A 72,089-nucleotide genomic window follows, 5' to 3' on the forward strand; every position below is an offset into this window, starting at 1 on the left:
ACTTCAAAGATAAAGAGAAAATCTTGAAAGCGGCTGGGGACAAGCGGTCCTTAACTTCAAGGGTAGAAATATAAGGCTGAAAGCAGACCTGTCCACAGAGACCTGGCAGGCCAGAAAGGACTGGCATGATATATTCAATGTACTAAATGGGAAAAATATGCAGCCAAGACTACTTTATCCACCAAGGCTGTCATTCAGAATAGAAGGAGAGATAAAGAGTGTCCAGGACAAGAAAAACTAAAGGAATTTGCGAACACTAAACCATCCCTGCAGGAAATATTAAAGGGGATTCTTTGAGCAGAGAGAAAGCCCAAAAGTAAACCAGAAAGGAACAGAGACAATCTGTAGGAACAGTGACTTTACAGGTAATATAATGACACTAAATTCATATCTTTAAGTATTTATTTTTTTCAGTAATTATTCTGAATGTAAATTGACTAAATGCTCCAATCAAAAGACAGTAGGGTATAAGAATGGATAAAAAAAACAAGACCCATCGATATGCTGTTTACAGGAGACTAATTTTAGACCCAAAGATACCTCCAAATTGAAAGTGAGGGGGTGGAGAAACATTTATCATGCCAATGGACATCAAAAGAAAGTTGGAGTAGTCATACTTATATCAGACATACTAAATTTTAAACCAAAGACTGTAATTAAAGATGAAGAAGGGGTGCCTGGGTGGCTCAGTTGGTTAAGTGACTGCCTTAGGCTCAGGTCATGATCCCGGAGTCCTGGGATGGAGTCCCACATCGGGCTCCCGGCTCAGCGGGGAGCCTGCTTCTCCCTCTGACCCTCCCCCTCTCATGCTGTTTCTCCCTCTCTCTTTCTCAAATAAATAAATAAAATCTTTAAAAAAAAGAAAAGATGAAGAAGGACACTATATCATAATAAAAGGGTCTATACAACAAGAAGATCTAACAATTGTTAATTTTTGTGCCCCTAACATGGGAACAGCCAAATATATAAGCCAATTAATAACAAAATTATATAAACTCATTGAAAACAATATAATAACAGTAGGGGACTTTAACACTCCACTCACAGCAATGGACAGATCATCTAAGCAGAAGATCTATAAGGAAACAAGGGCTTTGAATGACACACTGGACCAGATGGACTTAACAGCAAAATACACATTCTTCTCGAGTGCACATGGAACATTCTCCAGAATAGATCACATACTGGGTTACAAATCAGGTCTCGAATGGTACAAAAAGATTGAGATTATACCATGTATATTTTCAGACCACAATGCATTAAAACTTGAAGTCAACCACAAGAAAAAATTTGGAAGGACCACAAATACATGGAGGTTAAAGAGCATCCTACTAAAGAATGAATGGGTCAACCAGAAAATTAAAGAAGAATCAAAAAAAAATATGGAAGCAAATAAAAATGAAAACATGACAATTCAAAACCTTTGGGTTGTAGCAAAGGCGGTCTTAAGAGAGAAGTATATAACAATACAGGCCTTCCTCAGGAAATAAGAAAAGTCTCAAATACACAACCTTACCTTACACGTAAAGGAGCTGGAAAAAGAACCTCAAATAAAGCCTAAATCCATCAGGAGAAGAGATAAAATAAAGATTAGAGCAGAAATCAATGATCTAGAGACAAAAAAAAAAAAAATAGAACAGCTCAATGAAACTAGGAGCTGGTTCTTTGAAAGAATTAATAAGATTGATAAACCCCTAATCAGTCTTATCAAAAAGAAATAGAATGGACCCAAATAAATGAAATCATGAATGAAAGAGGAGAGACCACAACCAACAGTGAAGAAATGCAATTATAAGAGAATATAATGAGCAATTAAATGCCAACAAATTAGGCAATCTGGAAGAAATAGATGCATTCCTAGAAACATATAAAGTACCAAAACTGAACGAGGAAGAAATAGAAAACCTGAACAGACACATAACCAGCAAAGAAATTGAATCAGTAATCAAAAATCTCCCAACAAACAAGAGTTCAGGGCCAGATGGTCTCCCAGCAGAATTCTACCAAACATTTAAAGAAGAATTAATACCTATCCTTCTGAAACTATTTCAAGAAAAAAAAATGGAAGGAAAACTTCCAAATTCATTATATGAGGCTAGCATTACCTAGATCCCAAAACCTGACAAAGACCTCATGACAAAGGAGAAATACAGACCAATATCCCTGATGAACATGGATGCAAAAATTATCACCAACCTACTAGCCAGTAGGATCCATCAGTACATTAAAAGGATTATTCACCACAACCAAGTGGGATTTATTCCTGGACAGTAAGGGTGAAGATGAGGAAGGACATACCCCTCCAGAGGCAAGAGAAACAAAAGCAAAAATGAACTATTGGGACTTCATTAAGATAAAAAGCTTTTGCCCAGCAAAGGAAACCATCAACAACACTAAAAGGCAACCTATGGAATGGGAGAAGATATTTGCAAATGTCTTATCGGATAAAGGGCTAGTATCCAATTAAGAACTTATCAAACTCAACATCCAAAAACCAAATAATCCAGTCAAGAAATGGGCAGAAGATATGAACAGACATTTCTTCAAGGAAGACATACAATTAGCCAACAGATACATGAAAAAATGCTCCACATCGCTTGGCGTCAGGGAAATGCGGATCAAAACGACAATGAAATACTACCTCACACCAGTCAGAATGGCTAAAATTAACAATTCAGGAAACAACAGATGTTGGCAAGAATGTGGAGAAAGGGAAACTCTCTTACGCTGTTGGTGGGAATGCAAACTGGTGCAGCCACTCTGGAAAACAGTGTGGAGGTTCCTCAAGAAGTTAAAAATAGAGCTGCTGTATGATCCAGCAATTGCACTACTAGGTGTTTATTCAAAGGATACAAACATAGTGATTCAAAGAGGCACATGCACCCCAATGTTTATTGCAGCAATTACACAATAGCCAAAATATGGAAAAAGCCCAGATGTCCATCAACGGATGAATGGATAAAGAAGATGTGGTGTGTATATATACATATATATATATGTATACACACACACACACACACACACACACACACACACACACACACATATATATATAATGGAATATTAGCCATCAAAAAAAGAAAGAAAGAAAGAAAGAAAGAAAGAAAGAAAGAAAGAAAGAAAGAAAGAAAGAAAGAAAGAAAGAAACCTTGCCATTTGCAACAACATGGATGGAACTAGAGGGTATAATGCTAAGCGAAATAAGTCAGTCAGAGAAAGACAAATACTGTATGATTTCACTCACATGTGGAATTTAAGAAACAAAACAGATGAACATAAGGGAAGGGAAGGAAAAATAAAATAAGATGAAAATAGAGAGGGAGGCAAACCATAATAGACACTGAACTCTAGGAAACAAACAGGGTTGCTGCGGGGGAGGTGGGTGGGGGGATGAGGTAATTGGGTGATGGGCATTAAGGCGAGCACTTGATGTAATGAGCACTGGATGTTATATGTAACTGATGAACCACTGAATTCTACTCCTGACACTAATAATACAGTATATGTTAGCTACATTGAATTTAAATAAGAATTAAAGAAAAGAATACAAAAAACCCTCATAAATATATTGTAATACTCCAAACAACCACTATGAAAGCAACATGAAGAGATAGACTCAAAAACACTTTAAATGGGGTGCTTGGCTGACTTAGTTGGGAGAGCTTGTCACTCTTGATCTTGGGGTTGTGAATTTGAGCCCCATATTGGGTGTAGAGATTACTTAAAATGAAAATCTTTTTTAAAAGATTTTATTTATTTATTCCAGGGTGGGAGGGGCAGGGGGAGAAGGAGAGAATCTCAAACAGACTCTGCACTGAGCACAGACTCCTACGTGGGGCTTGATTCCAGGACCCTGAGATCAAAACCTGAGCCAAAACCAAGAGTCAGGCACTCAACTGACTGAGCCACCTAGGTGCCCCTTAAAAAGAATATCTTAAAAAAACAAACACTGTAAATGAATCAAGATGGAACAGTAAAAAATGCTTAAACATTCCGCAAGAAGTCAAGAAAAGAGAAACAAGGAATGGGAACCAGAAGGATTAAAAACAAAATAAAAAATAAAATAACAAATTTAAGTGTTAATATATCAATAATTACATGAAATATAAATGATGTAAATACACCAATCCAAAGACAAAGATTTGACAAGTAAATAAAAGAACATGACCCAACTACATGCCCCTTACAAAAACTTCAATGCTCTTTCTAGTTTCTTGAGGGTAGGTACTTAGGTTATTGATTTAAGACCTGTGTTCAGTTCTAATGTAAGCATTTAGGGCTTTAAATTTTCTTCTCAACATTATTTTTTTTAAAGATTTTATTTTTTTATTTAACAGAGCGTGAGAGCACAAGCAGGGGGAACAGTAGAGGGAGAGGGAGAAGCAGGCTCCCTGCCAAGCAAGGAGCCCAATGCGGGGCTCGAATCCGGGACCCTGAGATCATGACCTGAGCTGAAGGCAGACGCTCAACCATCTGAGCCACCCAGGAGCCCCAACACTATGTTTTGATGATAAGTAAATTCAATGGCATAAATAAATTTAAAGTAAAAGGATGGAAAAAGATGTGTATTGTAAATATTAATTTAAACAGGTAGGTGTGACTATGTTAATATCTGGTAAGATAGACTTCTGATAAAAATTACTGCAAAGAGAGATATTATCGAGTTATAAAAAGATCAATCATGCAGGAAGAGATTACTATCTTAAATGTGTGTATGCCCAAAATCAAAGTCTCAAAATACATAAAGCAAAAGCTGATGGAGTTGAAAATAGTATAGGTAAATCCACAGTTATACCTGGGGACTTTAAAACCTCCCCTCTCAGCAACTGATAGAGCTACTATACATAAAATCAGCAAAGATACAGGAAATTTGAGCAATGCTATCAACCAACAAGATCAAATTGACATATACAGAAGATTCCACCCAATAGCAACAGAATGCACAATTTTTTCAAGCCTCTATGGAACTTTCACCTGGATGGTATACCATATATATTCTGGTCCATAAAATAAACTCAAGAAATTTAGAAGAATTGAAATTATTTGGTGCATTCTCTAACAATAATGGAACAAAACTGAAAATCAATAACGATTATGACACAAAATTTCTAAACCCCTGGAAATTGAAGTATCATTCTAACTAATCCATTAGTCAAAGGAGAAGTCTCAATGGAAATAAAAAATACATCAAACTGAATGAAAATAAAAATAAGTAGAAAGATGAGTAGAAAACAGCTAAAGTAGTGCTGAGAAGGAAATTTATAGAGCCAAATGCTTGAATTACCAATGAAGACAGGTCTCAAACCAATAACCTAAGCCCCTTCCTCAAGAAACTAGAAGTGAAGAGCAAAATACAACCAAAGGAAGAAGAGGAAGGAAATTATAAGATCAGAAATCCATGAAATGGAAAATATGGAAACAGAGAAAAAGAGTGAAGCAAAAAGCTGATTCTAAACAAATCAATAAAGTTGATAAATTGATCAATTGAAAATTGATCTCTAGCAAGACTGATGAAATTAAAGACAAATCATTAATTTCAAATCAGGAATAAACTAGGGGATATCATTACAGATCCTACAACCACCAAAAAGATAATAAGGGAATATTAGAAACAACTCGATGACAATAAATTTGAAAACTTAGAAATGGACCAATTTCCTGAAAATCAAAAGTTCAGAGACCTAAGGTGAAATAGATCATCTGAATGGGCCTATAGCCATTACAGAAATTGAGTTCATAATTTAGAAACTCTTGAGGAAAGAATTTCTAGGTTTCACTGGGAATTCTACTAAACACTAAAAGAATTACTAACAATTTTATGTAAGCCCCTCCAAAATAAAGAAAGTGAGGAAATACTACCTAGTATGTTTTTTTTTAAACAACAGACATTTATTTTTCATAGTTCTGGAGTCTAGAAGTACAAGATCATGGTTCCAGCAGATTTGGTTCTTGGTAAGGTTTAACTTTCTGACTTGCAGATGACTGCCTTCTCATTATATCATCACATGGTGGAGAGCGAGTGAGCTGTGGCCTCTTCCTCTTCTTACAAGGGCACAAGTATGATCATGATGGTCCCATTCCCCATGACCTCATTTAAATCTAACCAGCACCCAATGTCCCCACTTCCAAATACCATCACATTAGAGGTTAGGGCTTCAACATATGGATTTGAGGAGGGAGGGGAAATCTGCAAACATTCAGTTCATAAACTCCTTTAACAAGTTTTCATGGTAACAGGATACAAGGAATCCACCAAAACTCACATTTATTTGAAAAACTATTCAGTGATTTCACTCCTCTCCATATAATTGTTGGGCACCTGTTGAGGTATGCCCAGTGATGATGGCAGAGCTCCTCAGCACATTTTATGAGGACAATATTATCCTGATTCCAAAACCAGATAAAGACAGTACAAAAAGAAGAAAAAAAGAATACAGAAAATGATAGACAAATATATCTCATGAATTTAGATGCCAAAAATACCAACAAGATATTAGCAAACTGAATTCAGCAATTTATAAAAAGAGTTTTAAACTGTGGCCAAACAGAATTTATTCCAAGTTGCAAGGCATGATCGACATTTGAGGAACAATCAATGTAATCTGCTATACCAAGAAGCTAAACAAAGATAATCATATGATCATATCAACTTAGACATAAAAAGCATTTGTCAAAATCCAACAATCATCAATGATAAAAACTCTCAGGAAGTTAGAAATGGAGAAGAATTGTCTCAAGTTTATAAAGAGCATCACCAATAAATTTACAGCTAACATATTTAATGATGAAAGAATGGTTTACTTTTTTGTTTTTTGTTTTTTTTTAGAGAGAGAGAGAGGGAGAGGGAAGGGTGGCGTGGAGGGACAGAGAATCTTAAGCAGGCTCCATGCTCAGTGTGGAGCCAATATGGCGCTCAGTCTCACAACCCAGAGAGATGATGACCTGAGTCGAAATCAAGAGTTGGATGCTTAACCGACTGAGGCACCCAGGTGCCCCAAGAATGGTTTACTCTTAATATCAGGGACAAATCAAGGATATCTGCTCTTGCCACTCTTATTCACCATAGTACTATAAGTTGTAACCTCTGCATCAAGGCAAGAAAAATAAAAGACATACAAATTAGAAATGAAAAATCTCTTCCTGTTTTGAGGTGACATGATTATATATGTAAAAATACAAGGAATCTGTAAGAAGCTTTTAGAAATAATAAGTGAATTCAGCAAGGTTTCAGGCTATATGAGCAAAGCACAAAAACCAATCACATTCTTATACAAACAGTGCACCTGTGGAAACAAAAACAAAATACCATTTACAATTGCTCCAAATAAAGTGAAATCCTTAGGAGTCCATGGAGCAAAACATGTACAGGAGCTATATGATTAAAATTACAAAATGCTGGTGAAAGAAATTAAAAAAAAAAAGTGGAGCAAGGTACCAAGTTTATGGAATGGATGACTCAACAAAGTAAAGATATTACCTCTCCCCAAATTGATCAATGCATTTGATATAAACACCATCAAGTGGTTTTTTGGGGGGAAAGGGGTACAGATATAGACAAACTTATTCTAATTTATATGGAAAGGCACAGGCTCTGGGACAGATAAAAAATCTTTATAAAGAAGAATAAAGTGGGAGGAATTGCTTTACCTGATAATAAGGCTTACCATATAGCTACAGTAATAAAGATAGTATGAAGACGTAGATACATTGGTCAGTGGAATAACATAATCTAGAAACGGACCCTCACAAAAATATGCTCAATTGTTTTTAACATTTGTATGAGAGTAATCAATGGAAGGATAGCCTTCTTTTTTTTAATTTAATTTTATTATGTTATGTTAATCACCATACAATACATCATTAGTTTGTGATGTGCTGATCCACGATTCATTGTTTGTGTATAACACCCAGTGCTCCAAGCAGTACGTGCCCTCCTTAATACCCATCACCGGGCTGACCCATCCCCCCACCCCCCTCCCCTCTAGAACCCTCAGTTTGTTTCTCAGAGTCCATAGTCTCTCATGGTTCGTCTCTCCCTCCGATTTCCCCCCTTCGCTTTTCCCTTCCTTCTCCTAATGTCCTCCCTGCTATTCCTTACGTTCCACAAATAAGTGAAACCATATGATAATTGACTTTCTCTGCTTGACTTATTTCACTTAGCATCGTCTCCTCCAGTCCCATCCATGTGGATGTAAAAGTTGGGTATTTATCCTTTCTGATGGCTGAGTCATATTCCATTGTATATATGGACCACATCTTCTTTATCCATTCATCTGTTGAAGGGCATCTTGGCTCTTTCAGACATTGCTGCTATGAACATTGGGGTGCATGTGGCCCTTCTTTTCACTACATCTGTGTCTTTGGGGTAAATACCCAAGAGTGCAATTGCTGGGTCATAAGTAGCCCTATATTTAATTTTGTGAGGCACCTCCACACTGTTTTCAAAAGCGGCTGTACCAACTTGCATTCCCACCAACAGTGTAAGAGGGTTCCCCTTTCTCGACAACCTCTCCAATGTTTGTTGTTTCTTGCCCTGTCCATTTTTGCCATTCTACCTGGTGTAAGGTGGTATCTCAATGTGGTTTTGAATTTCCCTGATGGGTAATGATGATGAACATTTTTTCATGTGTCTGTTAGCCATTTGTATGCCATCTTCAGAGAAGTGTCTGTTCATGTCTTCTGCCCAGTTTTTGACTTGATTATTTGTTTTTTGGGTGGTGAGTTTGAGAAGTTATTTGTAGATCTTGGATATCAGCCCTTTGTCTGTAGTGTCATTTCCAAATATCTTCTCTCATTTTGTGGGTTGCCTCTTTGTTTTGTTGACTGTTTCCTTTGCTGTGCAGAAGCTTTTTATCTTGATGAAGTCCCAAAAGTTCATTTTTGCTTTTGTTTCACTAGCCTTTGGAGATGTATCTTGAAAGAAGTTGCTGTGACCGATGTCAAAAAGGTTACTGCCTATGTTCTCCTCTAGGATTTTGATGGATTCCTGTCTCACATTGAGGTCTTTCATCCATTTTGAGTTTAGCTTTGTGTATGATGTTAGAGAATGGTCGAGTTTCATTCTTCTGCATGTGGCTGTCCAATTTCCCCAGCACCATTTATTGAAGAGACTGTCTTTTTTTCTGTCGCATATTTTTTCCTGCTTTGTCGAAGATTATTTAACCATAGAGTTGAGGGCCCATATCTGGGCTCTCTATTCTGTTCCATTGGTCTATATGTCTGTTTTTGTGCCAGTACCATGCTGTCTTGGTGATCACAGCTTTGTAATATAGCTTGAAATCGGGCAACGTGATGCCCCCAGCTTTGCTTTTCTTTTTCAACATTTCCTTGGCCATTCAGGTTCTTTTCTGATTCCATACAAATTTTAGGATTGTTTGTTCCAGCACTTTGAAAGACGTCATTGGAATTTTGATCGGGATGGCAATGAACGTATAAATTGCTCTGGGTAGCATAGACATTTTAACCATGTTCATTCTTCTGATCCATGAGCATGGAATATTTTTCCATCTTTTTGTGTCTTCTTCAATTTCTTTCATGAGTGTTCTGTAGTTCCTAGAGTATAGATCCTTTACCTCTTTGGTTAGGTTTATTCCGAGGTATCTTATGGTTTTTGGTGCTATTGTAAATGGAATTGTTTCTCTAATTTCTCTTTCTACAGTTGCATTGTTAGTGTATAAGAAAGCCACTGATTTCTGTGCATTGATTTTGTATCCTGCCACATTGCTGATTTGCTGTATGAGTTCTAGTAATTTGGGGATGGAGTCTTTTGGGTTTTCCACATAAAGTATCATGTCATCTGAGAAAAGAGAGTTTGACTTCTTCTTTGCCAATTTGAATACCTTTTATTTCTTTTTGTTGTCTGATTGCTGTTGCTAGGACATCTAGTACTATGTTCAACAATAGTGGCAAGAGTGGGCATTCCTTATCATGTTCCTGATCTTAAGGGAAAGGCTCTCAACTTTTCCCCATCAAGGATGATATTCGCTGTGGGTTTTTCATAGATGGATTTTATGAACTTGAGGAATGTTCCCTCTATCTCTATACTCTGAAGAGTTTTAAACAAGAAAGGATGCTGTATTTTGTCAAATTCTTTTTCTGCATCAATCGAGAGGACCATATGGTTCTTCTCTCTCATTAATGTGTTCTATCACACTGATTTAGTTGCGAATGTTGAACCACGCTTGCATCCCAGGGATAAATCCCACTTGGTTATGGTGGATGATCCTTTTAATATATTGTTGGATCCTATTAGCTAGGATTTTGTTGAGGATTTTGGAATCCATATTCATCAGGGATATTGGTCTGAAATTCTCCTTTTTGATGGGGTCTTTGCCTGGTTTGGGGATTAAGGTAATGCTGGCCTCATAGAATGAATCTGTAAGTTTTCCTTCTGTTTCTATTTTTTGAAACAGCTTCAGGAGAATAGGTATTATTTCTTCTTTGAATGTTTCGTAGAATTCCCCAGGGAATCCATCAGGCCCTGGACTCTTGTTTTTTGGGAGGTTTTTGATCACTGCTTCAATCTCCTTACTGGTTATTGGCCTATTCAAGTTGTCAGTTTCTTCCTGTTTCAGTCTTGGGAGTTTATAGGTCTCCAGGAAGGCATCCATTTCATCCAGATTGCTCAGTTTATTGGCATATAGTTGTTGATAATAATTTCTAATAAATGTTTCTATATCCTTGGTGTTAGTCGTGATCTCTCCCCTTTCATTCATAATTTAATTAATTGGGATCCTTTCTCTTTTCTTTTGGATAAATCTGGCCAGTGGTTTATTGATCTTATTAATTCTTTCAAAGAACCAACTTCTAGTTTCGTTGATCTGATCTACTGTGTTTCGGGTTTCTAATTCATTGATCTCTGCTCTAATCTTAAATATTTCTCTTCTAATGCATGGCTTAGGCACTGTTTGTTGCTTTTTCTCTAGTTCTTTAAGGTGTACAGTTAGTTGGTGAATTCGGGATTTTTCTATTTTTTTGAGTGAGGCTTGGATGGCTATGTATTTCCCCCTTAGGACCACCTTTGCCGTATCCATTAGGTTTTGGACCGATGTGTTTTTGTTCTTATTGGTTTCCATGAATTGTTTAAGTTCTTCTTTGATTTCCTGGTTGACCCAAACATTCTTGAGCAGAGTGGTCTTTAGCTTCCAAGTGTTTGAATTTCTGCCAAATTTTTTCTTGTGATTGAGTTCCAGTTTTAAAGCACTGCGGTCTGAGAATATGCAGGGAATAATCTCAATCTTTTGGTATCGGTGGAGACCTGATTTGTGACCCAGTATGTGGTCTGTTCTGGAGAAAGTTCCATGTGCGCTCGAGAAGAATGAGTATTCTGTTGTTTTAGGGTGGAATGTTCTGTATATATCTATGAGGTCCATCTGATCCAGTGTGCAATCAAAGCTCTTGTTCCCTTGTTGATTTTCTGCTTAGATGATCTGTCTATTGCAGAGAGTGGAGTATTGAGGTCTTCTACAATTAACGTATTGTTATCAGTATGACTCTTTATTTTGGTTAACAGTTGGCTCATGTAGATGGCTACTCCCATGTTGGGAGCATAGATATTTACAATTGTTAGATCTTGTTGTTGGATAGACCCTTTAAGAATGATATAGTGTCATGAAAAAGTGCTCAACATCGCTCGGCATCAGGGAAATCCAAATCAAAACCTCAATGAGATACCACCTCACACCCGTCAGAATGGCTAGAATTAACAAGTCAGGAAACGACATCCCCTTGGCGGGGATGTGGAGAAAGGGGAACCCTCCTACACTGTTGGTGGGAATGAAAGCTGGTGCAGCCACTCTGGAAAACAGTATGGACGTTCCTCAAACAGTTGAAAATAGAGCTACCATACGATCCAGCAATTGCACTACTGGGTATTTACCCCAAAGATACAAATGTAGGGATCCGAAGGGGTACGTGCACCCCAATGTTTATAGCAGCCATGTCCACAATAGCCAAACTGTGGAAAGAGCCAAGATGTCCATCGACAGATGAATGGATAAAGAAGCTGTGGTATATATACACAATGGAATATTATGCAGCCATCAAAAGGAATGAGATCTTGCCATTTGCAATGACATGGATGGAACTGTAGGGTATTATGCTGAGTGAAATAAGTCAATCAGAGAAAGACATGTATCATATGACCTCGCTGATATGAGGAATTTTTAACCTCAGGAAACAAACTGAGCGTTGCTGGAGTGGTGGGGGGTGGGAGGGATGGGGTGGCTGGGTGATAGACATTGGGGAGGATATGTGCTATGGTGAGCACTGTGAATTGTGCAAGACTGTTGAATCACAGATCTGTACTTCTGAAACAAATAATGCAATATATGTTAAGAAAAAAAAGAAGAAGATAGCAGGAGGGGGAAGAATGAATGGGAGTAAGTCGGGGGGGGAGACGAACCATGAGAGACGATGGACTCTGAGAAACAAACTGAGGTTTCTAGAGGGGAGACGGGTGGGGCAATGGGTTAGCCTGGTGATGGGTATTAAAGAGGGCACGTTCTGTGTGGAGCACTGGGTGCTATGCACAAACAATGAATCATGGAACACTACATCAAAAACTAATGATGTAATGTATGGTGATTAACATAACAATAAAAAAATTTAAAAAAAGGAAAACAACAAAAGAATGATATAGTGTCCTTCTGTGTCTCTTACTACAGACTTTAGTTTAAAATTCAATTTTCTGATATAAGAATTGCTATACCAGCTTTCTTTTGAGGTCCGCTGGCATGGAAGATGGATCTCCATCCCTTCACTTTCAGCCTGGATGTATCTTTAGGTTCACAATGAGTCTCTTGTAGACAGCATATGGATGGGTCCTATCTTTTTATCTGATCTGCAACCCTGTGCCGTTTTATGGGAGCATTTAGGCCATTCACATTGAGAGTGATTACTGAAAGATATGAATGTATTGTCATCATGTTGCCTGTGAAGACCTTGTTTTTAAAGATTGTCCCTGTAAATTTCTGTTGTATATCACTCTTGGGGTCTTTCCCTTTTTTAGAGCCCCCCTTAATATTTCTTGCAGGGCCGGCTTAGTATATTCTTTCAGTTTCTGCCAGTCTTGGAAGCTCTGCATCTCTCCATCCATTCTAAATGACAGCCTTGCCAGGTAAAATATTCTTGGCTGCATGTTCTTCTCTTTTAATACCCTGAATATGTCTTGCCAGGCCTTTCTGGCTTGCCAGGTCTCTGTGGATAGGTCTGATGTTATTCTGATATTCTCCCTCTGTATGTAAGGAATCTCTTCCCCCTAACTGCCCTTAAGATGGTTTCCTTGGTTCTACGATTTGCGAGTTTTACTATTACATGCCGGGGTGTTGGCCTGTTTTCCTTGATCTTGAGAAGGGTCCTCTCTGCCGCTAGGACACGAATGTTTGTTTCATTCCCCAGGTTAGGGAAGTTCTCAGCTACGATTCACTCAAATATATCTTCCAGTCCTCTCTCTCTCTCCACTCCCTCTGGGATGCCAATATTTCTGACATTGGAACGTTTCATGGAGTCACATATTTCTCTGATTCTATTTTCGTGGAGTCTGAGTTGTTTTTCCCTGGCCTCCTCTTTTCCCTTTTTATCTATTAAATTGTCTTCCAGGTCACTAATTTGTTCTTCTGCCTCATTTACCCTAGCTGTTAGATTTTCTAGATTAGATTGGATCTCATTGATAGCATTTTTAAGTTCTGCCAATTTAGCTTTCATTTCTGCCCTTAGAAACTCTATGTTGCCATTAATTGATTTCTCCATTCTAGCTATTGTCTTCACAATTGCTAGCCTGAATTCCATCTCCAACATCTTGGTTATATCTGAATCCATTTGTAAATCTGTGGCCTAAGTCATAATCTCTGAGTCTTTCCTATTTTGGGGTTCCTCCTCCTAGTCATTCTGTTGAGGGGTGGTTGAGGGAATGTACAGAGTCCAAATTATTGACCACAACCCAAGCAAGGTGCACCTGTATTCTAGGGACCTTAGGGTTGCTGGCCTCTTGTTCTCCCAGTCTGTCTTCTGGTGGAGGGGCCTGCCACACTGTTACTCAGGCAACCCTGTTTGGGCAGAGTTGCCCTGCCTCCTGTGGTGGGGGATGGACTCAGTGAAAACCGGTTTGGGGGGGCTTTTGTTCTCTGGCGGCTTTCCCTGGTGGCTTTCTGTGTCTCTTCCAAGAGTCAGAACAGAAGAGACCGTTTCCAACCCTCTGCCTCAGAGCAAAGAGATCACAGTCTGTTCTTCAGTGAGCTCTCCAGGCCACACTGTCTCCATTTCTGTCTGTGCTGCTATAAACTGCAGTGTCCTGGGTTGTGTGCCCCTCAGCAGCGCTCCCAGTCCTCTCCTCCAGGTCTGGTCATGTCTCTGCCCTTTGTGCTTCTAAAGCCCCCAGCCGCCCCCAGTTCACAGTCTTGGCCCTGCCGCTCCAGTTTCCATTCAGGGGGCTACCCTAAAGTCCTTTCCCCGCTGCTACCAGACTGCGAGTCTGTGCCCCGTCCCCAGCGTGGGAGGCTATCGCTCACCAGCAGTGTAGGATCCCCATGGCCAGGTTCCCTCCCGCTGCCGTTTATCCTCCAATATCTGCCCGTGGAATCATGGCTCCCCACTTCGAACCTCGAAACCAATCACCTGCAATATTCTGTTTGTGGAGATCCAGATCTGTCTTCTTACATCTCAGCCTGATTTCGTGGGTGTTCAGAGTGGTCTGGTAGATATCCAGCTCAATTCCAGGGACTGATTGGAATAAGGTCCCCTACCATCTTTTCCCCCTCCTCAGAAGGATAGCCTTCTTAACAGACAGTGCTGGAGCAATTAGACATCCATAGGCAAAAAAACAAAACAGAAACTTTCTCATAAATCTCAAACTCTAATACAAATATTAGCTCAAAATGTGTCACAGACTTAAATGTAAAACATAAAAACTATAAAACTTTTAGAAAAATCATAGGAGACAATCTTTGGGAACTAGGGCTAGGCAAAGAGTTCTTAGATTTGATATCAAAGCATGATTCCTAAAAGGAAAAATAGAAAAATTTAACCTCATCAAAATGAAAAATTTTTTTCTTTGAGAGTCTATGTGAAGAGGATGAGAAATAAATTATGGGCTGGGAGAAGATATTTGCAAACAATGTATCTGACAAAGACTAGTACTAAGAATATATAAAGAGATCTCAAAACTCAGCACTAACAGAACAAATTATAAAATGATGGGGAGACCCGATGAAGAGATATTTCACCAAAGTGGATACATAGATGGCAAATAAGTCCATGAAAAGATGTTCAACATCATTAGCCATCAAAGAAATGCAAATTGAGCTTCCTTTCCAACCAGGGCCCGGCAGAATGGCTCCCGCGAAGAAGGGTGGTGAGAAGAAGAAGGACCGTTCTGCCATCAACGAAGTAGTGACCAGAGAATACACCATCAACATTCACAAGCGCATCCATGGAGTGGGTTTTAAGAAGCGTGCCCCTCGGGCACTCAAAGAGATCCGGAAATTTGCCATGAAGGAGATGGGAACTCCAGATGTGCGCATTGACACCAGGCTCAACAAAGCTGTCTGGGCCAAAGGAGTAAGGAATGTTCCATACCGTATCTGTGTGCGGTTGTCCAGAAAACGTAATGAGGATGAAGATTCACCAAACAGCTCTACACACTGGTTACCTATGTACCTGTCACCACTTTCAAAAATCTACAGACAGTTAATGTGGATGAGAACTAATCGCTGATTGTCAAATAAAGATATAAAACTGCAAAAAAAAAAAAAAGAAATGCAAATTGAAACCAAAATGAAGTAGACTACACATCTATCAGAGTGGCTAAAATAAAAAATAGTTACAGTACCAAGTGTTGGTGAGGATTCAGAGAAACTAGATCACTCATGCCTTTCTGAGAAAATGTAAAATGTTACAGCCACTCTGGAAACTAATTTTGCAGAGTCTTAATGCAGTTATCATATGACCCAACAAGGGCATCTTAGGCCTTTATCCCAGAGAAATGGAAAATTTGTGTTTTTTTAAAAAAGATTTTATTTATTTGAGAGAGCAAGAAAGAGAGAGAACAGAGAGAAAGTGAGAGGGAGAGACAGACTCCCCACTGAGCAGAGAGCCCAATGCAGGGCTTGACCCCAGGACCTGAGATCATGACCTGAGCCAAAGGAAGATGCTTAACTGACTGAGCCACCCAGGTGCCCCGGAAATTTTATGTTTATACAAAAATCCATACACAAATGTTCATAGCTGCTTTATTCTTCTATAATCAGATGTATTATTCTATTGTACAACTGGCCCACCCCAGCTTTAGTCTTAATAGACAGAAACTGGAAACAGCCCAGATCATCTTCAAAAAGTGAATGGTTAAAAAAAACTGTGGTATGTATATCCATACTATGGAATACTGTTCTCAACAATAAAAAGGAATCATCTATTGATACATGCAATAACTTGGATGAATCCCCAGGAAATTATGCTGAGTGATAAAAAGCCAATCTCCAAAAGTTTAAAAAGCATGATTCCATTTATATAGCATTTCTGAAATAACAAAATGGAGGACTAATTAGTGGTTGCCAGTGATTAGGGTTGAAGGAGGAGGCAGCAGGAGAGAGGTGAGTGTGATTATAAAGGGAAACAGGAGGGATCATTATGTTGTTGGAACTGTTGAGTATGTTGAGTTTTGTGATGGATACATGAACCTATACCAGAGGGAAAAATGTATAGAAGTAAATAGAGAACACACACACACACACACACACACACACACACACACACAAATGAGGATCAGTAAAACTGGGGTAATTTGGGTAAGATTGGTGGATTATATCAATGTCAATATCCTGGTTGTGATATTATACTATAGTCTGCAAAATGTTGCCATGTGGGTAAACTGGGCAAAGCGAGTAAGTGATCTCTCTGTATTATTTCTTACATCGGCATAGGAATTTTCAATTATCTCAATAAGAATTTCAATTAAATGTGCTGCTGCTGAAGTGTAGAGAAGAGATGAGGAAATTGGACTTGGGTGATAATGGCGGTCTCCTCAGTGAATCAGTCAGTGAAAAGAAACAAGGTACTGGATAGTTTGTGCAGTATATTCCCATTTATGATTTCAAAGGATGCATATATACATATTTGTATATCACTGTTGAAAATTACTGGAAGGAGATGTAGGACACTGTTGCAATAATGGCCCCTGGGGAGTCTAGCGTGGGGGCAGGGGAGACTGACTTTTCAAAATATGACCTTCTATGGTACTTGATTTTTTAACCCACGTGCATATATTGCTTTATATAATTTATACTAAAAAATACATAGGAACTAGGCAAAATATAAACCTCAGTGTTTTAAAATATGAATTTTTATATTCAGTGCTATCATAATTATTACAAGAAGTAGAAGACTCTATGGCTGTCTTGTAGGGGGCAAATAAATTTGCTAATTTTGTTGGAGAAGGAAGCTTTCATTGAAAAATGATTCCCGTTGCTCTGATAACCCCAAGCCCTGAGACTCTAGGCCAGAGCCAGTCACAGAGGAAGCTATCACAAGGCAGTGTGATGAGTTCTGATATCAGCTTCATGGTAGTTTAAAAAAAAGTGTGGGGGGGTGTTTCTTAGGGCCCTGTATTTTAATGTCAAACTGTTTGGAAGAAATGAATTCTTTGTGCTGGTGTTTTGTCATTTATACTGTCTCACTGATCACATTTTAAATCTGTTCATGAAAACAGTCATAGATAATTTAAAAGCTTGGTGTAAATATCATGCTTGGGTGTAAATATCAACAATATTGACAGCAGTTGGCGTCCAGTCTTTCCTACAGCCTACTAGCAGGGAAGAGACAACTGAAATGCAGATTATATAAATTAGCTGGGCCTCATTCTGGGTTCATCAGAACTCCTGAAAAGGCCAATTCATTATGATTAAATGAGGAACAGCTAGGGAACAGGTCTGCAGTACAATTAATTGATGTATAAATTCTCTGAGACCTTTTGAGCTAAATGTAAGTCTCAGCCATATGCAGAGGCAAGACTGCACAAAGCAGTCTGTGTAAACAGCAAAGGTGGTGGGTCACACTTATGTTACCTTGGGCCAAACTGATTTTGAAAATGGGTCGAAGTGATTTTGAAATTTTTTTTTTACATTGATGAAAGATCTCTGATAAATCACTACATCACAGCAACATTTTCATCATAAAACCTGTTTATCCCTTTATTTTTATTTTTATTTTTATATCCTGCTTTATATTTTAGGAAGGAGTTGACAAGCTGCTGATTAAAACAGCTGAAACAGCTTTAAAAACAAATACTGTGGGCTTTTGGCTCCCTCTTCCACAGATCTTAAGGGTTGTAACATTCTTCCCCCACCTTGGTTTTGTTAAATGATTACACTTATGTTTAATCCTCAGTGGCTAGTGTGCTTGGGCCTACTATCATTTGAGAGACCTTTGCAAATGGAGATGAAAACTCCTGGTCTTGATTCAACTCACCCGCGCAACATTTGGCTTGAGAAGAACGTGTCTAATGAGTTGGATTGTAACTGAAGCTAGTCTCTAGGTTGGCCCCAAGGATTGAGGTAGAATTGCCACCCTCTACCCTGTTCTGATGTCTGGCTTGCAGAGGAGCTCCTAATGGGTCTGGGTGAGTGACTTGGGATTACAGATAACTTTTGACTGAACAAGTCTTGGCAACTGTGTGTTTGATGCTGTTTTATTTTTTTAAAGATTTTATTTATTTATTTGACAGAAAGAGAGAGAGAATGAGAGCACAAGCAGGGGGAGCAGCAGAGGGAGAGGGAGAAGCAGTCTCCTCAGCAGGGAGCCCGATGTGGGGCTCGATCTCAGGACTCTGGGATCATGACCTGAGCCGAAGGCAGCCGCTTAACCAGCTGAGCCACCCAGGCATCCCTTGATGCTGTTTTCACAACACATTGCTCTCCTCTCAGTGTGTTGGCCAATCTATCAGGACAACTTGACTTGGAAGACTTGGAGGCATCTCAGACTTACCATATTCCAAAATGAACTCAGGACTTTCCTTCCAAAAGTTAAGTTTCATCCCTCACCTCCTCTAGTTTCAACTCTAACTTCTTATTCTCCAGTCCGCTCTCCAATCAGTGAACAAGTCCTGTTGATAATCTCTCCAAATGCCCATCAACTCTGCCCTTCCTTTCTATTCCCACTATCAGTGCCTTAAGTCAGGCCCGTAGCATTACCCACCCAGATGACTTTAACAGATTGTTCTTTTTCCACTCTCACTCTTCTAAGAAATAATGCTATATACTTAATGCATACAGAGTTCTTATTATATACTGGGTATTTTCTAAGAGCTTCATATTCATTACCTTGTTTAATTCTCACAATTCTGTAAGGTAAGTGCTGTTATCATTGCCATATTACAGTTGGAGGAAGCTGAGGGAGAGAGCAGTGGAGATACTTGTCCAGGTTTACACATCCAGTAAGTGCCCCAGTTCATCCTGTATTGCAGTTATTCTCATGCTTTAGGGAACATAAAAATCATGAAAGGGGAGGATTATGTTAAATGCAGATTCCCAACCTCCTTTTTTTGATAGTCTTCTGCAACAGGTCTGGAATTTGTCAATCTGCATTTCTACTAACCCCACTGATTCTGATGCAGGTGGTCCAAGGAGTATACTTTGAGAAACACTGGTCCACAACTTTAGAGTGAGCTAAACTAAAACACAAATCTCATAATTTCATTCTCTGCTTTTAAACTTTTCAATGACTCCCTATTGCTTTAAGGATAAGTCCCAATCCCTTGGTATGGCATACAAAACCCTCTACAAAGTAGCTCTTGACAGTCTCTCCAGCTTAATCTTTAGCACCTTCTCCCTATACCAGACTTCTTATAATTGTTTAGCTCTCCATTAATTCACTCATTCACCCCACCACCACTGACAAAGTTTTTACTTATCCTGTACTAGATGTGGAGATATAGCCAAAAAGATAGGGTACATTCTCTCAAGAAACTTAGGCTAGTGGAGGTTCATTTTAAAGGGCCAGGTACAAAACACAATGAAAGCAGAGTAGAAGAAGCACTTAACTCAGCCAGGGAGCCAAGGGAGTCATCACAGAGGAAGTAACAGCTGAGACTTAAAGGATCAATAGAAGTTTACCTGGTAGACAGATGGGGGGAAGAACATTCCAGGTGGAGAGATGCAGTATGTACAGAAGTAGGGAAATACATATTCCGGAGTCTATACATAGTTCTGTAATTCTAGAGTGAAATTATAAGGGGATTACAGAGAGTTGTCCAAGCTAAAGCAAGGGCTAGGGACTTATATACTGCAATAGGCAGAAATCTAAGATGGTCTCCAAGATTCCCAGTGTTAACTGCTGTGGTTTTCCTGTTCAAATTTCCTTACCCCTTGAATGCAAGAGGCAGGACTTATGAATATGATGGGCTATCACTCCAGTGTGTAGGTTACTAATTCACTGACTTTGAGTTGATCAAAAAGGGAGTTATATTGTGTGGGACTGACTCAATCAAGTGAGCTGTTACATCGGGATTAAAAAGTCAGAGACATGCACCTGTGATGGCCAGGAAGCAAGAAAGAAAAATTGTTGTGAACTGCCTGTGGGGAGCATGTGACAAGGAATTGCAGGTGGTCTCTAGCAGCTGAGAATGGTCTCTGGCAAACAGCTAGCAATAAAATAGGGCCATCAGTCCTACAAATGCAGGGAAGTGAACACTGCCAACAACCTGAATGAACTTGGAAAAGAACCCCAAGCCTCATATGAAAATTGTAGCCCTAGCCCACACCTCAGTTTCAGGGTGGTGAGACCCTGAGCAGAGGACCCAGTTAACCTATGCCTGGAAACTGTGAGATAAATTTGTATTGTTTTAAAGTGCTAAGTTTGTGGTCATTTGTTATTTGACAATAGAAAGCTAGGACATATTTCATGCAAAAGAATTTAGACTTTGTGCACATTTGATTGAGAAATATGGAAGAGAGTCTAAGCAGAGTAATGCCATTATGTACATGTTAGAAATAGAAATCTGACAGCAATACAGAGAATGAATGGTAGACACTGAAGGGGGAAATCCATGGTATTTCTCTCTCTCTCTTTTGTTCTACTTTGGACACCATGTTCATCAGTGGCTGTGTTCCCTCTGTGTTTCCTCATAGCCCTTGCCTACATGATCTCAGCTCTTACCAGACAGTCCCTACCGTGGTTCTAGTTCCCACTGGAAGGCTACAATTTTGGCCTGTGATAACACTAACTACACTTGTTGTTCTTTAATCCTTGGTGGGCAGATGGTGGCTAATCTCTGGGTTACCTTATGATTGTTGTTTGGCTTCCCAGCAATTTGTTCACCTATTCAACCAGTTCTCTCCTTTAAAATCCCCATGTTTGAAATTTCTGGAGTGGTTTCTCTTTCCTGACTAGAATTCTCACTGATCCAGGTGGTAAATTGACAAGTGTGGGTGATTGATTATATGTAAGATAGAGTCAACAATGAAGGATCTCAGATGACAAAGGTTTGAACAACCAGCTGGATAATAATGCTGGTGAATTTTTACTGGTGAATTGAATAAAATATTTAAGGAAGAAATGCCACTAATCATACAGAAACTTGTTCAGAAAATAGAAAAGGAGGTTCATTTCATACATTTTTCTGTGAAGCAGAAAAACCTTGATACCAAAATCTTACAAAGTGTTGCAGAAAAAGAACTATAAACAAATATACTTTGTGTACACAGATGCAAAAGTCCTTTATTAAATGTTAAGTTGAAACCAGCAATGTATAAAAAGAATAAAAGGAAAAAAGTATGATCATTCCAACAGATGTAAGAAGATTCTGACAAAATCCAACACCTGTTCATGATACAAAACAAAACCTCAGCAGACTAGAAATGGAAGGAACCTTCCTCCATATGATAACTCACAGGCCTCATGATATTTAATGATCAAATACAAACACTTTCCCCTAAACTCAGAATTAGGCAAGGATACCTAGTCTCACCACTTCTATCGAACGTTGTTCTGGAGATCTTAGGAAATGCACTAAGATAAATCAAAGGATAAATATTGGAAAGGAAAACTTAAAAGCATCTCTATTCATATACAACATGATTATTTTATGTAGAAAATTCTAGGGAATCTACAAAACAATTAGTCAATCTACTAAGTGAATCAAGCAAGGTGATATGACTCAATATAAAAAAAAAATAATGGTAGAGTTCCAATCCAAGATAATGATGTAGGAAGCCTCTAAACTCACCTCCTGCATGGGACACACCAAATTACACCTATTAATAGAATAGTTCCTCCTGAACAAGAACTGAGGATTGACCAAACAGCTACTGAACAACAAAAGATAGAGTGGCAAGAGAACAGCAAAGAGACAGACACACACCATGGTTTAAAAAAATAACTAGCATATACAGCTGCAGCTCCGGCCAGTCAACAAGTCACTAAGCACACATAGTCTGCATAGAGGACACCATACACAAGACCACTTCTTCAACTTTAGGAGTAGCCATTCTGCCTAATCCATAGACCTCTCCTTCAACTTTAGGGGAAGTGGCCATTCTACCTGATCCATAGAAACAAACACGAGAAGTCAGGCAAAATGGGGAGGCCGAAATATGTTCCAGAAGAAAGGATAGGAAAAAAACCTCAGAAAAGGAACTAAATAAAACAGAGATAAGCAATGTTCCTGGGAAAGGCCAGTGTCCCTGATGAACATAGATGCAAAAATCCTCAACAACATATTAGCAAGCTGTATACAATGATACATTAAAAAGATCATTCACCATGATCAGGTGGGATTTATTCCCAGGATGCAAGGATGGTTCAATATTTGCAAATCAATTGACGTTATATACTATATCAACAAAACAAAGGATAAAAATCATATGGTCATCTCAAAAGATGTAGAAAAGCATTTGACAAAGTATAACATCCATCCATAGTGAAAACTGTCAACAAAATGGGGTTAGACAGGATATACCTCAACATAATAAAGGCCATATATGAAAAAAACCACAGCTAATGTTATCCTCAGTGGTGAAGAGCTGAGAGCTTTCTCTCTTAGGTCAAGAACAAGACAAGGATGTCCACTCTCACCACTTTTATTGAACATAGTACTAGAAAACTTAGCCACCACAACCAGATAAGAAAAAGAAATCAGAGGTATCCATTTGGTAAAGAAGAAGATAAACTGTCACTATTTACAGACAACATCATACTATACATAGAAAATCCTGAAGACTCCACCAAAAAACTACTAGAAGTAATAAGCAAATTCAGTAAAGTGGCAGGATACAAAATTAATTCTCAGAAATTGGTAGCATTTTTGTACACTAACAACAAAGTCACAGAAAGAGAAATTTAAAAAATAATACCATTTATAATTATCCAAAAAAATAAAATACCTAGGAATAAACTTAACCAAAAAGGTGAAAGGCCTGTACTCTGAAAACTATAAAATGCTGATAAAAGAAATTGAAGATGACACAAACAAATGGAAAGACAGTCCATGCTCATGGTTTGGAAGAATTAATATTGTTAATATTTCCATATTACCCAAATCAATATAGATTCAATGCATTCCCTATCAAAATACTAACAGCATTTTTCCACAAAACTAGAACAAATAACAGGAAAATTTATATGGAACCACAGAACCCCTGAATAGCCAAAGCAATCCTGAGAAACAAGAACAAAACTGGAGGTATCACAATTCCAGATTTCAAGATATACTACAAAGCTGTAATAATTAAAACAGTATGGTACTGGCACAAAAATAGACACGTAAGATCAATCGATCAGGATAGAGACCCAGAAATAAACCCATCTTTATGTGGTCAATTAATCGATGACAGAGGAGGCAAGAGTATACAATGGGGAAAAGACAGTCTTTTCAATTAATGGTGTTGGGAAAACTGGAGAGCTACATGTGAAAGGATGAAATGGGATTACTTTCCTACATCATACACAAAAATAAACTCAAAATGGATCAAAGACCTAGTTGTGAGACTTGAAACAATAAAAATCTTAGAAGAGAGCACAGACAGTAATTTCTCTGACATTGGCCATAGCAACATTTGTCTAGATGTCTCCTGAGGCAAGGGAAACAAAAGCAAAAATAAACTATTGGGACTACATCAAAATAAAAAGCTTTTGCACAGTGAAGTAAACCATCAAGAAAACGAAAAGACAACCTACTGAATGGGAGAAGATATTTGCAAATGACATATCCAATAATGGGTTAATATCTAAAATATATAAAGAATTCATACAACTCAACACCAAAAAAAAAAAAAATCTGATTTAAAAAATGAGCAGAGGATCTGAATAGACATTTTTCCAAATAAGACATCCAGATGGCCAACAGACACATGAAAAGATGCTCAACATCACTCATCATCAGGGAACTGCAAATCAAAATCACGATAAGATATCACCTCATGCCTGTTAGAATGCTAAAACCAAGAAGATAAGAAACAACAAATGTTGGCAAAGATGTGGAGAAAAAGAAACACTTGTCTACTCTTGGTGGGACTGTAAATTGGTACAACTACTGTGGAAAACAGTATGGAGGATCCTCAAAAAATTAAAAATAAAAATATAATACCATAATCCAATAGTTTCACTACTGGGTATTTACCAAGGATAAGTGAAAAGACTAACTCAAAAAGATATATACACCCCTGTGTTTATTGCAGCATTATTTACAATAGCCAAAACATAGAAGCAACCTGTCTATCAGTAGGTGAATGTATAAGGAATGTATGTGTACACACACACACACACACACACACACACACACTCTAAAATAGTATATAGCCATTCAAAAGGATGAGATTGTGCCATTTTAGACCACATGGATGGACCTAGAGAGTATTAAGCTAAATGAAATAAGTTAGATTGAGAAAGACAAATACCATATGATTCCACTCATAAATAGAATCTAAAAAAAATGAATAAACAAAAAGCAGAATCTCTAAATACAGAGAACTGATGGTTGCCAGAGAGTAGGAGAATGGGGGTTAGGCAAAATGAGAGAAGGGGAGAGGGAGATACAGGCCTCCAGTTATAGAATAAGTCACAGGAAAAAAAATCAGAGCATAAAGAGTACAGTCAATGATATTTTCTTTAAAGATCCCGATTTTTAAAAAAAAGATTTTATTTATTTTAGAGATAGAGTCCAGAAGCAAGGGGACAGGCAAAGGGAATCTCAAGTGGACTCTGCACTGAGCATGGAACCCAATGTGGGGCTCAGTCTCATGACCCTGAGATCATGACCTGAGCTGAAATCATGAGTTGGACACTTAACCGACTGAACCACCCAGGCGCCCCACAGTCAATGATACTGTAATAGTAATGTAACGGAACAGGTGGTACCTATATACTTGTGGTGAACATAGCCTAATGTATAAGCTTGTCAAATCACCAAGTTGCACACTAATGTGACATTGTGTGTCAACTATCCTCAAATTTTAAAAATAATAATAAAAGACTAAAAAAAATCCAAAAAAATAGTATATAATTATAGTGGCACAGAACAATTGGAAAAAATTTGAGCAAACAATTCCGTTTACAATTGCATCAAAAACATAACATGATTTAGGGAAAAAATAACAGACATGCATGAGATCTCCACATTGAAAAGCACAAAAATTGCTGGCCGAAGACTTGATATTATTAAGACGTTCATTCTCCCCAAATTAATTGCTAGATTCGTGCAATAAAATGAAAATCCTGGAAGGTTCTTTTGTAAAAATTGAGAAGCGGTTTCTAAAATTTATGTAGAATTGCAAAGGACCTAGAATAGCTAAATTTCCTCCCCCACCTTTATTGGGGTGTAATTGACAAATAAAAATTAGGTATGTTTAAAGTTTAAGTCTTAATGTTTTGATACATGTGTACATTGTGAAGTAATAGCCACAATCAAGATAATTAACATATCCATTACCTCACATACTGTTTCTTTTTTCTTCTTTTTTTGTTGTGAGAATACTGAAGATCTTCCCTCTTAGCAAATTTCAAGTATACAATACAGTATTTTGGATTATGTTCACATTGCTGTACATTAGATCTTCATAATTTATTAATCTTGCAAAACTGAGACTATGTGCTTGTTGACTCTCTCTCCCTAGCAACTCCACCACCAGCCTCTGGCAACCACAATTTGACTCTGCTTCTGTGAGTTTGACTATTTTAGATTCCACATATAAGTGAGATCATGAAGGGGTGCCTGGGTGGCTCAATTGTTTAAGCATCCAACTCTTGGTCTTGGCTCAGGTCATGATCTCAGACTCTGTGCTGGGTGTGGAGCCTGCTTAAGATTCTCTCTCTCCCTCTCCCTGCCCCTCCCCCCTTCTGTTCCCCTCTCGAAAAAAATAAGTGCAATCATTCAATATTTGTTTTTATGTGGCTGACTTATTTCACTTAGCTTAATGTCCTCCAGGTTCATTTATGTTGTCTTAAATGGCAGATTTTCCCTCTTTTTTAAGGGTGAATGCTATTCTGTGGTATATGCATACCAATTTTCTTTATCCATTAATTTGTTGATGGGCACATAGGTTGTTTACATATCTTGGCTATTTTGAATAATGCTGCAATGAACATGGAATGCAGATATCTCTTTGGATATAGATTTTTTTTGTTTTACTTGTCACATTTATTTTATTTATTTATTTTTTAAATTATATTTTATTATGTTATGTTAATCACCATACGTTACGTCATTAGTTTTTGAGTAGTGTTCCATGATTCATTGTTTGCATATAACACCCCATGCTCCATGCAGTATGTGCCCTCTTTAATACCCATCACCAGGCTAACCCATCCCCCCACCCCCCTCCTCTCTAGAACTCTCAGTTTGTTTCTCAGAGTCCATAGTCTCTCATGGTTCGTCTCCCCCTCCGATTTCCCCCCCCTTCATTTTTCCCTTCCTACTATCTTCTTTTTTTTTTTTTTAACATGTAATGTATTATTTGTTTCAGAGGTACAGGTCTGTGATTCATCAGTCTTACACAATTCACAGAGTTCACCATGGCACATACCCTCCCCAATGTCTGCACCCAGCCACCCCATCCCTCCCACCCCCCCACTCCAGCAACCCTCAGTTTGTTTCCTGACATTAAGAATTCCTCATATCAGTGAGATCATATGATACATGTCTTTCTCTGATTGACTTATTTCCCTCAGCATAATACCCTCCAGTTCCATCCACATCATTGCAAATGGCAAGATTTCAGTTTTTTTGATGTCTGCATAATAGCCCATTGTGTATATATAACACATCTTCTTTATCCATTCATCTGTTGATGGACATCTTGGCTCTTTCTATAGTTTGGCTATTGTGGATATTGCTGCTATAAACATCGGGGTGCACGTACCCCTTCGGATCACTACATTTGTATCTTTGGTGTAAATACCCAGTAGTGCAATTGCTGGGTTGTATGGTAGCTCTATTTTCAACTTTTTGAGGAACCTCCATACTGTTTTCCAGAGTGGCTGCATCAGCTTGCATTCCCACCAACAGTGTAGGAGGGTTCGCCTTCCTCCGCATTCTCGCCAACATCTGTCATTTCCTGACTTGTTAATTTTAGCCATTTTGACTGGTGTGAGGTGGTATCTCATTGAGGTGTTTTCTTTTTTAAGATTTATTTATTTACTTATTTATTTGAGAGAGAGAGAGTACATGGGGGGGGGGGGTCAGAGGGAGAAGCAGACTCCCCGCCGAGCAGGGAGCCCGATGTGGGACTCCATCCCGCGACTCCAAGATCATGACCTGAGCTGAAGGCAGTCGCTTAACCAGCTGAGCCACCCAGGTGCCCTCTCATTGAGGTTTTGATTTGGATTTCCCTGATGCCGAGCAATGTTGAGCACTTCTTCATGTGTCTCTTGGCCATTTGGATGTCTTCTTTGGAAAAATGTCTGTTTATGTCTTCTGCCCATTTCTTGATTGGATCATTTGTTCTTTGGGTGTTGAGTTTGATAAGTTCTTTATAGATTTTGGATACTAGCCCTTTATCTGATATGTCATTTGCAAATATCTTCTCCCATTCAGCTGGTTGTCCTTTGGTTCTGTTGACTGTTTCCTTTGCTGTGCAAAAGCTTTTTATCTTGATGGAGTCCCAATAGTTCATTTTTGCAATTGCTTCCCTTGCCTTTGGCGATGTTTCTAGGAAGAAGTTGCTGCGGCTGAGGTTGAAGAGGTTGCTGCCTGTGTTCTCCTCTGGGATTTTGATGGACTTCTGTCTCACATTTAGGTCTTTCATCCATTTTGAGTCTATTTTTGTGTGTGGTGTAAGGAAATGGTCCAGTTTCATTCTTCTGCATGTGGCTGTCCAATTTTCCCAGCACGATTTGTTGAAGAGACTCTCTTTTTTCCATTGGACATTCTTTCCCGCTTTGTCAAAGATTAGTTGACCATAGAGTTGAGGGTCCATTTCTGGGCTCTCGATTCTGTTCCATTGATCCATGTGTCTGTTTTTGTGCCAGTCCCATACCGTCTTGATGATGACAGCTTTGTAATAGAGCTTGAAGTCCGGAATTGTGATGGCACCAGCTTTGCTTTTCTTTTTCAATATTCCTCTGGCTATTCAGGGTCTTTTCTAGTTCCATACAAATTTTAGGATTATTTGCTCCATCTCCTTGAAAAAAGTTGATGGTGTTTTGATAGGGATTGCCCTAAATGTGTAGATTGCTCTAGGTAGCATTGACATCTTCACAGTATTTGTTCTTCCAATCCATGAGCATGGAACGTTTTTCCATTTCTTTGTGTCTTCCTCCATTTCTTTCATGAGTATTTTATAGTTTTCTGAGTACAGATTCTTTGCCCCTTTGGTTAGATTTATTCCTAGGTATCTTTTGGTTTTGGGTGCAGTTGTAAATGGGATTGACTCCTTGATTTCTCTTTCTTCTGTCTTGTTGTTGGTGTATAGGAATGCCACTGATTTCTGTGCATTGATTTTCTATCCTGCCACTTGACTGAATTCCTGTATGAGTTCTAGCAGTTTTGGGGTGGAGTCTTTTGGGTTATCCACATAAAGTATCATATCATCTGCAAAGAGTGAGAGTTTGACTTCTTCTTTGCTGATTCGGATGCCTTTTATTTCTTTTTGTTGTCTGATTGCTGTGGCTAGGACTTCTAGTACTACGTTGAATAGCAGTGGTGATAGTGGACATTCCTGCCGTGTTCCTGACCTTAGGGGGAAAGCTTTCAGTATTTCCCCATTGAGAATGATATTCACTGTGGGTTTTTCATAGATGGCTTTTATGATATTGAGGTATGTGCCTTCTATCCCTACACTGTGAAGAGTTTTAATCAAGAAAGGATGCTGTACTTTGTCAAATGCTTTTTCTGCCTCTTTTGAGAGGATCATATCGTTCTTGTTCTTTCTTTTATTAATGTGCTGTATCACACTGATTGATTTGCGGATGTTGAATCAACCTTGCAGCCCAGGAATAAATCCCACTGGGTCGTGGTGAATAATCCTTTTAATGTACTGTTGGATCCTATTGGCTAGTATTTTGGTGAGAATTTTTGCATCCATGTTCATCAGGGATATTGGTCTGTAATTCTCCTTTTTGATGGGGTCTTTGTCTGATTTTGAGATCAAGGTAATGCTGGCCTCCTAACATGAGTTTGGAAGTTTTCCTTCCATTTCTATTTTTTGGAACAGTTTCAGAAGAGTAGGTATTAATTCTTCTTTAAATGTTTGGTAGAATTCCCCTGGGAAGACATCTGGCCCTGGACTCTTATTTGTTGAGGGATTTTTGATTACTGCTTCAATTTCCTTAGTAGGTCTGTTCAGGTTTTCTATTTCTTCCTGGTTCAGTTTTGGTAGTTTATACATCTCCAGGAATACATCCATTTCTTCCAGATTATCTAATTTGCTGGCATAGAGTTGCTCATAATATGAGCTTATAATTGTATTATAACTCTTATAATTGTATTTCTTTGGTGTTGGTTGTGATCTTTTTCATTCATGATTTTAGTTATTTGGGTCCTTTCTCTTTTCTTTTTGATAAGTCTGGCCAGGGGTTTATCAATCTTATTAATTCTTTCAAAGAGCTAGCTCCTAGTTTCGTTGATCTGTTCTACTGTTCTTTTGGTTTCTATTTCATTGATTTCTGCTCTGATCTTTATTATTTCTCTTCTCCTGCTGGATTTAGGCTTTATTTGCTGTTCTTTCTCCAGCTCCTTTAAGTGTAGGGTTAGGTTGTGTATTTGAGACCTTTCTTGTTTCTTGAGAAAGGCTTGTATTGCTATATACTTTCCTCTGAGGACTGCCTTTGCTGCATCCCAAAGATTTTGAACAGTTGTGTTTTCATTTTCATTTGTTTCCATGAATTTTTTTAAAATTCTTTAATTTCCTGGTTGACCCATTCATTCTTTAGTAGGATGCTCTTTAACCTCCACGTATTTCAGTTCTTTCCGAATTTCCTCTTATGATTGAGTTCTAGTTTCAAAGCATTGTGGTCTGAAAACATGCAGGGAATGATCCCAACCTTTTGGTACCAGTTGAGACCTGATTTGTGACCTAGGATGTGATCAATTCTGGAGAATGTTCCATGGGCACTAGAGAAGAATGTGTATTCTGTTGCTTTGGGATGGAATATTCTGAATGTATCTGTGAAGTCCATTTGGTCCAGTGTGTCATTTAAAGTCTTTATTTCCTTGTTGATCTTTTGCTTAGATGATCTGTCCATTTCAATCAGGGGGGTGTTAAAGTCCCCCACTATTATTGTATTGTTTTTGATGTGTTTCTTTGATTTTGTTATTAATTGGCTTATGTAATTGGCTGTTCCCATGTTAGGGGCATAGATATTTATAATTGTTAGATCTTCTTGTTGGATAGACCCTTTAAGTATGATATAGTGTCCTTCCTCATCTCTTATTATAGTCTTCAGTTTAAAATCTAATTTGTCTGATATAAGGATTGCCATCCCAGCTTTCTTTTGGTGTCCATTAGCATGGTAAATGGTTTTCCACTCCCTCACTTTCAATCTGGAGGTGTCTTTGGGTCTAAAATGAGTCTCTTGCAGACAGCATATCAATGGGTCTTGTTTTTTTATCCAATCTGATAGCCTGTGTCTTTTGATTGGGGCATTTAGCCCATTTACATTCAGAGTAACTATTGAGAGATATGAATTTAGTGCCATTGTATTGCCTGTAAGGTGGCTGTTACTGTATATTGTCAGTGTTCCTTTCTGGTCTATGTTACTTTTAGGCTCTCTCTTTGCTTAGAGGACCCCTTTCGATATTTCTTGTAGGGCTGGTTTCGTGTTTGCAAATTCTTTTAGTTTTTGTTTGTCCGGGAAGCTTTTTATCTCTCCTTCTATTTTCAATGGCAGCCTAGCTGGATATAGTATTCTTGGCTGCATATTTTTCTCGTTTAGTGCTCTGATGATATCATGCCAGTCCTGTCTGGCCTGCCAGGTCTCTGTGGATAGGTCTGTTGCCAATCTAATGTTTCTACCATTGTAGGTTACATATCTCTTCTCCCGAGCTGCTTTCAGGATTTTCTCCTTGTCTCTGAGACTCGTAAGTTTTACTACTAGATGTCGGGGTGTTGACCTATTTTTATGGATTTTGAGGGGGGTGGTTCTCTGTGCCTCCTGGATTTTGATGCCTGTTTCCTTCCCCACATTAGGGAAGTTCTCTGCTATAATTTGCTCCAATATACCTTCTGCTCCTCTCTCTCTTTCTTCTTCTTCTGGGATCCCAATTATTCTAATATTTGCTTTGTCTTATGGTATCGCTTATCTCTCGAATTCTGTCCTCGTGATCCTGTAGTTTCTCTCTCTTTTTCTCGCTTCTTTATTTTCCATCATTTGGTCTTCAATATCACTAATTCTCTCTTCTGCCTCATTTATCCTAGCAGTTAGAGCCTCCATTTTTAACTGCACCTCATTGATAGCCTTTTCGATTTCGACTTGGTTAGATTTTAGTTCTTTTATTTCTCCAGAAAGGGATTCTCTTGTATCTTCCATGCTTTTTTCAAGCCCCGGTAGTATCTTCATAATCGTCTTTCTGAACTCTAGTTCGACATCTTACTAATGTCCGTATTGATTAGGTCCCTTGCCTCTTGTTCTTTTTTTGAGGTAAGTTTTTCTATCTTGTCATTTTGTGCAGAGGAGAATAGATGAATGAGAGAACCAAATGGTAACAGGGTAACAACGACCCCAGAAAAATATACACTAAACAAATCAGAAGAGACCTGAAACTGAGGGAAAATAAAGGGAAAGAAAGGAAAAAAAAAAGAAAAAGAAAAAAAAGAATATGATCAAATATGATCAGGCTGGTGAATAGATCAGTGCTACACACTAGATTTTGGACGTATTTTGGTCTGTTAGAAGAAACTGCCTCCCAAAATTTTAAGGAAAGGAAAACTTATATAAGTACAAAAATAAGGGTAAATAATATGAAGGGATGGAATATGACTGTAAAGATGAAAATTATAAAAGATTTTATCAAAGGAATTGATAAGAAGTTGGTTGAAAAAAGAAAGAAGAGAAATTAAAAAAAAAGAGATAATGTGATCAGGCAGGAGACTAGAACAAAGCCATACACTAGAGATTTAGGGTATATTTTGGTCTGTTAGAAGAAACTGTATCCCAAAATTTTAAGGAAAGAACAACTTATATATATACCAAAAATAAGGTTAACTACAATGAAGGGATAGAAGATGACTCTAAAAATGAAAAATAAAAAAGATTTTTGAAAAAGGATTGATAAGATGTTGGTTGAAAAAGGGAAAAAGAATTTAAAAAAATAGAATAAGAAAAAAAAGAAAATTAAAAAAATTAACTTTGAAAGACTAAAGAATCATGGGAAAAAAGCCATGAGTTCTATGTGCAGTATTCCCCTAGTCCTGGAGTTCTGCCGTGCTCATTAATCGGTAAACTTGGTCTTGGCTGGCTGTTCTTGCTGATCTTCTGGGGGAGGAGCCTGTTGCTGTGGTTCGCAAATGTCTTCGCCGGAGGTGGAATTGCCCCGCTCTTGTCGGTCTGGGCTAAGTCATCTGCTTGGGTTTGCTCTCAGGAGCTTTTGTTCCCTGCAAGCTTTCCGTACAGCTTTGGAGGACGAGAGTGAAAATGGCGGCCTCCCAATTTCTGCCCCAGAGGAGCTCGGGGCCCCACTCCTCAGTGCGCCCCCAGAGGAAAGCAATCAGTCACTGCCGTCTTCCCGGTCTCCGGCCACACTCTGTGCTCACCCGGCCTGTGACCGAGCGTTTCTATCTCTGGCACCCGACCCCGTGTGGAGTCTCCAAACCCAGCAGATCCCTGCGGTGCGCTCCCGCGCCGCTCCTCCCCGGGGGGAGGAAGGGGAGTCTCCCCGGCTCTGCCGCTTGTTGGGTCCCTGCTGGAGGAGCAGTGGCCTGACTGGGCCGCGGATCACAGTTTATGGCCACCCCGAGCTGAGAGCCCGCGCCTCGGCTCCATCTCTGCAGCCAGCTTCCCCGCTCTGATACCTGGGAGCTCTGCCGCCCTCAGGCACCCCCGGTCTTTCTGTGACCCCGAGGGTCCTGAGACCACACTATCCCGTGAGGGTTCCACCCCCCCGCTTAGGCACTGGAGCGACGTCCCTTAGCGGAGCAGACTTCTAAAAGTTTTGATTTTGGGCTCTGGGGCTCTATCACTTGCTGGTAGTGGCTGATGGAGGCCCCCTCCCCTGCCGTCTATCCTCCCAAATAGCACCTCAGATTCACTTCTCCCCATGTCCTACCTTCCAGTAGGTGGTCACTTTGCTATTCAGAGAGTTGCTGCTATTCTTTTCTTCGATCTCCTGTTGAGTTCGTAGGTGTTCAGAATGGTTTGATCCCTATTCAGCCGAATTCCTGGGACCAGACGAAATCCAGGTCTCCTACTCCTCCGTCATCTTGCTCCTCCCCTGAGATATAGATATTTTTTTAATTTTTTTATTGTTATGTTAATCACCATACATTACATCATTAGTTTTGGATGTCGTGTTCCATGATTCATTGTTTGTACATAACACCCAGTGCTCCACGCAGAACGTGCCCTCTTTAATACCCATCACCAGGCTAACCCGTCCCCCTACCCCCCTCCCCTCTAGAACCCTCGGTTTGTTTTGCAGAGTCCATCGTCTCTCATGGTTGGTCTCCCCCTCTGATTCCCCCCCTTCATTCTTCCGAGATACAGATTTTAATTCCTTTGGATATATATCCAGAAGTGGGATTGCTGGATCACATGGTACTTCTATTTTTAATTTATTTTTATTTTTAATATTTTGAGGAACCTCTATATTGCATGTTCATTTCCAGACCACTACAATAAGGTGAATATTGCAATAAAGCAAATTAAATGATTTTTTTTGGCTTCCCAGTGCATATAAAACCTATGTTTACACCGTACTGTAGTCTATTAAGTGTGTAATAGCATTTCTGAAAAAATAATTACATACCTTAATTAAAAAATACTTTATTGCTAAAAAATTCTAATTCTAACCATCATCTGAGCTTTCAGCAAGTCATAATCACTGATCACAGATCAGCATAACAAATATGATAATAATCAAAAAGCTTGAAATATTGCAAGAATTACCAAAAGGTGACATGAAGTGAGCAAATGCTATTAAAGAAATCACACCAATATACTTGCTCAACACAGGGCTGCCACAAACCTCCAATTTGCAAAGAACACAGTGTATGTGAAGGGCAATAAAGTGAAATGTAATAAAACAAGGTATGCCTGTATTGTTTTCTAATGGCTATACCCAGTTACTTGTCACCAGCAGTGCACCAAGTTTCCCTTTTCTCCACATCTTCACCAACACTTGTTACCTTTTCTCTTTTTGATGATAGACATCCTAGCAAGTGTGAGGTGATTTCTCATTGTGGCTTTGCTTCATATTTCTCTGATGATGAATCATGTTGAGCAACTTCTCATATACTGTTGCCCTTTTCAATGTCTTGTTTTGAAAAATGTGTATTCAAGTCCCTTGCCCATTTTGAAATTAGGTTATTTGGAGGTTTTTTTTTTTGTTTTTTTTTTGTTTTTTTTGCTGTTGAGTTGTATGAGTTACTTACATAGTTTGAATATTAACCTGCTTTTTGCTTGATGTATGGTTTTCAAATGTAGGTTCTGTAGGTTGTCTCTTCACTTTGCTGAATGTTTCTTTTGCCATGCAGCAGCTTTTTAGTCTGATGCAATCCCAGTTGTCTAGTTTTGCTTTTGTTGTTTCTATATTGAGGTCATATCTAAAACAATCATTGCCTGGATCAATGTGAAGAAGCTTTTTCTTTGTTTTCTTCTTGTAGTTTTATAGTTTCAGGTCTTATATTTTAGTCATTAATTCTTTATAAGTTGATTTTTGCATATGATGTGAGATACGGATCTAATTTCATTATTCTGCAAATGGAGATCCAGTTTTCCCAAAATCACTTATTTTTTTTAAGTGGGCTTAAAAAAGCATTGGGCTTGAACTCACAACCCTGAGATCAAGAGTCAGACAAGTGTCTGACTGAGCCACCCAGGCGCCCCCCAAAATCACTTATTGAAGAGAGTATCCTTTCCCAGTTGTGTGTTCTTGCCATTCTTTCGAAGATCTGTTGACTGCAGACGTGTGGATTTATTTCTGGGCTCGTTATTCTGTTCCATTGGTCTGTGTGTCTAATAGCATGCCAGTACCATACTATTTTTGATTACTGTCACTTTGTCATATATTTTGAAATCAGGAATTGTAATGCCTTCAGTATTTTTCTTTTTTTAGGTTTATTTATTTATATTGGGGGAGAGAGAGAGCATGCATGAGCAGGGGGTGGGGCAGAGGGAAATGGGGTGGGAGAGACTCTCCAGCAGACACCCCACTGAGCGTGGACCCCCCCCCCATGCAGGGCTTGGATCTCACAACCCTGAAATCATGACCTGAGCCAAAACCAAGAGTCAGTTGCTTAACTGACTGAGCCACCCGGGCACCCCTAGGTTTATTCTTCTTGCTCAAGATTGGTTTGGCTATTCTGGGTCTTTTGTGGTTTCATATACATTTTGGAATTTTGGTAGGGTTTGCATTGAATCTGTAGACCATGTTGGTAAGTATGGACATTTTAATAGTATTCTTCCAATCCCCGAACATGGGCTGTCTTTCCATTTATGTATGTCTTCTTTAATTTTCTTCGTCAGTGTTTTATAATTTTTGGTATACAGGTTTTCTACTCCTTTGGTTAAGATTATTCCTAAGTATTTTATTCCTTTTGTTACTATTGTGAATGGGATTGTTAGTTTCCTTCTCAGATAGTTTATTGAATGTAGAAATGCCATTGATTTTTGTATGTTCATTTTGTATCCTACAACTTTACTGAATTTGTCTTAGTTATAATAGTTTTTCTCAAAAAGATTTATTTATTTTAGAGAGAGAGTGTGTGTGCAAATTGGGGGGGGGCAGAGGGAGAGTGAGAGGGAGAGCATTTCAAGCAGACTCCCCATTGAGTGTGGAGCCTGATGCAGGGCTTTATCTCATGACCCTGAGATCATGACCTGAGCCAAAATCAAGAGTTGGACACTCAATCGACTGAGCCACCCAGGCACCCCTCTAATAGATTTTTGTTGAACATTTAGTGTTTTCTTCATTTATGATCATGTCATCTGTAAACAGAGATAATTTTACTTCTTTCCTTTCTGTCTGGATGCCTTTATTTTTCCTTCTTGTCTAATTGCTCTAGCTAGGACTTCTACTGGTACTATTACATGTTAAATAGAAGTGACAAGTATGGGCACCCTTGCCTTGTACTGGAACTTAGAGGGAAAGCTTTCACATTTTCCCAACTGACTATGATGTTAGCTCTGGGCTTTTCACATATTACCTTTACTCTGTTGAAGTATAGAATAGCCAAATCTTGAAAACAACATTAGAAACTCATATATATTAATTCCAGTGGTACTATAAAGTTTCAGTAATTAACACAGTATGGTACTGGCATAGGATTAGAAAAATAGATCAGTGGAACAGAATAGGGATTCTAGAATTAAATGCAAACTTCTAATGTCAATTAATTTTTGACAGATGGGCCAAAGTAATTCAGTTGGGAAAGTAAAGTTTTTTCACTAAATGGTACTGCAACAACTGAATAACCATATAGGAGAAAAAAAATGAATCTTGACCCCGAACCTCACACTATACACAGAGTGTAACTCAAGGTGGATCAGAGATATAAGTATAATGCTTAAACTACAATGCTTCTAAAAGGAACATAAGTGGGGAGCCTGGGTGGCTCAGTCGGTTAAGAGATTGCCTTCAGCTCAGGTCATGATCCCAGGGTCCTGGGATCGAGCCCTGCATCAGGCTCATGTGTGAGCCCCCCGCCCCACCCATGCTCTCTCTTTCAAATAAATAAAATAAAATCTTAAAAAAAAAAAGAAAGGAAACATAAGCAAGTGTATTTCCAGTTTGGGGATAGGCAATGTTTTTTGTAGGTAGAACACAGAAAGAAAGAAATATAGGGGCACCTGAGTGGCTCAGTCAGTTAAGTGTCTGCCTTCAGCTCAGGTCATGATCCTGGAGTCCTAGGATCAAGCCCCATATCGGGCTCCCTGCTTAGCGGGGAGTCTGTTTCTCCCTCTGCCCCTCTCCCTGCTTGTGCTCTCTCTCAAATAAATAAATAAAATCTTAAAAAAGGAAAGAAATATAAAAGTAAATATCTTAATCAGATTTCATGAGAATAAAGAATTTCTGTTTATCAAAAGATACCATTAAGAAAATGAATAGGCAAGCCAAATGCTTGGAGAAAATATTCATAAAACATATTAAGCATAATACAAAGGTGGAAAAAACTGTTTTCCCTCTATCACAATATCTAATTATTAAGTTGCTTGTGCTTGTTTGGTATCTCTCCCACAGAAATGAAATCCCCACGAGAGTAGGGTCTTTTACCAGTTTCTAGCTCAGTGTACACAGTAGGTACTTATGAAATATTTGCTGAATAAATAAATAGTAGTTGTTCATTCATTTAGTAGGGGCTGTGACTGTACATTTATTCACTGGGTGAGGGTTGACATCATCCGAAGAGCCACCTTGCCTGTGTGTGGGAGGCTGTAACTGTGTACCTCACAGCTTAGGGTGGATCTGCTTTATATTTCCTACTGTTGACTACTGGAGATGTCTTTATACCATGCCTCTGCCTCAGAAAGTGAAATTTGATGTTTGTTAGTCACCAGGATACTGAACCAATCTTTTAGGCTTGTATTGTTCCTTGAGTTATTCCTATGCTTAGCTAGCAACTAAATTGGAATGGTCCTAAGATAAATCTTTTGGTTTGGAGTATGGCAAACCCCAGAACTTTATCATGGTTTCAAAGTTGTTTTCACATATTGATGAGGCTATCCAAGTTTTGCAAGCTCCAGATGGAAGCATTTAAACGAACTGCATATCATCTTAGTGCAGGAAGCATTGACTTTGGGGCTCATTAACAAATGGGACTCATCAACCTTATCTTATATCCCAAAATGCCAGCAAAGAGAGTAAACACTGAGAAAAAATTTGGCTATTGATTGTTTATATACCAGCCAGTGTGAAAATTTTGCTTCCAAATTCTCAAAATCAGCTTCCATTTATTTGCACACAAGTAAAGAGGGCAGGGTTTTGAACTCAAATTGGCACCTAAATAAATGCACGCAATAAATGCTTGCATTTGGCCAGCATTTCTAACCACCATCTGGAAGGGGCGAAGTGGGTAATTTGCAAAGCTGTGTTTACTCTGAATAAATTTGAGAAATTCTATTTCAGCCCAATATATACTTAATAATAAAACATTGGATTAGATAAACTGAAGATTACCGTTAGAGACACTTGTTACAGATTAGTTAGCCTCAGTCATGATTTCAACAATCAAAGGTAGAAGGAATAATAGCAGGCTGTGTGGTATGAGGAGAAAGCCAGTAAGCTACCTTTGAGAAGAGGATTCATCTGGGCTCTTGTGTGACTCTTTGACATTCCAGTTGCCCATCACTGGAAAACTCTCTTGCTTACATCTCATTGCAACTGTACATTTCTTGGACACTTTCTGTATGCCAGGCACTAGGCTGCTACTTGATTTTTACCTTTACAAAACACTTTTATATGCATGTCCTCCTGTAGTGCCCATCAAAGTCTGCATCACTGGCCCCCATTTAACAGATGAAAGAACTGAGGTCCAGAGGGGATCAAGTGATGCCACACCACCAGCGGGTGGAAGAGCAGGATTCTAATTCCTCTCTGTGACACTCCAGAGATTTGCCTTGTTTTTTTTCTCTTCCCCATCACAGATAAAACATCAACTAAAGGATGTGGCAGAATGAGACAGAAACTGAGATAGCAAGAGGGAGGCAAGAGTCATGCAGGCTGGCTCTTCTGAGGCCCAGGGTTCTAGCACTTTTCTGGAACTATTATCAAAGGTGTGGACTCTTTGAGAATTGCCTCAGAGAGCCTACTAATTTCTCAGGGAGCCATGCAGAGTGATCCCTGAGTTCTCCTGAAACCTATTCCAACCTGCAGAAATACATCCAAATCTCTGACTCCCCAGCTGGGAAGGGAAGCCTTCAGAAATATGAAAGAGTGGTTCTACCTGTGCCTCTCTGAGTAGACTCTGTCTTTCCTCTGCTAGACTTCAGAGCATCTGGGCTACATATGACTTTGGGCTCTCTGGATGGAGGGAAGACCGGTGACGACAGAGCCCATCCTTAGGGACTCAGTTGAGGTTTGTCCTGAAGAGTCTGTGGAGAGGACACGCTTTCTCAGTATGTGCACAGAACTGGATGGTGTGGGCCTGGGGAATCTGTGGGGCTTCTGATCCCAGGCTCAGGAGATTTTAGACTAAGAGCAGATGCTGGCTGCTTTTAAGGATACTCACTGATTCCATCTCACTGAAGGACTTGGCTGAAGGCTGGGCCTCTCTAGTTTCGAACGAGACAATAGCCTGACACCTACAAATCAGAGAGACTGCCTGGAGTTTCAATATTTGGATCAGGATTCTGACTCTGCAAATGGTTCTAGAGCTCAGGATTCACTGAAGCCTGTCCCTAGGGCACTGATAAAGACCCAGGGCTACAGATCTGGGACCCCGGAGCCCAGAGATGTTATCAGCAGGAGGCTTTGATGCAAAGGGAGGCAATACTCTACAGCTAGAAGGGCCCAGGCTTAAGAGCCAGATAGGCATGGGTTAAAGCTCGGTTCTGCCACCATTTATCTGTGTGACCTTGGGAAAGCTGCCTAACCTCGCTGAGCTTTCGTCTTCTCATCTGTAAAATGAGGTAATAATGATACCAATTTCAAGGGACTATTATGAGGTTAAGGGCACATAGAGCTCTTAACCCATTGCCTGATACATAGTAAGCATTCAACAAATGATGGTCAGTTTTATTATTGTGACCGATTAAACCATTCTTCTCTGAGGTCCCTCCTAGCTCTGCAAGTCTACCGTTCTAGAATTCAGATCTTGCTCTCTAGGTCTGGATGGGGGAACACCTTCTGAGTCTAATTCTGTCAGAAATCTACTTCTGCCTGCATACTCTACATACACGTGGCCCCTGAGGACAGGGACTGAGTCTTAGCCATCATGTGTCTAGTAGATAGCACATAGTACTTGATAAATGTTTGAATATTTAATCTATCAATCAGTAGATTCCCATGAACTCCCTTAGTGCTGTCTGACATTCCTGTTCCAAGTGCCTACGTGGTGACATCTGCTTCTCCCTCTCAAACAGTTTTGAAAGGCGTAGTTAGGAAAGTAGGTTTCAGAAAAGAGAATGTGGTAGTTACTCCACTGACTCAGTCAATTGTTATATTCATTAAGCAGTGTTGGGAAAACAGTCTCACATGTGCATGCAGTCTTTTGACCCCTGCTCAGCCGCATAAGAATGCGTCTTCAGACTGGAACACTTCCTTGCCAGCCGATAGAGTCCTCACAGCTTGGGCTGGGCTTATCTCCTTGTATGGGGATCTTTCCCTGTTTCAGACTTCATGTGTACCCCTTTGTTCCACTTAAGCATGTGCATCATATGGTACCTGGCCAATTCCAACGCTCTGTCCCCAGTGGGGAGGGCAGGGGGTTCTTTGTTTGCAGCGGGAGAGTGGTGGGTGCAGACCTTCTTCTCCCTGTGGGCCAAGACTTGCTGGCCATGAGGGACTGATGCCCACTATTGAAGCTGATCTGACTCTGTCTCTTCTCTGTGTGAGCCAAGTGTTGCTCCATCCAGTGCCTATGCAACTCATATCTTTCTTGGTTGACCTCCAACGATGGTTGATAGAGTGGGCTGTTATTGCTGGTGGCAGGCATTTTTATCCTCTCTTCTATACTCCATACAATGGGACTCCTTCCCTGAAGGTGGTGACAGGCGTCACTTGCTTGACAGTTCAACCACCATCTCACAGTTTCCAGGCATCATGGAGGTGAAGTTCTAGAGAGATGTAAAAGTAATTGAAACCCGGTCTTTTCACTCCAGGAGGCTCATTATTTATGAGGGAATACAAGTACACAAAAATCATAGTATCATTTACTAAATACCTACTATGTGCAGGGACTTCATTTGAACTAAAGCTCATTCTCATGACATTAAGCATAAAGTTACATATATCCTGGTTTCTTTGGGACAGTCCTGGTTTATTCTTAGTCCAGTGAAATGATTAATTGCATGCTTTTTACTCTCAAAAATGTCTTGATTCGAACCATAAATTATATGGTCAGTTTAACTAAGCCACATGGGTTTCTCCAATATGCTGTTTTGGAAGTATAGCCAGAGTATTGTGTGAATCCTGAATAAGGAGCAATTAGGGTTTCCCTGGGGTTGGATGAGGGAAGACAGTCATGGAGAGGGTTGAGTTTGAGAAGCATTAAATAGAAGTTTTGGCAGCACAGGTGGTGATTATTGATGTTTTTCCTTTTCTTTTGTTATGAATATTTTTGTACTTGGATGTCCATAGCCAGGATCCATGAGTCCTGATAAAAAAGCTTAGGGAAGAATGAAGGGGGGGTGGAAATTGGAGGGGGAGATGAACCATGAGAGACTATGGACTCTGAGAAACAAACTGAGGGTTCTAGAGGGGAGAGGGGTGGGGGGATGGGTTAGCCCGGTGATGGGTATTAAAGAGGGCACGTACTGCATGGAGCATGGGGTGTTATACACAAACAATGAATCATGGAACACTACATCAAAAACTAATGATGTATGGTGATTAACATAACATAATAATAAAAAAAATAATAAATGTTAAAAAAAAAAGCTTGGGCTGGGGCACCTGGGTGGCTCAGTCGTTAAGCATCTGCCTTCAGCTCAAGATCATGATCCCAGGGTCCTGGGATCGAGCCCCGCATCGGGCTCCCTGTTCAGTGGAGAGCCGGCTTCTCCCTCTCCCACTCCCCCTGCTTGTGTTCCCTCTCTCACTGTGTCTCTCTCTGTCAAATAAATAAATAAAATCTTAAAAAAAAAAAAGCTTGGGGATCTACATCAAGTTCAGAAATGTATATGATAAAAATTTAGAGATATCATTTATTGATGCACCAGGAACTGTGCCAAAAATGTCATGTTTATCATCTCATTGGATGTTTACAGACCTATGTGGTAATGTCTACAAACTGTCATCCCCTTTCTATAGGAGAGGAAATGAATACTACATGGGGTTAAATGACTTGTTCAAGGTCACACCCAATCTTGATGGAGTCAAGATTCAGAGATCATTCTGATTTCAGAACTCACATTATTATTTTTAAAATTGAGATATAATTCACATATAACATCTAAGTTTAAGGTGTACAACATATTGATTTGAGACATGTATATGTTGCAATATGATTACCACCATAACATTAGCTAACACCGCTATCACATCATCAAATTTTCATTTCTTTTCTGTGGTGAGTACATTTAATATCTAGTCTCTTAGTAACTTTGAATTACAAAATGTAGTATTGTTGACTATGATCACAATGCTGTGCATTAGATATCCAAAACCCATTCATCGTTTTACTGCAAATTTGTTTGCTTTGATCAACATCTCAGTTCTACTACCTGCCTTCCCTGGCCCCTGGTAACTACTATTCTCCTTTCTGCTTCTTTGAGTTTGGCTTTTTCAGATTCCACATATAAGTGAAATCATACAGCACTTCCAAGTTTATTGCAAAATTAATTACAATAGCCAAGATATGGAAACAAGCTAAGTGTCCATCAACAAGTGAATGAATAAAGAAGATATTTTAGGGGTGCCCGGACAGCTCAGTTGGTTGAGCATCTGCCTTTGGCTCAGGTCATGATCTCAGGGTCCTGGGATGGAGCCCATGTCGGGCTCTGCACTCAGCAGGGAGTTTGCTTGTTCCTCTCCCTCTGCCCCTCCCCCTGCTCATTCTCTCTCTCTCAAGTAAATAAACTCTTTTATAAAATATATATGTTTTTATATATCTTCTTTTATTTACTAATATATATATAATCTAATTTTATACATTTTACTTACTTCTTCTACATATCTTCCGTATATATACAAATGGACTATCATTCAGGCATGAGAAAGAAGGAAATCCTGCGGTTTGTGACACCATGGGTGGACCTTGAAGGAATTACACTATATGAGATAAATCAGACAGAGCTCACATCCTTAAATCTTTTGCTGTCCTACTTCCAGAAATTCTGTAATCTGGAATCAGGATTCCACCATTGTGTGTGCATCTTTCAATTTCAGTTGACCATGATAACAGTCCTAGGGACCACCATGTACTGAGTATCCATGATATGCCAGGCACTTTACAAAACTTATTTTGATCTTCATGACAACTCTGCTAAATAGGTACTTCTCACTTTATGGAGAAGGAATCTGGGGTTCAAGAGATTAGGTCCCAACTCTTAACTGTAAACTCTCCATCTTTCAAGATGGCGAAGAATGGTAAGCATGATAATGCTTTTCGGGAGTACAAGGGCTGGACACTAATGGATTTCGTTAGATACTTCCTGAGCTGGTAAGAAACAAACGCAAAACCTCCTGTTCTTTTTAATCAGGGCACCTCTGAGAAATAACAAAGGCAGTGGAATGTTATCTCTTTGCTTTCTCCGAGTCACTAGCCATGTCATCCTGGCCAAATTCATTCCTCTCTAGGAGTTTTGTTTCTTCATCTGTACAGTGGAGATAACTCCTACCTCACAAAACTTGCCAGGAAGATTAAAGGAGAAAGTGCATGCAAACTATCTAGCCCAGCATCTAACTGTTCATTACCCTTCTGTTCCCTGTAATTATATATCTTGCCTTTCTGTGGATAGTTGGCAGGATTCTGTTTCGCCTTTGCAGTAAGTAGTCACGGATGAAATTCAGCTCAGTGCTTTTCACATGAGAAATACATCATTTTTTTACATTTGAATTTGGATAAATCAGGGAAATTAAGCTGGAGAAGTTCTGTACTTGATTTCTTCCCCCCTCTGTAAAATCCAAGAATTCTGTGCTCTGGTTGTTTACATGAAGATACCAACCTCTCAAAGAATGTACCTCTTGGAGGATTCCATGATTTGACCCTTTTTCCCTTATATTTTTAGTAATGCATACACACAGGGGAAAGGCAAAAGCTTGTGAAGGTTACATACCAAAGGATAAATCATTCTTCCCCACCACCCTCAACCCCCCAGTCACTCTTCCTAGAAGTAATCACTGCAATTATTTTGTATGTCTCTCAAGAGATACTCTGTTCACATACAAGCATATTTGTACACTTTTATCTCCCTTTTTCCCCCAACCATGATCTCATATTCTACACACTGTTTTGAGACTTGTTTTTATTATTTAAAAATGTGTCTTGACATTCTTTCCATTTAATTATGAATTTAAGTATGAATTTCCCTTGTTACTTTTAATGGCCGCATGGTGTTCAAATGTATGGATATCTTATAATTTATGTAAACAGCCCCGAAGTTGTTTATGGTCTTTTGCTATTACAAATAATTTTGAAGGCATTATCTTGATACACACATCGTGGCTCACATGCACATCAAGTCATAAGAAAAATGGCCGTTACTAGAATCCCTAGATCAAAGTGTATGTACATTTATTCTAGATCAAAGTGTATGTACATTTACAGTGTTGATAAATATTGTGGAATTGTCCTCCAAACAGGGTGGCTTGGGTTATTTACCACCAACAGTGATCGAGGGTGTTTCTTCACATCCCGGAACACAGTATGGCTTTGTATCCTTTTCAATCCTAGTTGGAAGATGATCATTTAGTTTAATTTAGTATCTCTTTTACTCTGAGTTGACCATCTTTTCATATATTTAAAAGTCATTTGCATTTCTTTTTCTATATACATATTCTTTGCTCATTTTTCTTATGGATTATTAAATTTATTTTACTTGTGTGTAAAACTTATTTATATATGAAAAGATTTAGATTCTTTACCATGTATGTTGAAAGCATTTTGTCTGCCACTTTTCTTCTGACTTCATGTTATTCATGGTATTTTGATACGTGGAATGGAATGTTTTAAATTTTATTTTATTTTTTGGGGGGTAAAGAAAAACCTTAATTTAATTTATTTTATTTTATTATGTTAGTCACTATACAGTACATCACTAGTTTTTGATGTAGTATTCCATGATTCATTGTTTGTGTATAACACCCAGTGCTCCATGCTTCTGTCTCTCTTTTAATGGCTTTTGGTATATGTAGCATACTTAAAAACATTCCTGAGAATATAATAAATCAGTTTTCTTTATTTTTTTACTTTAGTGGTATTATTTTTAAGAAAACACTAATGCTTTTATCCATCTGGTGTTTATTTCAGTATAAGAAATGAGGCAAGTATCCAACCTCATTTTTTTTTCAAATGCCTACCCAGTTGGCCCAATACTATTTATTGAATAATTAATTTCCCCTTGTTGATTCGAAATGCCTCCTTAATAATAAGCCTCCCACACACACACCAGATAATAAATTCTCTGTTCTGTTCCATTGACTTTCTATTCATTTACCAGCATCAAACTGTGTTAATTACACAAGTTTTATGATATTTTAATAGGTATTATTGCTAGCCCCCTCTCACTACTCTTCTTTTTCAGAATTTTCCTTGGGTTTCTGACAAGTTATGTTTCCATTTGAACTTTAGAATAAGGGTGGCTGATTCAAAATAGAATTTTATTTGTATTTTACTGGGATTGTTGAAACTGATAAACATTCACAAGAGGATTGTTTCGCTAAGAGTCATTTCTGTTGCTACTTTAAATGGCTTATTTGACTACATTTTCTAACTATTTGTCATATATAGGAAAGTTAATGTTATTTTTACTAAAGAATTTCCTATGCAGTTATAAAAAGTGTGATGCGGAAGCATATGTGTTGAGTGTACGTGATGAGCCCTCTGGTTCCGGTTTTGAAATATAGACATATATAAAGCCACCTAGAAAATACACTGATAGGACATGAGCCAAAATGTCAATCTTGATTATCTCTGAATGGTGGATGATGATATCAAATGATCTTTGTTGTCTTCTTTGTCTTGTTCTGTGTTTCCCCTATTTCTTGTAGTAAGCACGTATTACTCTTATGTCAGGAAGAAAAGAAATATTTTTAAAAGAGTGTTGACAATAGAGTTAAGAAATGTAACTTTGGAATATAATTGTAATGCTCCTATAGGGAGGAGGGGAACGTGTTCAACTGTGTAATCAGGGTAGACTAACTGATATAATAAATTAACAACAAAGATTCAGCAGCTGGAAACAATAAAAGCTTATTTCTTTCTTACAGGCTCTTGCGGGTCCACAGGGCCTGGCGTCTGGAGGGGGGCAGCTGTTGTATGTAGTAGGATTTAGAGGGCCAGCCCAGAACGGATATAGGGTCACTGCCACTCCCTTTCCATTGGCTAGCACTTAGTCATAAGGCCATAGCTAACTGGAAGTGTCACTAGGAAGTGTAATCTAACTGTGTGCCCAGGAGAAAGAGAACACAGATCCTGGTGAGCACTCACAGATTCTGGTTAGTCTAGTGAGCACTTACCCTTGTACACTAGTGGTTTTGCATCATTTTCCAGGGAAGTTATTTGGGTTTGGGAGTGTTCTTCCTAGGAAGCTTTCTCAAAGTTGTTGAGCGTACCCAGAATAGTTGAACAAGCAGAGATGTGCTCTGACCCCCAGGATTCCCATGCAAATATCTTCGTTTCTTGTTACCTTTGTCTATCATTGACCCATCTCCAATCTCAGGTTGAATTTTCAGACTCTGATTCCCCACCCCTCATCTGCTCTGGCTTGGTATCTTCATTGAATTCAGTATCTGACCTTTGTCTATGCTGGGTGCTGCTTTTTCTGTGTATGATCCTTTGGTGAACTGTCTGCATTTCCTTTCTTGTCTGAACTCAGTTCATCTCCTGCTTCCTGACCTGACACTGGGTTGTGAGGCTGACATCTCAAAAGGATGCTTTGTCATCTTACCTAGGGCTGATTATTTCCTAGAGAAGGAGGGAATAACTTTTCTTGCCCTGATTTCTAGCAAGTGATTGATGAACTGCTTACAGTTCAGTTCATGCAGTCACCTACCTGCCCCATGGCCTCTGGTACCCTGAGTTTGTGTAAGGAAGCTGTTGGATGTGTGCAGTTCATCCCAACATGGTTTATCTGGAAAGGATCACTGATGGACAACTGATACCATCACCTTCTCTCAAAATATCAAAATGCGTGATATACTGAAAATATTCTGTGTGTCCATAAAGGACAAACCCTCAATAAATATCATAGGAAGCCAGGGTCCTATTTCACCAGCTCTGTGCTCACACGGAAAGAAACTATTTGTTCCTATCCCATAGGGGTTTCAGAGTGTAACTCCTTTTTCACCCAGGACAAGTTTTCTGTGATGTGTTTTAAATGGGGCCTTTATTTAAGCAGTTTCTGTGTCTGCTTATGTTTTGCTCTCCAACAAGCTGCTAGGCAAGCAAAATGCCTGGGGCCTAAGACCAACCTTGATACTGAAGTCCAGAGCTATTTTTATTTTTTATTATTTTTATTTATTAGAGAGAGAGTGAGAGAGAGATCACGAGCAGGGGGGAAGGGTAGAGGGAGAGGCAGACTCCCCGCTGGGCAGGGAGTCCGATGTGGGATCATGACCTGAGCCAAAGGCAGACACTTAACCGACTGAGCCACCCAGGCGTCCCCCAGAGCTATTTTTAAAGTAACATTTTCTTTATGATTATAAATGCAAAGCATAACCACGACTTATGCTTTTGAGTACACACTAAGATCTCAGTACTGGGCGCAGTGTTTTGCACGCAATGACTAATCTTCACAGCAACTTTCTGTGCTAAATATGATTTCCATTTAATTTAGAAGGAAACTTAGGTCCAAAGTCATCCAGTATCTTGTGGAGGTTCACACAGCTGGGAGGTGGTGTTGCTAGAATTAGAACTTGGCTTTCCTGACTGGTGCCTACACACCTTACTGCCACCAAATCCTGCCTCTGTACAGGACTATGACAACAAATTTGCAAGAGGTACAATATAATGAAGAAAACAGCAAGAATAAATTACTACCATAATACCTTAACTTACTGTACTTGGCACATTTTTTCCAAGTCTTTACCCTGACAGATAAATTAATAGACTTTTTTTAATGAACAGGTTTTATTCATGGTTTTGTATTCTGCTTTTAACATCTAACCTCTTATTGTGAGCATATTTTCAAGGCATTAAACTTTGTTGAAAGCCTTTTCATGGTTGCATGCCATTCAACTGTACCACAATTCATTTAACCAGTCCCTTATTACCGGACATTTTTCTGCTTTTGGTTTTTGCTTTTAGAAAACCAACTATGAATAATTCTACCGTGAGTCCATTTGACTACATTTTGATTATTTCCTTGTTATAATGCGTATGTTTAAGGCCCTTGACACATGTTGTCAAATATAACAGGTTCTCAATAGTGTCTGTATCTGTCATAATTGGCCTTAATATACTTCATAATTGATTCTAACCAATATTAGAGGCATCTTTTTTATATGGCTATTTTATATGGCCAAAATATATGGCCATCTATTTTGAATACAAAAGAGATCTGGATTTTTTTTTAAAAAAGATTTGGATTATTTTTAAGTGCCATATCTTTTTCCTTTTCTGAAGGTCTGTGTCTTGAGAATCAAGGCAGGACTGGGCTTCCATCCCATTGGCTCAGGGAGGGCTTGAGGACCTCAGGGTACCTGAGGTGGGGTGGGGTGGCATCTATAGCAGTACCTGGCTACTATTTGGGAGGACCCACTGAACAGAGGCTGAGGGCATCCTGCCTGGTATAAGGATTGTACACGGATACCACATTTGCTGCTACATTCTGTTTGTGAGATTGGCATTCTTGAATAAGGAAGAGAGGTAAAAATAACAGCACTTAGAGTCTCTTCCAGTTTAGAGACTGAATTAAAAATACTACCCATGTGAAGCTGTCATGACTTTTCCTATGTAATGCCCTTATAACTGCCCTATAAGGCACACAGATTGAGTACTATTATCTTCACTTTACAGAAGATAACAACAATAATAGTGGAAATTGATCCAGCACATACTATGGGATGGGCACTGTGCTAATAATACTTAGCATGTATTATTCTCCTTAATGTGCAAAAGAACCCTATGAAATAGGTACTATATTTCCTGGATAAGGACAGTGAGATACGATAATTTAAAAATAACTTATTTAAAGTTACTAATTTAGCAAGTGACAGAACTGGGATTCAAACCTACTTAGTCTGTCTCTAGAGAAATCTCAGAGAGATTAAGGTCCACATTTAAAATTCCCAGAGACTCTCCAGGTCTGTGTGTTCAGTGACCTTTCCTCTAACACCAAGCCTCCACTGTAGCCATTTGGATGTGGTTGGCAATGTCAACCTTCATTGGAAGTGCCCAGCACTGTTAAGAATCTCTCAAGCCCAGACCAACTTTACTCACAGAAGCACGGTGGCAAATCACTGGTTTTGTTCCCTGACATCTGTGTATGCCCCGTGTGTTTTTACCTGTGGGGACCTGAAAGTTCCCACAGGTACCATGTACCAATGAGTAGATAGAGGAACTGAGAGGTAAAATAATGTGTCCAAAGTCACATAGCTGGTAATGAATGCAGAGATCATAAAAGCCATCTCACAGAGTTGTTGAGAACATTCGATGCAGATTGGAAAGTGCTTATCACAAAGTAAGCACTTAGTAAATAATAGCAACTATTAATAATAATGATGATGATAACAGTTATCCTGTTACTATGATAGGGTAATGAGTTCTTCTGCTTCATTAATCCTGTCCTCAACTAAGGACCATTGGGGTCAATCATTGTCTTACTGGACCGAACACTACCTGAGATATTTGACAATACTGATTCTACTTTGTATGAAGAATGCCTCTCAGGGAGTTGCTGATAAGCTCGGAGAAGCTGGCTAACCCCGAGACCCTCAGATTTGTACCAAAACTACAGAGGCTTCTAAGCAGAGGCATTACATCCAATGTGTCAACTTCACACATATCTCTGATAAGCAGGGGCACTTCTACTTTTTCACACTGTACTTGGACAGGAGTCTGCCTCAGCATGATAGGAAGCAACCAGCTCCCCAGTCCCTGCTATTTTCAGTATTGAATAGCAAAATTCTGTGGCAGTCCAGGAAACCTACCTCTACAGAATGTGCTGACATAGTGGAATGGAATTAAATGGGGCCTCATACCTAGTGTATTTCACCACCAGCATGTTTTATTCATCCTTGCTTACTGTATGAATGGGCAATTTTCCTTCCAGATGAAGAGGCACCCTAGGAACGGAACTATAATTTTCTAAGGAGAATTGCTGGGCCCCTGTTCTAAAGGAAGAGGTCATCTTGGCCAAGAGAAATGAATAGTTTTCTGGTATAGCATTCTCTTTACCACTAAAATGTATGCCTTGTAGATTCTAGCTTGAGTTTTCCTATGAGCTGTGAATGCAAATAGTGAGAGGCTCTAGTCCCCTGGTATCAAAGCCATATACTCTAGTGAGGCTAGATCTTGACATGGCTCTCGGTCGGAGTTCTGGCTATAATTATACTAGGGAACACTTCGCTGCCGTGTGCCTTAGATTAGTCTTCTCACTGGGAAATGGGAAAGCAGAGCAAGCAATGGCTCTCAAAGAGGCATCATGAGGAAAGTGGGTTTGTATCATTAGTCCTCCTCAAACCACCCAGGGTTGTACGTTGCCATGCCCAGGCCAGCCACTACCGTGGGAGCAGGCAAGATAGCTATGGCAAGTGTGATAAACCTCATTCCCACCAGCAAAATAAACTGTTAAACTAATGGAAGCCTTGATTTTTACTGAGCATTGACTACGTAAAAGAATATGTACATGTCTTACTAACGTGTCTTACTAACAGTATTGCCAAACCTCAAAACAATCATGTAAGAGAGATACTATATCACTGTCATACCCATTTTAAAGATAAGGAAACCAAGGCTCATTGAAATTAACTTTCCAGGGCGCCTGGGTGGCTCAGTCGTTAAGCGTCTGCCTTCGGCTCAGGTCATGATCCCGGGGTCCTGGGATCGAGCCCCGCATCGGGCTCCCCGCTCCGCGGGAAGCCTGCTTCTCCCTCTCCCGCTCCCCCTGCTGTGTTCCTGCTCTCACTGTCTCTCTCTGTCAAATAAATAAATAAAATCTTAAAAAAAAAAAAGAAATTAACTTTCCAAGGACAGCCTGTAAGAGACAAAGCTGAGGTTGAACCTAAGTAGTTTTATTCCAGGGCCTGTGTTCTTAACCGCTAAGCCCTGTTACTGAAAAACAGGTGCATTGTTGTAGTTACCAGGGCAATACAGAAACTTTACAGTGTACTCATTAGAATACTTGTGTCCAGTTCTGTGTGGAGCACTTCATAAAAAGTAACCTCACAGCAGCCTTAAATGTTAAGTACTATTATCATCTCCACATACAGGTAAGGAAACTGAGGCATACAGTAACTTCCCCAAGGTCGTCTACTTGTACAGAGCTGAGACTCAAACTCTCGTTTTTCTGACTCGAAACCATCAAGCCTACAAGGAGGCTACAAAGAAGAATAAGACAGGGCCCTTCCCCGTTACAAATATGTGTTCTAACAAGTGAGGAATGACTTTGGACCTGAGTCACTGTGATGCAAAGTCCAGGGTAAGATCCATACGAGTAATGAAAATAAAGAAAGAGAAGGAGGAGAGAGGGAAGTGGAAGGAGGTGGAGAAGTAGTAATTTCTGGTAGAAGAGGGAGATCTCAAGTCTGTTCGGGAATGGTTCCATGGAAGAGGAGGTATTACATGCATCCTTGAGGGATGGGTGAGACTTGAATAGACAGAGCCTCCTTTTATTTAGAGCATGCTAGATGCCAGGCATTGCACTAGGAACTTAATCCATTAAGACTGGGTCTCACAAGAACAGTATCATTATTTCCAGTTTGTAGATGAGGAAACAGAGGCTAAGCAAGAAGATGTTGCCAGACGTGGGTGACTGCCATGAAAAAAGTCCTGGCCCAGGGACCATGAATAGAGGTGTCATTGAAACAGAGAATTCACAGGAGTATTAGAAAAGTCCCCTGGGTCCAGGTGACATGAGTTCTGGCCCTCTATCCTATTGACAATGGAGAGTTAGTCACATTATCTGAGAAGGCAGAAGGGAAATAATGGGAGCAGAGTTTTAGGAAGATTCTCAGGCATTGGTGTGCAAAAATGAATTGAATGGTACTAACTAGAGTGGGTAAAGATGCTATTTCTGTGCTCCAACCATAGGGTAATAGGCACTGCCCCCAGAGGGCTAAGTCTGAAGTGAAGCTGTGTCCTCGATTAGCTGTGTGTTCTCAGGCAAGGCATTCGATCTCTCTGGACCCTCAGTTGTCTCAGCTGTAGATGAAGATGATAATAGAATGTACCCGTCTCACAAGGATGCTGTCAGGAGCAAACAAGACAAAATATGTGAATTGCTGTGCCCGGCGCTTGACCCATCATAATCATAGGCTGAGCGAGAGCTCCTGTTTTTTTTTTTTTTTTTTTTTTTTTTCCTCATGAAAAACACCGAGGCCAGCTTGAAAGCGTCAAGGCTGTTATTGTAACGCATGCATGAGGTGATGAGGGCCCCGCCTGAGGTGGTGGAAAGAGAGGATGGGAAGAGAAGAAATAATGATGTTAAGTGTAAGACAGCAACTCCTCCTTGCATGGCTGGGTTGTTGAGGAAAATGAAATCTTACTTTAGCCAGAATATTCTGCTGTGAAGTGCAAAATGGATTTGAAAATGAAAGTTATCTATCATGTGCAGTGTAGTATTCATTGGGCTTTTGTTAGACTATAAGACACTGACTCCGATTTTGTAGTAAGTCTGATACTTAATTAAAGGGAGGTTGTCTGTTCCTGCTATTGCTGTCCAGGGCTATTAGTCACTTGTCTTAGGTGTCTAGAGCTGAATGTTTCTACCACAAGCCCATGTCAGCTATTTGATACATAAATCAGGTCCTGGAAAGAATGAGTTTAGGAATTCAAAAATGTCGGATATACCTTTGATTTCAATGTTCAGCCCACAATAAAAAAATCCTAGAATGTCAACCTCCAGTCCTTTCTTAAAAATGAGTTTATTAGCTGGTCATTAAATATACCATATATGCCACATAATTAATTTTATAGTAAGTTGGCTGAAGCCTAGATAAATGGACGATTAGCTTCTCTTCTGAGAGCAGATCGATTGTCATAATCACTAATGAAAACAAAATTCACATGCATATATAAGACAAAAATGGCCCCTCCCTCTGTCTTAGGTATTTGTTATAGAAGCCAAAAGCTCAGTTGGTACTATCTAGTAGGAGTAATTCACTTCATTTTTTTTTTTCCTTTCCCTTACAGTGATAATCATGTTTTCTTATGGAGCTCTCCTATTTAGTTCTCTAGCTTCTCTTGTTTGAAATCTAAATCTTGTGTTTAACACTGGAATATTATTAACTGGATTTCAAATACCTAGATAAAATAAAGAGAGAGCATGTAAATTTCATTAGGCGGCTTTAAAATCATAATTAACAGATCAATTATTTATAATGTATCTTTACATTTATAGCTTAAATGTGAATGAAAAATAAAAATGACACATATGTTGAGATGGCACATACTTTGATAATTGCTGTAGACAATAGTATGGATGGATAAAATATAGAAAAGATAAAAATGCACAGCTGAGCTTAGATTAGAAGACAGGCTTCTGCATGGGTCAGACACGGAAAGAAAAAGCCCGAGTATGAGTAGGGTTGAGTGTTGTTGGGCTTCTGCGCTGGTAATAGACAATGATAGCCAAGAATTTAGGTACTTTTGAATAAGGTGGCTAACGTGCTTCACATATGAAGGAGTATTAGGGCTAACTCAATGCTTAAAATCAAGAACTGGAAATAAGGGCCAGAACACTTCACCTTGTCTCATGAAAGGAAGCTATGAAAATGTTACCCGAGACCATACCCCTGGCAAGATATAGGCCTTAGGAAATAGGAGGACACAGAACAGCCTCATGACACTGGAATGAATCAAATCCGTTTGTTCAGTAAAAGGATCTGCCAAGTCCCCAGTATTACCACTGGACATAAATTCCAAAATGACACTGCAAGACCTGGTTCTGAAATAGGGACCTGTAGGGCTGGGTGGAGACCAGTATAAAAATCTAGATGGGAAGGGATGAAAGTAGAAACAGATAGAAAAAACAGGCCCTAGCCATGTTCCTTTTTTTTTTTTTTTTTAAGATTTTATTAATTTATTTATTGAGAGAGAGAGTGCGAGCTGGGAGAGGGGCAGAGGGCAAGGGGCAGAATCTCCAGCAGACTCCACGTGGAGCCTGCGGCAGGGCTCCATCCCAGGACCCTGAAATCATGACCTGAGCCAAAACCAAGAGACAAAGAGTCCAGAGTCAGACACTTAACCGGCTGATCCACCCAGGTGCCCCTAGGCACGTCGCTTTTAAGAAGGCACTTGCCTAACACTAGGAGTAAATGCCTCCTTCATTTTTGTGCCCCAGCTGCCTAACTCTCCTTCATTAGGCCCTGCTGAGAATCTGTGAGTCCATACAAATGTAAATAAAGCATAGAGTTAGTGAGAGTGCTTTCTTACCAAAAATGTTAGTAAAGGTAGAAAGAATAATTGAAAATCACCATTTGGTAATAATTGTCAATGGACGATAAAGCTATTGGGTTATGTTTTGATGAGGAGTGACATATTTACATGTTTTGAAAGGCTCTCCTCTACAAGGTACTTCTTAATAACAAAGTGGCAAATGATAACTTTACAGTGGAGAAATGTAGAAGACACCACCATAACTAAGTGATCAAAATTAGCATCCCCAAGTAATGGGACACATAGATATTGTGTGTATCTTGGTCAGATGCAAGGAGAAGGGCACATCCTTTTTGAACTACCTCTGCCAGAAGTATATAACCTGAATTTAGTCATGAGGAAAAATCAAACCTTAATTGATGGACATTCTACAAAATAAATGACCTGTGCTCTTCAAAATTGTCAAGTTCATGAAAGACAAAGAAATGCTGAGGGACTGTCCCATATTAAAGGACACTAAAGAAACATGACAGCTAAATGTAACCTACAATCCTGGATTGGGTGCTTCTGTTATAAAGCACATTAGTGAGACAATTGGTGAAGTAGAAATGAGATCTGTAGATTATAAAACTGTATCCGTGCTAATTTACTGATATTTGATTATTGTACCATAATCGTGTAAAAGAATGACCTTGTTTCTAGAAAATATGCACTGAATTATGAAGGATGTAGAGGCTTTATGTCAGCAACTTTCAAACAAAGCAGTTTAGAAAAATGTAATAGATACAATTATGTGTGTTTATGTGTATATGTATACAAGACGTTAACATTTGTGGAATTTGGGGTGTAGAACATAAGAATATTTTTTACTGCTTTTCTGTCAGTCTTAAGTTCTTTGAAAATGAAACAAAAATCTATGTGACAATGAAAGTACTATACGACCAAGACTAGTGTTATCTTGCTAAAATGATAATTAAAGGTAATTTTGTAATCTTTACTACATTTAATAGGAAAACTAAAAATAAATGAATTAAGTACTCAACTTAAGAAAACAGAAAAAAAAGTAAACCAGAAAGATAGAAATTCCAAGGAGCAAAAATTAATGAGTTTGACAGAGGACAAAGAAAATGAGAGGATCAATAGAATAGAAAATTGGTTCTTTGGGGAAAAAAAGAGTATAATGAGAAAATATCAATAGTGGTAAAGAAAAGACAATATTAGGGGGAAAAAGGCATACAATTGTATAGATAAATTAGAGATTTCAATGATCATAAGATATAATCAACTTTGGGGCGTCTGCCTTTGGCTCAAGTCATGATCCCAGGACCCTGGGATCGAGCTCCGCGGGAAGCCTGCTTCTCCCTCTCCCACTCCCCCTGCTTGTATTCCCTCTCTCGTTGTGTCTCTCTCTGTCAAATAAATAAATAAAATATTTTTATAAAAAGAGAATTATATGAAATGATGCATGTAAAGTGTTTTGCACAGTGTGTGGTATGTAGTTAAGTACTGAATGCATTCTGGCTTTTGTATCATTTTCAAGAAATCTCCCAAATTTAGATTTTTTTGGCCACATTTTATTATTTTGATAATGTTTCATTTTGAAATAACTTCACACTTATAGAAGTAGTTACAAAGAATTCTCATTTACCCTTCACCTAGATTTTACTGCAATCATTCTTACTGTATTGTTTGGATCAAAAAATCTTCTTGAATGGCAAACCAAACCATCATATAGCCTATGCTATGGTAAAACCGGACTACGTGGAAGGCAGTATGTAACCATGGTTAAGAATGTAGGCATTGTATGGGGCGCCTGGGTGGCTCAGTCGGTTAAGCATCTGCCTTCGGCTCAGGTCATGATCTCAGGTCCTGGGATGGAGCCCCGCATCAGGCTCCCTGCTCAGCAGATTGCCTGATTCTCCCTCTGCCTGCTGCTCCGCCTGCTTGTGTTCCCTCTCTCACTGTGTCCCTCTGTCAAATAAATAAAATCTTTTTTTTAAAAAAAGAACGTAGGCATTCTATTTTGACAGTCATCAGTGGGATCTCAGCTTTCCTACTGAACAACATGGGACTGGGTAAGTCGCCCAACTTCTCTATGTCTTTGAGAGAAAAAGTTAGCACAGTGTGGCAATAGTGGCCAGTGGTCCATCCTCTGAATCAATAAGTAGCCCCTAGATTTCTGAGCTGGGCTTGTTTTCATGGCATTTGCTGAAATGCTTAGAGAGGCTTACTCTGATGTGTGGAGCGATCTGGGATATGGCGTTTTTCTCTGTGAACCAGAATCACATGAATGAGACTCAGCTTCAGATGCCTGAGGCCAAATTTCAAATTTCCTGGATTCTTCTTTTGGAATGTGTGTGTGTGCATGAGTACACATGTCCTCTTGATTAGTGTGATTTTTTTTCCAACCCGTCGAACCCAGCTTCCTTTGCCACCTTATTCTCCTTCTTGTTCTCTGCTGAGGCTTTTAGATATGGCTGTTCTTCTCTTGGAGGGGAGAAGGCATAATGGCATCATCGTTGATGGGTTTCTGACTGAAGTAGCAGTGTGCAAACCTGGCAGAAGGGATCACCCACTTAGGGTGACTTAAGGGGAGACAGAAGAAAGTTTTGGTGCTGTAGAGCATTGAATCCCCAGAGTGGGTCCGAGGGACTTTTCTCATCTTTGCTAGTGTTTCCCATGTCTGTATCTAAATGAGAAAAATAGACAAGGTAGTGTATTTTTTTAAAGATTTTATTTATTTATTTGAGAGGGAGAGAATGAGAGACAGAGAGCACGAGAGGGAAGAGGGTCAGAGGGAGAAGCAGACCGCCCGCCGAGCAGGGAGCCCAACGTGGGACTCGATCCCGGGACTCCAGGATCATGACCTGAGCCGAAGGCAGTTGCTTAATCAACTGAGCCACCCAGGTGCCCAAGGTAGTGTATTTTTTATGAAGCTTTTTTTAAAGGAATAAACATAATGACATGTCCTCTGTTTTGAGATTATGGCCTTCCAACACTTTCGGTGATAAGACGTCTTTTCTTTTTTGAAATTATCAGGGTAGATTTTTTTCTTTTTAAAGTAGGATCCACGCCCAGCATGGAGCCCAACACAGGGCTTGAACTCACGACCCTGAGATCAAGACCCGAGCTGAGATCAAGAGTCAGATGCTTAATGGACTGAGCCACCCAGGTGCCCCTGTCAGGGTAGCTTTTTAAAATGCCCTCATTTGGTGATCAAACTTTGTAAATCTTACATAGGTGCCCAGTATATTCGTGGGAAATGTTGTTGGTCCACGAAATCAAGAAATCTGGGGACCATTGATTCAGACTGCCAAAGATGAAAACTTTCTTTGAAATTAAGTTCCAATCTCAGTTTTACAGATAAGTCCATTGAGGAACTTAAACTCACATAGCAAGTTTGTAGCAGAACTGGGACTAAAACCACATCGCCTGATATTTGGGCTACCGAACCTTCCTCTCCCCTGCCTTGCTGATCCAAAAGGAAAGAAGCACTGAAGAAAACCTCCCTTGACCTCACTATATAACAAGTTTTTACCATGCACAGTTTATTTCCTGTTTTGTTTTAAGTTCAGGAACTAAAAGAACAGCCAAAATCCCAATGGGAAATGATGATGCCTAAGTTCCCCGCCTCATAATCGTTAACCCTGTTGGAGTAGAGGCAGGCAATAAAATGGTCACTTGAAGTTTTTGCTGACTTGTTCACTGTTGAGTCAGAAGAAGTGCCTACTCAGAGCATTAACTTCCGATTAGCTCTTAATCCAGCCAGGTTAGAAAATAGGATGGAGAAGAGTAAGAACTCACATATCCTTTTCAGCTCATTAACTAGCAATGGCTTGCAGAAGTGGGTCAGTGCTATTACGGAGAGGAAAACTGGAGGTTTCTGAGCACTACCTAAAGCAAGGACAATCAGCTTCTGGCCTAGGGTAGCTGATGGGTGTGGAAATGGTTCAAAATTGGGCCATTTGAGTAGCTCACACCTAGAATTTTAACTGCATTGCCAGCATTATAGGGGCCCTGGAATCATGGAAGGGCATTGCTCTGGGAAAACATCTGTCTACATGTACCTAGGTTAAAGGAGACCTGGCCTTTGATTAGAAGGGCCTCCAAACATCAGAGTGTTTAAACTGGTGTATTCATTTCCTATACCTGTTGTAGCAAATCACCACAAACTTAGTGGTTTAAAATAACACAAATTTATTACCTTACAGTTCTGGTTGTCAAAAGCCCAAAATGAATCTCACTGGGCTAATATCCAGGTGTCAGCAGGGCTGTGGTCCTTCTGGAGGCTCTAAGGGAGAATCCATTCCTTTTCTGTTCTGGCTTCTAGAAGGTGCCCATATTCCTGTCCCATGGTGGGATCACTTAAACTTCTGCTTCTGTTGTCACATTGCCTTCTGTCTTTCTGACTTTAACCCCCCTGGCTTCTTCTTATGAGGACGCTTGTAATTATGTTGGTCCTACCGGGATAATCTAGGATAATCTGCCCTTCTCAAGATCCTTAATTTAAAACACACCTGCCAAACCCTTTTGCCATGCAGGGTAACATTCACGGTTTCCAGGAATTGAGATGTGGCTCTCTGGATGGGGTGATGGGGGTGGTGGCAGCATTATTTGACCTACCACAACTAGTAAAACTATTTTTTCAAGTGAAATCATGTGAGGAACCCCAATACATAAATTGCACCAAAGCAAAGCAGTTATAGTTAAAATCTTACCCAATCAATTCCTACTACTTACTACCTGTGACAATCCCGGAAGCACCCAGTGGAACCTTGTGGCTCTAGGACCAGTTTGAATACAGCCAGTTTATACCCGAAGGGAGGACACCATTTGGAAATACCCCAGCTACCACACCCTCACTGTTCCTTATATTCTTCAGTGAAGCCAGATACCTCTTATTGCTTATCAGTGAGATCCACGGGATGAGAGACCTTGCTCATTTAGCCCTACATCACCAGACTCTGAGGTGCTCAATGTTTGTTGGATGAGTGAATAATCAGTTAGTGGTGAATGGAAAATCCTTAGGCAGCATCCGTTTCCTGTTTCCCTGCTCACAATTATTCATGAGTCAGACCTATAAATCAGCATTATTGGAAAAAGAAAAAAATGGAACTGTGCCACCTTGCACTCCCTCACTATCTCCGGCCCCAAACCATTCATATATATGCATACACACTGAATTTAACTGCTTATCATGAGTCTTCATAGACTGTATTGTTTCAAATCTTGATCATGGACATCTTATTTACACATCATGGAAATACAGTGGTATTATAATATCTTTCTCTTCTGTTTCCCAGAAACTCATTCCTGAGGGCAAGATTAGAAATGGGAAAGAGAATGTTAGAGATGAAGGTGCTTTACAGGCAAGAATGTTAGAGATGAGGACACTCAGGCCTAAAGAAGCGTAGGGACTTACCCCATATCACAGAGCACATTTTATAAGAACTAAACTAGAACCCAGGTGTTCTGCTCCTGAATAGTGTTCTTTCCATTGTTCCACAGTTGTGCAAAGCTGAACAATTCTATCAAGAAGAAGTTTAGCCATAGAGATCATAAAACCCGAGGTTTTAAGGATGGTACAATAATCTCTTATCTCAGTAGACCTAAATTTGGCAATCTGGTGGCTCTAAGACAAGTACAACCTACAGATCTGTTTAACTTGTCCCAGTTTTTAAAAAAACATTGAATCGGTATGTCTTTAGAGTAGGCACACTCCAGCTCACCAACATCCCGCTGCTCCCTCTTGTCTTACATTTACCCCATTTCACTCACATATATTTGACCTTGTAGACATTTGAGTTTTTAGCCCCTGACATAAACAATGAAAATGTACAAGACCTGTCAATGTTTGGAGTCACAGACTCTATTTCCAACTGTCTTTCATACGGTAAGTGGTATAAACATTTGTTTGACAGACCATATGTCTTAAAGACTGATGGTTCAGAAAATAATCACCACAGTTAACCCATGTTTCAGTCAGTGCATGGAGAGGGAGAGATGATAAAGCAGACCATATCTCCTCTTTCCTCCAAACCAGTCATCACTAACTTCTCACCCAGATCTTTCCTCACCAAACCCTTTGCAATCTTTGGGTCTGACTCTAATTGAAATTAGTCTTGCATCACATGTAACTGTGACTTTGGCGGTCTAACCTTACAGCATATGCAAAAGATGATTGTGAATCTATTTATCCTGTGAATTCTTGAGCATGAGAAAGATGTTAATAGTGGGGGCAGAACGGAGCTCCAGTCCAGTGGGGAAGTGAATGATAATTAGAAACTATTGTTGGACACATACAATGAGACTTGGAGTGGAGGCTGTATTTCGGTTGGGATATGAGTGCCCAAAGTCTCCTCTTAGATACACCAGAGAACAGGTTCCATGTAGCAGGACTGAGACTAACCCTACCCCTAATTGACAATGGGCTTTTGGTATCCTATTTTACATATATTTTATAGCTTTTTTGTACCGAGAGCTGGGCTGAGCTGGGGCAAGCAAGGGTTGACATTTACCACACTTCTGGGTACATCATTGGCATCCAGTCAAAGCAAGTTAATTGGAATGACTTATTGGAGGCAATACCAAATCTGCTCAGTAGAAATATAATTGGTTCCAAGTTGTGGTTCCGGACTTGCACACCGAAAAACATTGAAACAGCCTCAGAACTTAAATATGGTGCACCACAGAGAATATTTTTGGGAACTCTGGTTTGATTTGGAAAAATATATCTGATATTTGGTCAAGGTTTAACGTTTCCTGGGCTTTGAAGTAGTTCTGGCTCCTAAACAGTGAGCCTTCAAAAGCTTTGACTCTGCCACAGGGCATTGATGTGATCTATAAATGAGAAGAGAACAGTATGTGAAAAGGAAAAAAAAAAAAAAGTGCTGAGTTTTGACAGTAGATACAATAGGCAGGATTCCTTCTCTAATTCAGCAAGAGTCCTATCCCTTAGGAACTCAAGTTCAAGCAAAGTTTAGGAAAAGGCGTGAGCAAGAAAACAGGGCACAACATTTACCTGGCTCTGTCACTGACGTCCTACGGCAGGGTGGGGGGGCGCGCTGTGTGCCTACTCCATGGAGATAGCATGCTGCCCAAGTGATGGTGAGAGATAAGGCAGTTCACTCCACAAATGTCACCTGGAAAACTTCAATATGTAAGCTCCATGAAGACAAGAACTCTGTTCATGACACTGTTTTATCCCTGTGACTTGGACTGTGGGCCTGTCACACAGTTGGTCCTTATGGAGGCCTCCACAGGCCTGAAAAGAGCATTCCATTTCATCATCCAGATTCTGAACAAGTTGAGACATATGCAAAACAGGAAATATCACTTCATTACTGATGGAGGCCAGGCTAGAACACCTAGTTTAATGAGCAAGCAAAGTGTGTCTGTTAAATGAATTGTAAAAATGAGGCAGACTTGCCCACTTAAATAGAAGCAGCATGGGACCAGGGCAGCCTGCCTACCAATACAACACCTGCTCCCATGAGCATAATTGCTCCCAGTAGAAAAGAGGGCTGAACTGAATTGAGCATGTCCAGTAATCGACTCGAATTTACCAATCAAATAAGTGTTCCCTTGCTTGTGGTGTTCAATAAATACTTGATGAAGGCATGCACGAATGGTACCTGTGGAAAGTGGAAAGTGAACTTGAACTACAAAAGGTCAGAAACACCACCTGGGGTCATTAGTGTAGCCCAAAGACTGACATTCATGTCTGCTTGAATAGAACTGGGATCGCCCAATTGGGGCGAGCAGAGCTCCTCAGAGCCCACAGTAAGTTTCTATAGCACCAGACTTCAGATCCTCTCACATGTAAATAAAGGACTTCTGGGGAAGGAGATAGGAAAACATCTTTAACCCTGAGGTCAGGTGAATTCAACTGGGGGTCAGGGCAAAGGATTACTGATGTAGCTTGAATAAGAGGTACCAGCTTATATTTTCTCTGATACCGTACTGGACAAAGAAAAAGAGATTCAGTAAGCCAAAGCAAGTTTCGTGCTTTGTTGTGCTTTGTAGAACACCTGTTAATGTCACTCTATTTCTAGATATGCTTCTTTTTTTCCCCCAAAGATTTTATTTATTTATTTGACAGAGAGACAGTGAGAAAGGGAACACAAGCAGGCGGAGTGAGAGAGGGAGAAGCAGACTCCCTGCTGAGCAGGAAGCTTGACACAGGGCTCGATCCCAGAACCCTGGGATCATGACCTGAGTTGAAGGCAGACACTTAACCGACTGAGCCACCCAGGCACTCCTAGATGTTTCTCACTGAACTAATCCAAACAACAAAAAGAAGAGCCAAGGGGCCTAATGCTGCCAGAAGGAGATCCTTGGAAGGGGGCTACCTTTTTTCTGAAGACCTCTATGATTAAGAGCCACAGGCCAGAAGGCAAAAACATTTGAATCTTCATTTCCTAAAAGTACCAAGTTCAGTAGTTGACAGTGATTGGAAAGGGTTGTCATTGTGGGTACCACACTTTTTTTAAAAAATTTACTTATTTGTCAGAGAGAGAGAGCACAAGCAGGGGGAGTGACAGGCAGAGCAGGCTCCCCGCTGAGCGAGGAGCCCGATGCAGGACTCCATCCCGGAACCCTGGGATCATGACCTGAGCCGAAGGCAGACGCTTCACCAACTGAGCCGCCCAGGCATCCCTGGGTACCACACTTTTAACGTTAATAAGACTAGCGGGTTCTGCACTGGCACTGTTTTTCCTTTCAAAGAAGTTGTAGGCAAAGAAATCACACTATCACCATATGCCCTGGTGTGTGCGCTAATATACTGGACTTAACTGTGGCAGAGTAGAGTTGACAATCTTGCCATCCATTAAAGGTAATCCTCCACATTTAATCTAAGTCTGTTTTTGCTCACAGACTTTGCCTAGACCATCCTTGTTAACTTACTCTAAATGATATCTGAGAATCAAATCTTTCTTGGGTCTGGGATTTGCCTCAAAGGCCTAATGACCTGTCTAGTTTTCTTTATGTCATGACCGTCTGTCTTCTCTCGATCCTGCTTAAGCTATAGGAAGAATTAAATTCATTTTGGTATTTATAGGTGGTCATTATTTCAACATTTATCGTATGCCTCCTCTGTGCGGTTTAAGCCCTTTGCATTTACTATCTCATTTAACACTCACAACAACCCTGCAAGATTTATGGTATTCTCCCAATTTCCCAGATGAGGAATCATCTCATTAAAGAAATGAACTCACTTGCCGAAGTTCCACAGAGAAAAAATGGTGGAGCTGGGATTCACACCCAGGTCTGTTGAGCTGCCAAGCTCCATAGGCTCTTTTTAATAATATGCTCAGCTGCTTCCAGCTGCCTTTCTAGCTCATCTCCTGATCAGAGGAACCAGTCCTGTTCATGGGATGTTTACTTTGTTTCTTCTCCCAGTTGAAATAGAAAGAGAAGCTGCCCCCCATCACAGTAGGATGGGATCCTTAAAGGTAAAGGTTGCTCACTAATTTTCTCTTTGGGGAAAAATAGAAAGGTCCTCTTTTTATGTCATTTGCTGCTTTCTCTGGAAACTACCATGTATGAAGAAATATAACATTAAAATATGTTTTAGAGTTTCCTCCAGTAACTGCTGGAACTAACAAATGGCCTTCTTTGGCAGAGCTTCCAGTCACAAGGTGAGGCTTCGTAACACAACAGAACCTTTGTAGATATTTTAATCTAATCATCAATAAAGTTTTTAAATGGAGACTTAAAGCAGTTTCATCCAAGCCTCCAGGTCGGCAGGGCTAGAGAGCCCCGTCTCTACAGATAGGTGTTAAGGTCAAGCCGCATGGGTCTGGCAAGTCCTGACCACCAAACTTGCCCATCCCAATCTTGGAGGTCAAAAGACGGGGGAGGAAGAGCATGTGACTCTTCGTGTCTGGGTTGTGAGTTTGAGTCCCATGTTGGGTGTTAGGAATTACTTATAAATAAACTTTAACAAAAGGGGGGGTGGTGGGAGAGTAGGGGTGTTATGATTCTTCAATCTCTGAATCGAAATGTCCCAGAAGATTATTTTCTCAGGATGCTCTTCCACACATGTGCACTCAGGAAACAGCTAAAGAGAGTGGGGCATCTAGGAAATAGGAACTTTAGAATTATTCAGTGGATTCCAGGGTCCTGGTGGAGTCAGCCAGCATGTTCCCGAGTGTGGCCTTCCTCCCATCTGACCCAAGATACATCATCTGATAGAGGGTGGATCTCCTATTACCCACTGGAGAGTTCCTGTAGCTCTGGTACAAATTGGTGTTTTTATTTTTGTAAACAGAAATCTTGTACAAATGCGCTCTCATTAAAGAAGGCTTGTTGGTGAATCCTTTTGTAAACTGAAAAGACCTTTTATAATGCAAATAAGCTCCCTCTAATCTATCCATATTGTTTCTGAGTTTGTGTGTAGGATTTTCTTAAAGAGGATGTATTAGTAATGTCCCAAATCACAAATATATTGTTTATTTATAAGCTACTTATTTTACAACACAGCCCACCTAGAAATTCATATCTCATTGTTTCTCTGTACTGTTAATGAGTCTTGCAAAATACTGATTTTTAGAGCCACTTCACCTTGCAACATCAAACTTTGGAAACGTTACAGGAGATTTCCAAAACAAAACAAAAATCAAGCCGATCTTGAAAGAAAACAGAAGCCAGGTATCAAATATCAGGATGATGACTCTAAGATCTTTGTTTTTGCTTTTGTTTTTGTTTTTCCTTGTAAGATGAAGTAGGTGGCCCGGTGTCTTTCAAATGGTAGCAGAAAGAATTTTCCCTTTTTTGGTTCTTAAACTGGAGTTAGGGCACTGAAATCTTTAAAAAGCAAGCAAGCAAGCAGTCAAAACCAGGAAGTTTTGCCTTTTTTTTTTAGATCTGAAACCTCTGATGGGTGTTGTGACCTCTTTCTTAGTTGACTAATTTGCATGTTGTGCTCCTGTGGTTCCTTCTGGATAGCTGAGGCAGAAACAAGAGACTAGAAAAGGCTTTTGAGATTTAGGATATAGTCCTCTGGAAAAAAAAAAAAAGAAAAGGTACCCATTTTTAAGTGGGATTGGAAGAAAAATAAGTTTGGGCCACAGCATTTGTCACTCTAACTGACTAGAGATCTATTTCACTGATCACCAGCAATAGCAGCATAAGAAGGACTTTAGAAAGAAAGAGATACTTTTTTTTCCTGAGGAGACATTACACGTGGGTTGGTGATCCCAGTGTGGGTGGCCTCTTAGAGGAGAGAGCTTTCTAGAAGATAACTAAAAGCAACAGGGACACAAACCAGCAAACCTCAGGAGAACCTGGGAGGAGACCAGACAGTAAGAAGGAAGACTTCTAGAAGCAGATCCTTATCTGAGTTCAGAGGCTGAATGGAGACCCAAGTCCATTGTTGTGAGGGCGGTGTCAAAAGTAAGTGGTTTTTCATGAGAGACTATGGACTCTGAGAAACAAACCGACGGTTCTAGAGGGGAGGGGGTTGGGAGGAAGGGTTAGCCTGGTGATGGGTATTAAAGAGGGCACATACTGAATGGAGGACTGGGTGTTATATGCAAACAATGAATCATGGAACACTACGTCAAAAACTAATGATGTAATGTATGGTGATTTACATAACATAATAAAATTAAATTTTAAAAAAAAGTAAGTGGTTTTTAAAGTTATTTGTGAATTCAGGGGCGCCTGGGTGACTCAGTCAGTTGAGCATCTGCCTTCGACTCAGGTCATGATCGTGGGGTCCTGGGATTGAGTCCTGCATCAGGCTCCCTGCTCGTCAGGGGAGTCTGCTTCTCCCTCTGCCTCTGGCCTGCCCCAACTCATGCATGTTCTCTCTCTCTCTCTCTCTCTCTCTCTCTCAAATAAATAAATAAATAAATAAATAAAATCTTTAAAAAAATAATAAAGTTATTTGTAAATTCGGCTAAAGAGTTGTTGGTAGAAAGTGCCCAGCTAATGGAGAGGGTCTATTCCCCATGTTTGTGGGTGGGGCCTGTAGCCCAGAACAATAGGCCAAATTCCCAGAGGGATCCTCCGGACTCAGGTGCCCCAGGTGAGCAATACAGGAATATGCACATATCACATTTTGTCTTATCTTCCTTACCTATAACTATATGGCATTTTTGAGATACCAAGCTGGGTAGATGATACTCAAATATATTCCTAACAAATTCAAACACAACTAGAGAGTAAGAGGAAACCATTTTGTCTAAATGTTAGGTAGCCACTAATGACATCTTTGAAACTAAACTTGATGAGACTCTTCAAAGGAGATGATAATGGATGAATTTCTTCAGTATGAAGTAAATTCACCTGCAATTATGCTCTGGTTTCCTATATAAGGAAACACCTAATTTTGAAACAAATTGAATTGTGATCTTGCATTTGGTTTATTTAATTATGAATTTATGTGGTCTTAGATAACTGCCCATTTCTCAGTGACATCAGCATCATCAAATTTCCTACCTAAGATAGACCTGAAAATTTTTGTCTGCCACTATGGTAACCCAGCCCTGTGCTTTAATTTTTCTGTATTCATACAGGGGTGAGGAAGGTAGTTGATTGGTACCTGAAAAGGATGGTATCTGGAGTATTAAAGAGTAAGATGGGCTTCTTGGAGTCTAATAGCATTTTGCTTTGGAGAATTTGCTCATTCATTTATTTATATAATTATGTAATTACAGCCTCAGAAAGCCACATTTTATAGTATAGAATTGAAAAGTACTATCATTGCTGAGCCCTTCAAAAGTAATTGTCAGAATAAATTATAGCTAATGCCTAACTATTAGCCCGCAATAAAAGGCAAATGACATGAAGCCAGCATGAGGACCAAACTCAGGAGAAGTGGCAGTTACATAAGTGATGCCCAGAACACCAGTTGGTCTGTAGTTACCCAGAGACCTGAAGGGACCCGATGAGCTGTACTGAAGGGGTTCCTGCTCAGCCACTGGAGTTCTCCTCAGCACATGGTGGGCCTGGGCAAAGGGCAAAGGGACACATGAAAAATTGAGGTTGCCTTCTGCAATGTAGTGCCAGTCACCTAAAGAATACCTCTCAGCTAAAGAGGAGAATGGGAGGAGCAGGGCTGGTTCTTCATACTGTCCAGCTACCTCCATGTCACTAAGTCTGATGGGTCTCTTTCAGTCCTCCTCGTACTTGACATCTGTCCCAGCAGCTACTGTTGATCACTCTCTCCTGGAGACTGTCATTTTCCTGGCTACCATTCTGGCTGGTTCTTCTCAGGCTCCTTCGTTTCTCCCCTCCCCGACCTGTAACTCTTGGAGCTCATTACACTCATCTTCAGTCCTCTTTTGTGCTCATTTTCCACACCCCCCAGGCGGACTCATTCACCCCTTGGCTTCAGTTACCACCTCTGGACTGAGCTGAGAGAATTCAGATTTCGATCTCTTTTCCTCTGAGCTCCAGACTCATATATGCAACTGCCCACCGCCATGCCCTCAGAGCACCTCTGGTTCAGCACATCTCAAGATGGACTCACTGTCCTTTCCACCCACTGCACACCTGCTCTTTCTGCTGTGTTTCCCACATAAGTGAGCAACTCCCGCTGTCTCCCCCCACCCTCCGCCCTCAGTGACCAAGCCTGAAAATGAGGAGTCCTTCCCCACCCCTCCCTCGCACTCTACATCCAGTTCATCAAGTCTTTTCAGTATAACTCTGACCTCTCTCAAAGCAACCCACTTTTCTCATTCCCTCTTACCACCTTCCTCTTCTAAGCTACCATCATCTCTCACTGGACATCCTTCTGCTCTGCCTTCCCACAGTCCATTCTCCTCACAGTCGCTAGATCTTTCGAAAATATAATTCAGATCATGCCACTTTCTGGTTGAAAATCCATCAACAGCCACACACACACACACACACACACACACACACACACACACACACACACACCCCTTAGAAAGAGAGTCTAAACTTCTTATCATGGACAAAAGGCCTTGTGTGACCTGTGTCCATGAAACTCATCACTGCATTTTGCACCATTCTTCCCTTTGCTGATTATCCCCAGACCCACCCTAGAGCTGGCAGTGTTTCAACTCCTTAAACATGGCATGTGTTTTCCTTTCTTGGGGCCTTCCCTAATGTTTCCTCTGCTTCTAATGGTTTCTCCCACCCACCACCCTGTATCCTACTGCCTTTGCCTAGATACCTCTGCATCCTTCAGAGCTCAGACCAAATGTTACTTCCTCAGGGAAACTTCTGTGATCATCCAAGCTGGGTCAGGCCCCCATTATCTGCTCTATTAGCAACCTGTTCTTTTTCTTCCCATCACCTAGACATCAAGCAAGTAATTACAACAAGAAGTATATAATTACAATTATACAGCCCCCTCCAGTATTTTATAAGCACCATATGGCCAGGGACGGTGTCTGCTTTTGAATCACCAACATATTTCTAACACTGAGCGCAGAACTTGACACAGAATATGTGCTCAAACGATTATCCAGGAAAATTCTGAAAGAGGAATGTAAAGAGCAGAGATAGCCCTATCAGATATTTACATGTATTCTAAATTTATTTTACAGCTAAAATAATTAAAACTATGGTACATTAATAGGTATACAATGTAGAGATTATAAGAAGTCACCCAATATATATATAGGAAGTTACTATGTGATCAAGTTGGCATTTTAGAAACAGGAATTTTATCCATATTTGATATGGATCAATTGGCTACCCATCTGTAAAAGAAATTAATTTAGATCTTCACATATTATACCAAAATAAATCCCACATGAATCAAAGTTTTAAATGAAATCCTTAAAGTACCAGAAGAAAATGGGATATGGGAACGATCATCTGTTGAACCTATACTCTAGCTCAGTGCCTGGTGATAGTGAGCAGTCCCAACTTGTGGATTGTTGTCTGAATGATGGCTTTATTGTCAAGTTCTGTACTAGTTGCCATAGAGGGGCTGCCAATAGGAAGGACTGGACTAGATTTGCTGCATGTAATTTGTTTGCTTCTACCAGTGTTAAAACTGTATGGGTTTTGATCTAATATTTCAAAACTGGGAGACTTTACGTAAAAATCTGGATTTCAGACTTTCCCTGAAATGTCTTTTTATAAAAAGTGCTGAATTCATGGTGGTTAAATAAGTCAGTGAATCACTCTAATCATTTTTTATTGTTATCTCTGGCCCAACCGAGTGTTGTTTCTGATCACTGAGGGCAGAGACTGTGTCCCTCTTGCTTACCACCGTAGTGCTAGTGCCCGGCAAGGGGGTGGATCTGGTTCAGGTGTAGGCACTAGCTTTAGCTTAGGGTTACTGAAGGAGGCGGCTGTGGGAGCCTGCTACTGAATGCTAAGCCTGTGGGAGGCCCACTCGGTATTCTCAGCAGGAAAAGCCATAGCTGGTAAGGAAGACTTGCCCAGAGGGGACTCCTAGAGCTAATCCTTCTGGGGCTCAGCTGTCCCAAAGGGGCTTTCAGAGGAGCAACACTGAAACAGGCCCTCCATTTTCCAGAGTCCCACTGAGATAGACACCTCACCAGTGTGAGCATTAATAGTGAGAGCCTAAATGTCATAGGTAATGGGTGCGAGCAATAGGCAATGAGGCAAGCTTTGAAGGATGGCTCAGGGGCAGCAGGGATGAAGGACAGCAAAGATAATTATGGCAGGGAGTCAAGTTCCAGAGAATTTGGGAAAGGTAAGTAGGAGCGTCTCTGTATTGAATGCTTAGCAGGTGCCATGCACTGTGCTAAGGGTTCTAACAGGCATTCTCTCATTTAATCCTTGAACAACTCCATGAAGTAGGTACTTCTTTATCGATGAGGAAATTGAGGCATAAAGAGATTTGGTAGTTTTGTCGGGGTTTTGCAGCTAGTAAGGTAGCAGAGTCAGCTCGAACTCCGGTATAGAGGCTTTCTCTCTGGACATATAATAAAATAGACTTACACTCACGAGGCCTTGGTATCTCCACGTGAAAATTGCAGAGGTTGGACAAGATTGCCAGCCATCAAGGGCCTTTCTTCGTGTTTTCATCTGGCGGTGACAGCTTATCTTTCTGGAAGAAGTGGCCGAGGCCCCTTTCAGAGCCCAGCTCTCACCTCCCTGGGCTCATTGTTCTGTGCTGTCATCCTGGACCTAGAAGACCCGCCCCAGTGCCTTCCAGGAAGCCTCTGTTCCACTTCTGTTAGTGCTCTGCCGCCGCAGCCCCTCATGCTCAGGGCGCCTTTCCTGCCTCCCAGTTGGGGTTGCAAGCGAGGTAGTTGAGGCACAGAGGGGGTGGGCTTTCTGGCGATGGGATGCCCAGTTTTATGTTTCCCAGGCTCATGGTATGACTTGCTTCCCTGCATTGGCATGGCGTCCGCGCCGGGCTCTGTGCTCGTGTTATGGCTTGTGATCCTTGCCACAGCCCTAAGGCAGACATAGTCATGCCCATTTTATGTGTGAGCAAACCAGAGCTCGGGGAAATTACATTGAGGAGCTCACATCTAGACGATGGCCATTGATGGAATGCAAAGGCCGATCCTTTTCCTCCCACACAGCTTTCCTGTCCCTCTCTGTGTGGGTTTGGGCAAGGAACCCGGCCTTTCTGAGCCTCAGCTCCCTCATCTGTGAAATGAAGATGATAATAGCATCTCGCTCCTGGGGTTGCTGTAAGGCTCTGAACACATAATGTGTGTACCTAGCCCATAGCGAGTGCTCCGGCCATTGTAGAAATACGAGTGGTTGTGTTTACACTGGCTATTCTTACTGGCATGGTACCATCACCACCGTGAGTTCGTCCAGCCATCCTTCTCCCCGCACAGCCAGGGATCCGGGGTAGAAGCACAAAGCCTCTTTGTGGCAGGGGAGCATGGTGACATTTTGTCTCTCAATAGTCGACTTCCCCTTATCCATCCCTCTTCCCCGGGAGAGTCAGCTTCGGAGTCCCGCTCTGCCCAGGTGACGGTAATAATGAGGTGTCTACATAATAGGCCACTGAGTTGCTCATGCCTCAGAAAAAAGTGACATTCCTGAGGCTAGGCAGCCAGTGCCTTTAAATAAAACTGAAATCAAATGAAAGAAGAGATCTTCACAATTGTTTAAATCATTGCCTCTTGCACCTGCAGAAGGGAATATGTGGAGCTCACATGTTGAAATCTAATATGCGGGCTCCTAATCTCTTAGAACTGATTAATGAATTTTAAAGATAGAGCTTTAATTAAAACAGGT

At 40.0% G+C, this 72,089-nt stretch overlaps 1 pseudogene; it reads left to right on the forward strand.

Annotated features, from left to right (window-relative positions):
* The first annotated feature begins 15,321 nt into the window (after positions 1-15,321).
* LOC113931280 lies at positions 15,322-15,704 on the forward strand (annotated as a pseudogene).
* The last annotated feature ends 56,385 nt before the right edge of the window (positions 15,705-72,089 follow it).

This window comes from Zalophus californianus, chromosome X, assembly GCF_009762305.2.
Source record: "Zalophus californianus isolate mZalCal1 chromosome X, mZalCal1.pri.v2, whole genome shotgun sequence".
NCBI classification, from domain to species: domain Eukaryota; kingdom Metazoa; phylum Chordata; class Mammalia; order Carnivora; family Otariidae; genus Zalophus; species Zalophus californianus.